The 71,169-nt window shown below is 55.1% G+C and overlaps 1 protein-coding gene across 1 annotated transcript; it reads left to right on the top strand.

Annotated features, from left to right (window-relative positions):
* The first annotated feature begins 41,357 nt into the window (after positions 1 to 41,357).
* On the top strand, positions 41,358 to 68,253 carry LOC149428660 (E3 ubiquitin-protein ligase SMURF2-like). Its single transcript, XM_089667141.1, has 8 exons — positions 41,358 to 41,365; positions 43,259 to 43,368; positions 44,836 to 44,944; positions 51,685 to 51,818; positions 52,648 to 52,713; positions 54,162 to 54,246; positions 58,617 to 58,700; positions 67,995 to 68,253. The coding sequence occupies exons 1-8, from the start codon at positions 41,358 to 41,360 to the stop codon at positions 68,236 to 68,238; spliced, it is 840 nt and encodes a 279-aa protein (XP_089523267.1). The 3' UTR covers positions 68,239 to 68,253.
* Positions 68,254 to 71,169: the final 2,916 nt, after the last annotated feature.

The raw sequence follows: 71,169 nt of genomic DNA, 5'->3' as shown, positions 1-71,169 counted from the left end.
GGGGGGGGGGGGGGGGCGCATTTGATGTCAGTGGAGGAATCCTGGGAAGGGGGGTATGGTGTCAGTGGAGGAATCCTGGGGGGGGGGCATTTGATGTCAGTGGAGGAGTGCCTCCTTGTGAGCCCAGCAGGACAGGACTGAAGAGCAGCCCTCATCATCTCACCTCTCATCCCCAGTTCTGCAGCGTCAGCCATGTATTGATTTCTGGTACATTTCAGTGACTTTGCTGTTTTCTGGTATTTTGTATATTTGGCAGCTTGTTCCATCATTAAACCCGCACAGTGCAGAGGCTCCTCCTCCAGGCTAGTATAGGTAGGTAGTAGTAGGTGATAAGAAGGTGGGTGGACCAGAACTTCTCTTGGAAGGATCAGAACATTGGTGTTTTTTTAATTTTTTTTTGTGGCTCCATCAGTGGGAATCCCCCCACTTCCTGTACCAGTGACAACAATTTCATTAGACAGGAAGTGAGGACAAATCTGCAACCCAGATAAACCGACCCATTTACTGTTGTCAGCAGGCAGAAGTGAGGGTTAGCGGTTATACTGACCATCCTGACCAATCCTTCCACGCCTCACCCAGGAAAAGACTTTGCTGTGCACAGGTGTACCGGCTCCTCCCCTTCTTGCTTAGCTGTACCGGCTCCTCCCCTTCTTGCTTAGGTGTACCGGCTCCTCCCCTTCTTGCTTAGGTGTACCGGCTCCTCCCCTTCTTGCTTAGGTGTACCGGCTCCTCCCCTTCTTGCTTAGGTGTACCGGCTCCTCCCCTTCTTGCTTAGGTGTACCGGCTCCTCCCCGTTTTGCTTAGGTGTACCGACTCCTCCCCGTTTTGCTTAGGTGTAGCGGCTCCTCCCCTGCAGTCTTGGTCAGGTGTAGCGGCTCCTCCCCTGCAGTCTTGGTCAGGTGTAGCGGCTCCTCCCCTGCAGTCTTGGTCAGGTGTAGCGGCTCCTCCCCTGCAGTCTTGGTCAGGTGTAGCGGCTCCTCCCCTGCAGTCTTGGTCAGGTGTAGCGGCTCCTCCCCTGCAGTCTTGGTCAGGTGTAGCGGCTCCTCCCCTGCAGTCTTGGTCAGGTGTAGCGGCTCCTCCCCTGCAGTCTTGGTCAGGTGTAGCGGCTCCTCCCCTGCAGTCTTGGTCAGGTGTAGCGGCCCCTCCCCTGCAGTCTTGGTCAGGTGTAGCGGCCCCTCCCCTGCAGTCTTGGTCAGGTGTAGCGGCCCCTCCCCTGCAGTCTTGGTCAGGTGTAGCGGCCCCTCCCCTGCAGTCTTGGTCAGGTGTAGCGGCCCCTCCCCTGCAGTCTTGGTCAGGTGTAGCGGCCCCTCCCCTGCAGTCTTGGTCAGGTGTAGCGGCCCCTCCCCTGCAGTCTTGGTCAGGTGTAGCGGCCCCTCCCCTGCAGTCTTGGTCAGGTGTAGCGGCCCCTCCCCTGCAGTCTTGGTCAGGTGTAGCGGCCCCTCCCCTGCAGTCTTGGTCAGGTGTAGCGGCCCCTCCCCTGGACTGGAATGTCTTCCTCTGATGTCACTGCACACTGGGAGCTTCTCACAATGTGCATTAGAAGCTGCAGCAAGTCAAATAGAGCTCCACCCCATTTCCTGCTGGAGGATGCCCAGCATCATCTAGCACTTTCCTCCCCTGACTGTCCCTTGCCCCACCCCTTTCATTCATTGGATTTCAGTCCTGGAGACTCAGCATCACATGTGGGTGTTAACTATGCAAATACAAACTGCCTAAGACCTCCCACTCCTCCAGATTGACACCCACTCGAGGTATTTGGATATTTCCATAACTCCTTCTTTGGGGGGGGGGGGCTGCAGTTCGGCACCCACACCCACCGTGTCCCCGCATGTCATTGCAGCGCAGTGTATGAGGAATACAAATGTCCCGTGTTCTGCCCGTCCAGGTGATTGGGCGCCCTTAGCACAACACGTGAGCAGGCGTGGCAGTAGCGTGATCCCAGCCTGAATGCTGCTGACAACTGTCGGCGTTGTGAAAGATCGGGGGGACGATGGATTCATCCTGAAGTTGCGCCCAGCAAAGGATTGTGGGTCATTTTTGGCTTTTATTTTAAGCTATGCGGGGGAAGGGAAAGAGAACTTTTCTCAGATGCCGCCACTATCTGGGATCATCATCTAAAAAGCGCAGATCAGACGCGGCCTGAACGCACACCAGCGCCATCGCTGAGCCTTGATTGGCCCGTTCTGCACTGATTGCCCCCCCCCCAGGAAGATGGCGGTTTGGTCGGAGATCTCAGGCTACAGTCAGCCGGTCTCGCATAGTTTTCCCATTAGGCTGAGGCGGGTGTCGGATTGCGGTGACACGGCCGGGGAAGATCGCCGTTTACTGAATGACTGGGTCCAGCGTAGTCACCATTACCTGTTGTGTGTGCAGACTGGAATGTGCGCCTCCAGGTATGCAGACACGGGCCGTCAGCTGTGACAACACGGCTTTGTTGTGGGACGTCACGCCGCTGAGAATGCCGCTTTCTGTGGAAGGGGGGAGGAGGGGGTCACAGCAGGAGAGGGGTTAACAGGAAGTGCGCAGAGGGAGCCGACTTTCCTGCCGGAGTGTGGATGTGGGGCCACGGCTGCAATCTGTAGGGATCACCGGAGGGAAGGCGGGGCTTACATCGGTATAAAGAGAAATAGATGGAGGGGCTGCAATGTGATTTGTGGATCCAGATCAGAGCGCCCCCCGCAGGAAGAACATGCAGTGTTATTAATGGAATGGTGGCAGCTGGAGAGCCCAGTGCCTGACACCCTCACAGACTATCCCTCCACTGTCCAATCGCAATTAAATCCTCCCTCCGGCCTCCCCTTCAGTCTCACACAGGTGCACCGGCTCCTCCCCTTCGGTCTCGCGCAGGCGCGCCGGCTCCTCCCCTTCGGTCTCGCGCAGGCGTGCCGGCTCCTCCCCTTCGGTCTCGCGCAGGCGTGCCGGCTCCTCCCCTTCGGTCTCACGCAGGCGCGCCGGCTCCTCCCCTTCGGTCTCGCGCAGGCGCGCCGGCTCCTCCCCTTCGGTCTCGCGCAGGCGCGCCGGCTCCTCCCCTTCGGTCTCGCGCAGGCGCGCCGGCTCCTCCCCTTCGGTCTCGCGCAGGCGCGCCGGCTCCTCCCCTTCGGTCTCGCGCAGGCGCGCCGGCTCCTCCCCTTCGGTCTCGCGCAGGCGCGCCGGCTCCTCCCCTTCGGTCTCGCGCAGGCGCGCCGGCTCCTCCCCTTCGGTCTCGCGCAGGCGCGCCGGCTCCTCCCCTTCGGTCTCGCGCAGGCGCGCCGGCTCCTCCCCTTCGGTCTCGCGCAGGCGCGCCGGCTCCTCCCCTTCGGTCTCGCGCAGGCGCGCCGGCTCCTCCCCTTCGGTCTCGCGCAGGCGCGCCGGCTCCTCCCCTTCGGTCTCGCGCAGGCGCGCCGGCTCCTCCCCTTCGGTCTGGCGCAGGCGCGCCGGCTCCTCCCCTTCGGTCTGGCGCAGGCGCGCCGGCTCCTCCCCTTCGGTCTGGCGCAGGCGTGCCGGCTCCTCCCCTTCGGTCTGGCGCAGGCGTGCCGGCTCCTCCCCTTCGGTCTGGCGCAGGCGTGCCGGCTCCTCTCCTGGATTGGAATGGCTTACTCTGGTTTGACTGCACACTGTGAGTTTCTCACAATATGTATTAGAAGCTGCAGCCAGTCAGGTAGAGCTCTGCCTCACTTCCTGGCTGGAGGACGCCCAGCATCATCTAGCACTTTCCTCCCAATCCTGACCGGGCCCCACCCCTTTCATTCATTGGATTTCAGTTCTGTCCATCTTGGAGACTCAGCATCACAGGTGGGTGTTACCTAGGGTGGTCTGCATGCAAATACATCCTGCCTAGGAACACCCATCCATCAAGGCATTTTTATATTTGCATGACTTTTTCCAATAGCCGGCCCACTGCTTGCAATAGGGCCACACGCTCTGTAGAAGAGTACTGTGGAAGGGCGCTGGGATGTTTCAGGATTCTGTGTACAGCATCCTGCTGGCTCTTTCCACTAGCCAAGATCTGGTTGCTTTGCATAGAGAAGCACAGAGAACAAGTGACAAGGTTTAGGATAAGGGAGGGGGCAGAAGGGGCGCCCACCCCTCAGTGCAGATTGATATTTCCATAACTCCTCCCACTGCTTGCATAAGGACTGAGGGCTCTTGAGAGGAGTACTGAGGCGGGGTGCTGGGATGGTTTAAGGAATCATTTCTGCATTTCATAGAGAATCACAGAGGCCCATTAATGTCCACGCTGATTCAATAATAAAGTATGTGGATGGGAACGGAAGTGTTTGAGGAGGAGGAAGGGAGGGAAATCTAATCCAACTAAACACAAAGTGGTGGATGAGTTCTGGGGTGCCATTTATGAAGGAGTACAGAGCCCGTCAAGGTGGCTCTGTACCTTGTGATCTCTGAGCCAATTCCATCACAAATGTAAACAATAGCAGCGTTTATAAACATTGAGCCCAGTCATAGCATAGAAGCTGAATGTTTGTAAACACACCAGGAAGGCGGGTCAGCTGATGGAAGGTGGGGGAAGGGATGTGGCCACTGACCTCCAACCATCAGGAAATCTTATTAAAGGTAAAGCATGAAAGCTGCATGTAAGAAACGCTAAATTCTTTTATTCTTTTAAATCATTAAAAAATAGTCAACACCAGCAAAAAAAAATCTGGGTACATTTCAGGTGGAGGAGAAAGAACATTCCTGTCAGGGTGACCCCGTTGGGGTACATTCTTCTTCACTTCCTGTTCCTGTGACACCTGTGCCTAAATGATGTCACCGGGACAGGAAGTCAGACAGAAATAAAACATTTGCCAGAGGTTCTCGTTGTACTGAAGAATCTGTCCAACGCTGTAACCCTTCCCTGCGTCGTCCAGAACCAACGTTTTCTCTGGAGTTCCTCGTCACTAATAAGCTGAGGTTCCTGCTGGGATTCGTTGTGTGAATGGATGAGTGAATCGGATTGGATGTGAATAGCTCTGTAAGGTTGTGTGAATGGATGGGTGAATCGGATTGGATGTGAGTAGCGCTGAGAGGTTGTGTGAATGGATGGGTGAATCGGATTGGATGTGAGTAGCGCTGTGAGGTGTGAATGGATGGGTGAATCGGATTGGATGTGAGTACAGGAATATGAAGTGCGGCCTGTCTGTGGGTTGGGCCGGCAGTGAGGGGGTCACCCTGCCGGGGGGCCGGCAGTGAGGGGGTCACCCTGCCGGGGGGCCGGCAGTGAGGGGGTCACCCTGCCGGGGGGCCGGCAGTGAGGGGGTCACCCTGCCGGGGGGCCGGCAGTGAAGGGGTCACCCTGCCGGGGGGCCGGCAGTGAAGGGGTCACCCTGCCGGGGGGCCGGCAGTGAAGGGGTCACCCTGCTGGGGGTGTACCGGTGGAGCCGGCGTGGTGCCGCCTGTCCTGGACCGCTGTCTGGCGCTGGTCACTGATGGGATCTTTTTGCCGCCTTTCAGTTCTCCATCCGCCTTCCCCTCCATCATAATGATGAGTAAAAGAGGACCTGTCCTCTCCCGGGGTGGTCTCCCCCCGCTCACAGCCCCCTGGGGGGTTCTTCTCAGTGCCGGGGGTCCCACAGTTTTGATGTCAGATCAGTTGGGGTTCATTTCCATGTTCAGCAGGACTACCACTCCTCTGAAAAGCGATTCCATATGATGTACTGGAACACCAGTCGCGTGCAGTGTGGCCCCATAGAACGGCATTGGTCACATGTGGCGGCAGCACTGCCCTCAGAAAGCAACACACTGCTTGAGTTTTGCACAGCGGCTGGGGATCTGCAGAACTCAGCGGTTGAACTGCAGTTTTACCCCCCAGCTTCTCCCTCTAGAGCAGGGGTGACAAACTCCCATTTCATCACCAGCAGTGATCCACTACAGATCGCTCTTCAGTGGGCGTTACTTGTCTGAATGACCCGTAATACTTGTATGTGTGTTCTTGGGATTGGAGCTCAGAGTCATTCCAGCAGTTATCATTTGTGATTGGCTGTCCGGTCAGTGATGTCATCGCTCTCTAGTGAATGGATAGGCTGCATTCTCAGTGATGTCATCGCTCTCTAGTGAATGGATAGGCTGCGTTCTCAGTGATGTCATCGCTCTCTAGTGAATGGATAGGCTGCGTTCTCAGTGATGTCACCGCTCTCTAGTGAATGGATAGGCTGCGTTCTCAGTGATGTCACTGCTCTCTAGTGAATGGATAGGCTGCGTTCTCTGTGATGTCATCGCTCTCTAGTGAATGGATAGGCTGCGTTCTCAGTGATGTCACCGCTCTCTAGTGAATGGATAGGCTGTGTTCTCTGTGATGTCACCGCTCTCTAGTGAATGGATAGGCTGTGTTCTCTGTGATGTCACCGCTCTCTAGTGAATGGATAGGCTGTGTTCTCTGTGATGTCACCGCTCTCTAGTGAATGGATAGGCTGCGTTCTCGGTGATGTCACCGCTCTCTAGTGATTGGATAGGCTGCGTTCTCGGTGATGTCATCGCTCTCTAGTGAATGGATAGGCTGCGTTCTCAGTGATGTCACCGCTCTCTAGTGAATGGATAGGCTGTGTTCTCTGTGATGTCACCGCTCTCTAGTGAATGGATAGGCTGTGTTCTCTGTGATGTCATCGCTCTCTAGTGAATGGATAGGCTGCGTTCTCAGTGATGTCACCGCTCTCTAGTGAATGGATAGGCTGCGTTCTCTGTGATGTCATCGCTCTCTAGTGAATGGATAGGCTGTGTTCTCAGTGATGTCACCGCTCTCTAGTGAATGGATAGGCTGCGTTCTCTGTGATGTCATCGCTCTCTAGTGAATGGATAGGCTGTGTTCTCAGTGATGTCATCGCTCTCTAGTGAACGGATAGGCTGCGTTCTCAGTGATGTCATCGCTCTCTAGTGAACGGATAGGCTGCGTTCTCAGTGATGTCATCGCTCTCTAGTGAATGGATAGGCTGCGTTCTCAGTGATGTCATCGCTCTCTAGTGAATGGATAGGCTGCATTCTCAGTAATGTCATCGCTCTCTAGTGAATGGATAGGCTGCGTTCTCAGTGATGTCACCGCTCTCTAGTGAATGGATAGGCTGCATTCTCAGTGATGTCATCGCTCTCTAGTGAATGGATAGGCTGTGTTCTCGGTGATGTCATCGCTCTCTAGTGAATGGATAGGCTGCGTTCTCAGTGATGTCATCGCTCTCTAGTGAATGGATAGGCTGCGTTCTCAGTGATGTCACCGCTCTCTAGTGAATGGATAGGCTGCGTTCTCTGTGATGTCATCGCTCTCTAGTGAATGGATAGGCTGTGTTCTCAGTGATGTCATCGCTCTCTAGTGAACGGATAGGCTGCGTTCTCAGTGATGTCATCGCTCTCTAGTGAACGGATAGGCTGCGTTCTCAGTGATGTCATCGCTCTCTAGTGAATGGATAGGCTGCGTTCTCAGTGATGTCATCGCTCTCTAGTGAATGGATAGGCTGCATTCTCAGTAATGTCATCGCTCTCTAGTGAATGGATAGGCTGCGTTCTCAGTGATGTCACCGCTCTCTAGTGAATGGATAGGCTGCATTCTCAGTGATGTCATCGCTCTCTAGTGAATGGATAGGCTGTGTTCTCTGTGATGTCACCGCTCTCTAGTGAATGGATAGGCTGCGTTCTCTGTGATGTCACCGCTCTCTAGTGAATGGATAGGCTGCGTTCTCAGTGATGTCCCTGGAAAGCCAACACTTGGGGTGGAGGATCCAAGTTATGAGAGGTTTCTGCAGAGTCCTCTTAGCACGGTGAATGGATAGTCTGCAGTGCGGGGTGACGTCACTCTATTACATAGGTTGGGTTCCCTCGGCTGATGAGGTCATGCTCGGCTCGGCTCCGTCTCCCCATCTCGTCTCCTGTTGTTTATCTCCTGCCTCCTCCATGCCGCCTCTCTCTCTCTGTCACGTGGCGGGCAGACAGCTGGACCGTCTCGCACCTCTCTGTTGCTCAGCCTGACAATCAGACGGATCAGCTGCTGCTGTTATATTGAAGTGTACCTGTCTGTCTGCTCCCCCTGTGAGTAGGAAGGACATTGTGATATGGGGTGTTCTATGGGGGGGTGTTCTCTCCTGCAGATGGGGTGTTCTATATGTCCCCCCCCCCTCAGGTGTTCTCTCCTGCAGATGGGGTGTTCTGTATGTGTCCCCCCCCCCCCCCCCTCAGGTGGTCTCTCCTGCAGATGGGGTGTTCTATATGTGTGTCCCCCCCCCCCAGGTGTTCTCTCCTGCAGATGGGGTGTTCTATATGTGTGTCCCCCCCCCCTCAGGTGGTCTCTCCTGCAGATGGGGTGCTCTGTATGTGTGTCCGTCCCCCCCCTCAGGTGGTCTCTCCTGCAGATGGGGTGTTCTATATGTGTGTGTCCCCCCCCTTTCTCAGGTGGTCTCTCCTGCAGATGGTGTGCTCTGTATGTCCCCCCCCCCAGGTGTTATCTCCTGCAGATGGGGTGTTCTATTTGCGGTGGGGTATTATCTCCTGCAGATGGGGTGTTCTGTATGTGTCCCCCGTCCCCCCCTCAGGTGTTCTCTCCTGCAGATGGGGTGTTCTGTATGTGTCCCCCGTCCCCCCCTCAGGTGTTCTCTCCTGCAGATGGGGTGTTTTGTATGTGTGCCCCCCCCCCAGGTGGTCTCTCCTGCAGATGGGGTGTTCTGTATGTGTCCCCCCCCCCCCTCAGGTGTTCTCTCCTGCAGATGGGGTGTTCCGTATGTGTCCCCCCCAGGTATTATCTCCTGCAGAGAAGTCGCTGGGATAAAACATCAGAGGGAAGGGTGGAGAATCAGTAAAGTGCAGTCACTGTTCAGCACTCGCAGGTATGTGTCCTGAGTACATGGGATGGAGGTTTGGGGATCACAGGGCCACAATGATTAGCTGTGGATGGTTTTATTTGTGTCTTCCCAGCAGCAGCGGCCGTACCCTCCCCCCCCCCCCCCCCTCGCTGTCTGCCTGTTTGGTTGCAGATGGATTTCACAGACTGTCTGTCTCCCAGATGTTTTACTGTATTAAAATCTTTTTTTATAATCACTTTTTTTCCTCCTTTTTAGTTGAAGAGACATAATTCGTCCGGTGCCAGGGGACAGGATACTGTGGGGAGGATGGCAGGGCTGCTCTGAACGGGTTAATGTGGCTCCCCGGCCTGGTGGAGGCGCTCTCTGGGGTGGTGACCAAACCATCCATCCTTCAGTAGGGCGATGGGCCTGTTGGAAGGAGGATTGTGGGTAGGAGGATGTAGTCTGTGCGAGGCCCTGGCAGGAGGATTGTGGGTAGGAGGATGTAGTCTGTGCGAGGCCCTGGCTGGAGGATTGTGGGTAGGAGGATGTAGTCTGTGCGAGGCCCTGGCAGGAGGATTGTGGGTAGGGGGATGTAGTCTGTGCGAGGCCCTGGCTGGCAGGAGGATTGTGGGTAGGGGGATGTAGTCTGTACGAGGCCCTGGCAGGAGGATTGTGGGTAGGAGGATGTAGTCTGTGCGAGGCCCTGGCAGGAGGATTGTGGGTAGGAGGATGTAGTCTGTGCGAGGCCCTGGCAGGAGGATTGTGGGTAGGAGGATGTAGTCTGTGTGAGGCCCTGGCTGGAGGATTGTGGGTAGGAGGATGTAGTCTGTGCGAGGCCCTGGCTGGCAGGAGGATTGTGGGTAGGAGGATGTAGTCTGTGCGAGGCCCTGGCAGGAGGATTGTGGGTAGGGGGATGTAGTCTGTGCGAGGCCCTGGCAGGAGGATTGTGGGTAGGGGGATGTAGTCTGTGCGAGGCCCTGGCAGGAGGATTGTGGGTAGGGGGATGTAGTCTGTGCGAGGCCCTGACTGGAGGATTGTGGGTAGGAGGATGTAGTCTGTGCGAGGCCCTGGCTGGCAGGAGGATTGTGGGTAGGAGGATGTAGTCTGTGCGAGGCCCTGGCAGGAGGATTGTGGGTAGGAGGATGTAGTCTGTGCGAGGCCCTGGCAGGAGGATTGTGGGTAGGAGGATGTAGTCTGTGCGAGGCCCTGGCAGGAGGATTGTGGGTAGGAGGATGTAGTCTGTGCGAGGCCCTGGCAGGAGGATTGTGGGTAGGAGGATGTAGTCTGTGCGAGGCCCTGACTGGAGGATTGTGGGTAGGAGGATGTAGTCTGTGCGAGGCCCTGGCAGGCAGGATTGTGGGTAGGAGGATGTAGTCTGTGCGAGGCCCTGGCTGGCAGGAGGATTGTGGGTAGGAGGATGTAGTCTGTGCGAGGCCCTGGCTGGCAGGAGGATTGTGGGTAGGAGGATGTAGTCTGTGCGAGGCCCTGGCAGGAGGATTGTGGGTAGGAGGATGTAGTCTGTGCGAGGCCCTGGCAGGAGGATTGTGGGTAGGGGGATGTAGTCTGTGCGAGGCCCTGGCAGGAGGATTGTGGGTAGGAGGATGTAGTCTGTGCGAGGCCCTGACTGGAGGATTGTGGGTAGGAGGATGTAGTCTGTGCGAGGCCCTGACTGGAGGATTGTGGGTAGGAGGATGTAGTCTGTGCGAGGCCCTGGCTGGCAGGAGGATTGTGGGTAGGAGGATGTAGTCTGTGCGAGGCCCTGGCAGGAGGATTGTGGGTAGGAGGATGTAGTCTGTGCGAGGCCCTGGCAGGAGGATTGTGGGTAGGAGGATGTAGTCTGTGCGAGGCCCTGGCTGGCAGGATTGTGGGTAGGAGGATGTAGTCTGTGCGAGGCCCTGGCAGGAGGATTGTGGGTAGGGGGATGTAGTCTGTGCGAGGCCCTGGCAGGAGGATTGTGGGTAGGGGGATGTAGTCTGTGCGAGGCCCTGGCAGGAGGATTGTGGGTAGGAGGATGTAGTCTGTACGAGGCCCTGGCAGGAGGATTGTGGGTAGGGGGATGTAGTCTGTGCGAGGCCCTGGCAGGAGGATTGTGGGTAGGGGGATGTAGTCTGTGCGAGGCCCTGGCAGGAGGATTGTGGGTAGGAGGATGTAGTCTGTGCGAGGCCCTGGCTGGCAGGATTGTGGGTAGGAGGATGTAGTCTGTACGAGGCCCTGGCAGGAGGATTGTGGGTAGGGGGATGTAGTCTGTGCGAGGCCCTGGCAGGAGGATTGTGGGTAGGAGGATGTAGTCTGTGCGAGGCCCTGGCAGGAGGATTGTGGGTAGGGGGATGTAGTCTGTGCGAGGCCCTGGCAGGAGGATTGTGGGTAGGAGGATGTAGTCTGTGCGAGGCCCTGGCAGGAGGATTGTGGGTAGGAGGATGTAGTCTGTGCGAGGCCCTGGCTGGCAGGAGGATTGTGGGTAGGAGGATGTAGTCTGTGCGAGGCCCTGGCTGGCAGGAGGATTGTGGGTAGGGGGATGTAGTCTGTGCGAGGCCCTGGCTGGCAGGAGGATTGTGGGTAGGAGGATGTAGTCTGTGCGAGGCCCTGGCAGGAGGATTGTGGGTAGGAGGATGTAGTCTGTGCGAGGCCCTGGCTGGCAGGAGGATTGTGGGTAGGGGGATGTAGTCTGTGCGAGGCCCTGGCTGGCAGGAGGATTGTGGGTAGGGGGATGTAGTCTGTGCGAGGCCCTGGCTGGCAGGAGGATTGTGGGTAGGGGGATGTAGTCTGTGCGAGGCCCTGGCTGGCAGGAGGATTGTGGGTAGGAGGATGTAGTCTGTGCGAGGCCCTGGCAGGAGGATTGTGGGTAGGAGGATGTAGTCTGTGCGAGGCCCTGGCTGGCAGGAGGATTGTGGGTAGGAGGATGTAGTCTGTACGAGGCCCTGGCAGGAGGATTGTGGGTAGGGGGATGTAGTCTGTGCGAGGCCCTGGCAGGAGGATTGTGGGTAGGGGGATGTAGTCTGTGCGAGGCCCTGGCAGGAGGATTGTGGGTAGGGGGATGTAGTCTGTGCGAGGCCCTGGCAGGAGGATTGTGGGTAGGAGGATGTAGTCTGTGCGAGGCCCTGGCAGGAGGATTGTGGGTAGGAGGATGTAGTCTGTGCGAGGCCCTGGCAGGAGGATTGTGGGTAGGGGGATGTAGTCTGTGCGAGGCCCTGGCTGGCAGGAGGATTGTGGGTAGGAGGATGTAGTCTGTGCGAGGCCCTGGCAGGAGGATTGTGGGTAGGGGGATGTAGTCTGTGCGAGGCCCTGGCAGGAGGATTGTGGGTAGGAGGATGTAGTCTGTGCGAGGCCCTGGCAGGAGGATTGTGGGTAGGAGGATGTAGTCTGTGCGAGGCCCTGGCAGGAGGATTGTGGGTAGGAGGATGTAGTCTGTGCGAGGCCCTGGCAGGAGGATTGTGGGTAGGAGGATGTAGTCTGTGCGAGGCCCTGGCTGGCAGGAGGATTGTGGGTAGGGGGATGTAGTCTGTGCGAGGCCCTGGCAGGAGGATTGTGGGTAGGAGGATGTAGTCTGTGCGAGGCCCTGGCTGGCAGGAGGATTGTGGGTAGGAGGATGTAGTCTGTGCGAGGCCCTGGCAGGAGGATTGTGGGTAGGAGGATGTAGTCTGTGCGAGGCCCTGGCTGGAGGATTGTGGGTAGGAGGATGTAGTCTGTGCGAGGCCCTGGCTGGAGGATTGTGGAAGCCTTGTGTGTGCGCCATCGATGTTTCTGAAATATACATGGTGAGGGGTTCCGGGGTTCACAGACAGGAAGACATATTGTTTTTTTAGATCTCGAGTGGAACTTTGCTGCATCTCAGCACCACAAACCAAAAGCACTATTTCATTCATTTTTAATATTTAAAGCACTGTGCAATAGATTTAGGCCGGTGTCAAGCAATGCTGTACAACAAGGAAGTGTTCAGAAATGTATATTCTAATTGTTTCTTTTTATCAATTTATTAAAAAAATAAAGTGAGAGAACAAAAGAAAATTCTAAATCGAATCAGTTTTGCTGTGACCAGCCTTTGGCTTCAAACCAGCATCAGTTCTCACACTTGCACAATGTCAGGGGTCGGGTAACATTAAGGTATGTAGACGCGGGGGTCGGGTAACATTAAGGTATGTAGACGCGGGGGTCGGGTAACATTAAGGTATGTAGACGCGGGGGTCGGGTAACATTAAGGTATGTAGACGCGGGGGTCGGGTGACGTTGAGGAGCGTAGACGCCGGGGTCGGGTGACGTTGAGCGTAGACGCGGGGGTCGGGTAACATTAGGGTATGTAGACGCGGGGGTCGGGTGACGAGGAGCGTAGACGCTGGGGTCGGGTAACATTAAGGTATGTAGACGCGGGGGTCGGGTGACGTTGAGGAGCGTAGACGCCGGGGTCGGGTGACGTTGAGGAGCGTAGACGCCGGGGTCGGGTGACGTTGAGCGTAGACGCGGGGGTCGGGTGACGTTGAGGGGCGTAGACGCGGGGGTCGGGTGACGTTGAGGGGCGTAGACGCGGGGGTCGGGTGACGTTGAGGGGCGTAGACGCGGGGGTCGGGTGACGTTGAGGGGCGTAGACGCGGGGGTCGGGTGACGTTGAGGGGCGTAGACGCGGGGGTCGGGTGACGTTGAGGGGCGTAGACGCGGGGGTCGGGTGACGTTGAGGGGCGTAGACGCGGGGGTCGGGTGACGTTGAGGGGCGTAGACGCGGGGGTCGGGTGACGTTGAGGGGCGTAGACGCGGGGGTCGGGTGACGTTGAGGGGCGTAGACGCGGGGGTCGGGTGACGTTGAGGGGCGTAGACGCGGGGGTCGGGTGACGTTGAGGGGCGTAGACGCGGGGGTCGGGTAACATTAAGGTATGTAGACGCGGGGGTCGGGTGACGTTGAGCGTAGACGCGGGGGTCGGGTGACGTTGAGGAGCGTAGACGCGGGGGTCGGGTGACGTTGAGGAGCGTAGACGCGGGGGTCGGGTGACGTTGAGGAGCGTAGACGCCGGGGTCGGGTGACGTCGAGGAGCGTAGACGCCGGGGTCGGGTGACGTCGAGGAGCGTAGACGCCGGGGTCGGGTGACGTCGAGGAGCGTAGACGCCGGGGTCGGGTGACGTCGAGGAGCGTAGACGCCGGGGTCGGGTGACGTCGAGGAGCGTAGACGCCGGGGTCGGGTGACGTCGAGGAGCGTAGACGCCGGGGTCGGGTGACGTCGAGGAGCGTAGACGCGGGGGTCGGGTGACGTCGAGGGGCGTAGACGCCGGGGTCGGGTGACGTTGAGGGGCATCACCCCAATACTGATTACAGGGGGGGTCACCCCAAATATTGATGGGATTTGGATTGCTCTTCATTTACTCGCCATTCTGATAATTGATATCTCTGACCCCTCGATGTCTGAGCGTTCCTCATATACGGCGTCATCCTCACACCTGCACAGCACTGTATATGGGGGTCTGTTGAGCTGAGACCCCCAAGCTGTTGAACTCCAATGGTGGGGTATGTGGTTGGTACGTTTGGCTGCCGAAGGCCGGATGTATTCTGCCCCCCAATATACATCACCTGTACCCTCTGCGTCACGTCATCGCTTGTATCCCGCCGTAACCCTGGGAAACGGAAACATTGAATGTTCGCAGCCATGACCAGCGTCACACGTGTGACCCGACTCGGCCAGGCAGACGCCGACACCTCAGCTGGATCCAATTCGTGTTTTCTCAGGACATAAACATGGAACGTTTGGAAGGAAAACATTGTTTTGACGGCGGGGAATGATGACAGGTCCTCGTTTGAAGAGTGGCCAGGCTGAGGTAGGTTCGCTTGAACCCGGCTGGGGCTGCAGCCGGTCCGGCCAAGTATAATATTTAGCGGCGAGCTCGTGTTTTCTGGCGCTGTTTATCATGGCCGCCTCTCTGAGGACATCTAGAAGTACATAGAGCTGGTTCCAGCTCAGGCAGACCGCTTGGAGAGCTCACAAATCTACAGGTGACACCAGCCGCCTTGCTTGTCACAACCAATCATGGCGTCCTTGTTACAGGGGTGGTCCCAGTAGTATATCATGAGGCAGTTACAAGGGTGTCACTGCTCACTACCTCCGAAAATGGTTTGTTCCTGGCCTGGGACCAGCACTTCCCGATAGGTGAACAATAGCAGGTTTCTACTACACGCCGGCGTTGGGTATCCCTGGAGGAAGCTGCGCGTCCTCCTTACCATGTGGCTTGGCTTCCATTTTGGGTGGAGTCACTACTGAACTAAGTCCTGAAAATGACTGACACCCTTCACAGACCATGATTGCATGCCTTTGCTGTCATTGCAGGATGACTAGACAGGAAGTCAGCAGTGTGTTGCAGAATATACTCCCCTTGTCCTCCTGCGACCGCTTCCCATGTTTATCCTTTGCTTTGAGACTGTTACAGTTTGGTTACTAATGCCGGCCATAGACGGGTCGAAAACCAGCCGTTTTTTTTATAAGAAAACAAAAAATCGGTTGTTTGATTGGCCGACATTACCACTAACTGTAAAAAAAAAACGGTCAATTTTTGTCCCGTCTACGGCCAGCATTTAACCCCATAATTACGTCTGTCCCTGCAGAGAGCTTTGCTTTATATTTTATATGAAAAGTCTTCCGATTGCAACAATGTATCCATTTCAGATACAGGTGGTTTTATTCAGATACAGGTGGTTTTATTTGGATATAAATGGATACATTGTTGCAACCGGAAGACTTTTCATATAAAATATAATAGCGGACTGGAATTTTTCTTTTCTTCTTCTTTTCTTCTTTTTCTTTTTCTTTTTCTTCTTTTTCATTTTACTCTTTCTTTCTCTTTTTCTTCTTTTTCTTTTTCTTTTTCTTCTTTTTCATTTTACTCTTTCTTTCTCTTTTTCTTCTTTCTCTTTTTCGTCTTTTTCTTCTTTTTCTTCTTGCAGGTCATGGCTCACGCGCAGATTTTTTTATCGGTAAAATGATCGGCCGATTTGCCCATCATTGCCGGGAAAATCGGCCAATCGTCAAAATCGGCAGCAAATTTTCCAACTTTACTGATTAAGAAAAAATGTGCCAAAACCCCGAAAAATGGCCGACCAATTAACCCACTAACAGTGCGAAAATCGGTCGATTTTATTTATTTTATTTTATTTTTTTTTCCGGCCGATTTTCGACCCGTCTGCCATAGGCCATCTGCATTAGACAGGAAATTTGTTGAATGGTTATTTGTGGACAACGTAAGGTCCCCCCTCTTACCCCGAGATCTTGGGTGGTCGTTCACATGACTATATGGGGGAGATTTAATAAAAATTGTACCCTATTGTCGGCAATTGGAACCGGTAATATCGATAACGACTCCCATCTTTGCGCTGTCGTGTCGATTTGGGGAATAAAGGTCCCTGCGGTATTTTTTTGCGATTTCAGGTGGGACTTAGACATCTGTGCATGAAGTCGCACAGATGTCTTACAAGTTGCACCGTCATGCGATTTTGAAGTCGTGCGATTTTGGAGTCGTGTTCGGTGTGCATGGGGCTAAAACCGGAAAGCTGGTTACTGTGCAAAAATGCCTCCCGTTGACGTCCATGCAAAAATGCCTCCCGTTGACGTCCGTGCAAAAATGCCTCCCGTTGACGTCCGTGCAAAAATGCCTCCCGTTGACGTCCGTGCAAAAATGCCTCCCGTTGACGTCCGTGCAAAAATGCCTCCCGTTGACGTCCGTGCAAAAATGCCTCCCGTTGACGTCCGTGCAAAAATGCCTCCCGTTGACATCCGTGCAAAAATGCCTCCCGTTGACGTCCGTGCAAAAATGCCTCCCGTTGACGTCCGTGCAAAAATGCCTCCCGTTGACGTCCGTGCAAAAATGCCTCCCGTTGACGTCCGTGCAAAAATGCCTCCCGTTGACGTCCGTGCAAAAATGCCTCCCGTTGACGTCCGTGCAAAAATGCCTCCCGTTGACTTCAATGTAAAAAAAACTCGCCTCCCATAGACTTCAATGTAAAAAAAACTCGCCTCCCATAGACTTCAATGTAAAAAAAACTCGCCTCCCATAGACTTCAATGTAAAAAAAACTCGCCTCCCATAGACTTCAGTGCGTTCCCATTGAAGTCTATGGGCTAAAACCAACCAAATCTGCCTTCATGTGAACAGCCACCATTGAGAGACATGGGATTTTGGAGCTCCAGTTACAAAACAGTCGGTGAACGGCCTGACATGAGCAGTCAGTAAGGTGTCACATGACCATATGCCTAGGATCCTGAAGCCATATCCTGCAGTGGGGGGCATAGCGGGGGGTTCCACGTCCAGAGGGTAGTTGGTGTGTTGGGATGTGTCCAGCATGGTGGGTGAAGAATAATTGGGGTTCATGTTGTCATTGTGGAGAGTCACATGGCTGGTACAGTCACACCCCATGTGCAGGCTGCTGAGGCTTTCTCCCACAGAACAGACCAATGCACCTCTGCTTGGAGCACTCGCCCGTTGGCTGCACTGAGTTGTGTGATTACCAGATCGAAGAATGTGGATCCTGGCAGACGTCTGTCGGTAAATCGATTCTCCCGCTTCCTGAGAGAGATCGGTGTCAGGGGACACGTCTGTCGGTAAATCGATTCTCCCGCTTCCTGAGAGAGATTGGTGTCAGGACACGTCTGTCGGTAAATCGATTCTCCCGTTTCCTGAGAGCGATCGGTGTCAGGAGACACGTCTGTCGGTAAATCGATTCTCCCGCTTCCTCAGAGAGATCGGTGTCAGGAGACACGTCTGTCGGTAAATCGATTCTCCCGCTTCCTCAGAGAGATCGGTGTCAGGGGACACGTCTGTCAGTAAATCGATTCTCCCGTTTCCTCAGAGAGATCGGTGTCAGGAGACACGTCTGTCGGTAAATCGATTCTCCCGTTTCCTGAGAGAGATCGGTGTCAGGACACGTCTGTCGGTAAATCGATTCTCCCGCTTCCTGAGAGATCGGTGTCAGGGGACACGTCTGTCGGTAAATCGATTCTCCCGCTTCCTGAGAGATCGGTGTCAGGGGACACGTCTGTCGGTAAATCGATTCTCCCGCTTCCTCAGAGAGATCGGTGTCAGGGGACACGTCTGTCAGTAAATCGATTCTCCCGTTTCCTCAGAGAGATCGGTGTCAGGACACTTCTGTCGGTAAATCGATTCTCCCGCTTCCTGAGAGAGATCGGTGTCAGGGGACACGTCTGTCGGTAAATCGATTCTCCCGTTTCCTGAGAGAGATCGGTGTCAGGGGACACGTCTGTCGGTAAATCGATTCTCCCGCTTCCTGAGAGAGATCGGTGTCAGGGGACATGTCTGTCGGTAAATCGATTCTCCCGCTTCCTGAGAGAGATCGGTGTCAGGGGACACGTCTGTCGGTAAATCGATTCTCCCGTTTCCTGAGAGAGATCGATGTCAGGACAAGTCTGTCGGTAAATCGATTCTCCCGTTTCCTGAGAGAGATTGGTGTCAGGACACGTCTATCGGTAAATCGATTCTCCCGCTTCCTGAGAGAGATCGGTGTCAGGACACGTCTGTCGGTAAATCGATTCTCCCGTTTCCTGAGAGCGATCGGTGTCAGGAGACACGTCTGTCGGTAAATCGATTCTCCCGCTTCCTCAGAGAGATCGGTGTCAGGACACGTCTGTCGGTAAATCGATTCTCCCGTTTCCTGAGAGCGATCGGTGTCAGGAGACACGTCTGTCGGTAAATCGATTCTCCCGCTTCCTCAGAGAGATCGGTGTCAGGGGACACGTCTGTCGGTAAATCGATTCTCCCGTTTCCTGAGAGCGATCGGTGTCAGGAGACACGTCTTTCGGTAAATCGATTCTCCCGTTTCCTGAGAGAGATCGGTGTCAGGACACTTCTGTCGGTAAATCGATTCTCCCGCTTCCTGAGAGAGATCGGTGTCAGGACACGTCTGTCGGTAAATCGATTCTCCCGCTTCCTGAGAGATCGGTGTCAGGGGACACGTCTGTCGGTAAATCGATTCTCCCGTTTCCTGAGAGAGATCGATGTCAGGACAAGTCTGTCGGTAAATCGATTCTCCCGTTTCCTGAGAGAGATTGGTGTCAGGGGACATGTCTGTCGGTAAATCGATTCTCCCGCTTCCTGAGAGAGATCGATGTCAGGACAAGTCTGTCGGTAAATCGATTCTCCCGTTTCCTGAGAGAGATTGGTGTCAGGGGACATGTCTGTCGGTAAATCGATTCTCCCGCTTCCTGAGAGATCGGTGTCAGGGGACACGTCTGTCGGTAAATCGATTCTCCCGTTTCCTGAGAGAGATCGATGTCAGGACAAGTCTGTCGGTAAATCGATTCTCCCGTTTCCTGAGAGAGATTGGTGTCAGGGGACGTCTGTCGGTAAATCGATTCTCCCGCTTCCTGAGAGATCGGTGTCAGGGGACACGTCTGTCGGTAAATCGATTCTCCCGCTTCCTCAGAGAGATCGGTGTCAGGACACGTCTGTCGGTAAATTGATTCTCCCGTTTCCTGAGAGCGATCGGTGTCAGGAGACACGTCTGTCGGTAAATCGATTCTCCCGCTTCCTCAGAGAGATCGGTGTCAGGGGACACGTCTGTCGGTAAATCGATTCTCCCGTTTCCTGAGAGCGATCGGTGTCAGGGGACACGTCTTTCGGTAAATCGATTCTCCCGTTTCCTGAGAGAGATCGGTGTCAGGACACTTCTGTCGGTAAATCGATTCTCCCGCTTCCTGAGAGAGATCGGTGTCAGGACACGTCTGTCGGTAAATCGATTCTCCCGCTTCCTGAGAGATCGGTGTCAGGGGACACGTCTGTCGGTAAATCGATTCTCCCGCTTCCTGAGAGAGATCGGTGTCAGGACACGTCTGTCGGTAAATCGATTCTCCCGCTTCCTCAGAGAGATCGGTGTCAGGACACTTCTGTCGGTAAATCGATTCTCCCGCTTCCTGAGAGAGATCGGTGTCAGGGGACACGTCTGTCGGTAAATCGATTCTCCCGTTTCCTGAGAGAGATTGGTGTCAGGACAAGTCTGTCGGTAAATCAATTCTCCCGTTTCCTGAGAGAGATTGGTGTCAGGACACGTCTGTCGGTAAATCGATTCTCCCGTTTCCTGAGAGCGATCGGTGTCAGGAGACACGTCTGTCGGTAAATCGATTCTCCCGCTTCCTCAGAGAGATCGGTGTCAGGACACTTCTGTCGGTAAATCGATTCTCCCGCTTCCTGAGAGAGATTGGTGTCAGGGGACGTCTGTCGGTAAATCGATTCTCCCGCTTCCTGAGAGATCGGTGTCAGGGGACACGTCTGTCGGTAAATCGATTCTCCCGCTTCTTCAGAGAGATCGGTGTCAGGACACGTCTGTCGGTAAATTGATTCTCCCGTTTCCTGAGAGCGATCGGTGTCAGGAGACACGTCTGTCGGTAAATCGATTCTCCCGTTTCCTGAGAGCGATCGGTGTCAGGAGACACGTCTGTCGGTAAATCGATTCTCCCGTTTCCTGAGAGCGATCGGTGTCAGGAGACACGTCTGTCGGTAAATCGATTCTCCCGCTTCCTCAGAGAGATCGGTGTCAGGGGACACGTCTGTCGGTAAATCGATTCTCCCGTTTCCTGAGAGCGATCGGTGTCAGGAGACACGTCTGTCGGTAAATCGATTCTCCCGCTTCCTCAGAGAGATCGGTGTCAGGACACTTCTGTCGGTAAATCGATTCTCCCGCTTCCTGAGAGATCGGTGTCAGGGGACACGTCTGTCGGTAAATCGATTCTCCCGCTTCCTGAGAGATCGGTGTCAGGGGACACGTCTGTCGGTAAATCGATTCTCCCGTTTCCTCAGAGAGATCGGTGTCAGGACACTTCTGTCGGTAAATCGATTCTCCCGCTTCCTGAGAGAGATCGGTGTCAGGGGACACGTCTGTCGGTAAATCGATTCTCCCGTTTCCTGAGAGAGATCGATGTCAGGACAAGTCTGTCGGTAAATCGATTCTCCCGTTTCCTGAGAGAGATTGGTGTCAGGACACGTCTATCGGTAAATCGATTCTCCCGTTTCCTGAGAGAGATTGGTGTCAGGACACGTCTGTCGGTAAATCGATTCTCCCGCTTCCTGAGAGAGATCGGTGTCAGGGGACACGTCTGTCGGTAAATCAATTCTCCCGTTTCCTGAGAGAGATTGGTGTCAGGACACGTCTGTCGGTAAATCGATTCTCCCGTTTCCTGAGAGCGATCGGTGTCAGGAGACACGTCTGTCGGTAAATCGATTCTCCCGCTTCCTCAGAGAGATCGGTGTCAGGACACTTCTGTCGGTAAATTGATTCTCCCGTTTCCTGAGAGAGATTGGTGTCAGGACACGTCTATCGGTAAATCGATTCTCCCGTTTCCTGAGAGAGATTGGTGTCAGGACACGTCTATCGGTAAATCGATTCTCCCGTTTCCTGAGAGAGATTGGTGTCAGGACACGTCTGTCGGTAAATCGATTCTCCCGCTTCCTGAGAGAGATCGGTGTCAGGGGACACGTCTGTCGGTAAATCAATTCTCCCGTTTCCTGAGAGAGATTGGTGTCAGGACACGTCTGTCGGTAAATCGATTCTCCCGTTTCCTGAGAGCGATCGGTGTCAGGAGACACGTCTGTCGGTAAATCGATTCTCCCGCTTCCTCAGAGAGATCGGTGTCAGGACACTTCTGTCGGTAAATTGATTCTCCCGTTTCCTGAGAGAGATCGGTGTCAGGGGACGCGTCTGTCGGTAAATCGATTCTCCCGCTTCCTGAGAGAGATCGGTGTCAGGGGACACGTCTGTCGGTAAATCGATTCTCCCGCTTCCTGAGAGAGATCGGTGTCAGGACACAGCCGGGTCGCCCCTCCCGATCCTTCCTGCCACTCACCCTTGGTAAAGGTGGGAAGAATAATCGCCGTCTGATCCCATAGACAAAGAATCGAACGATCGTTCGTCCTTTGATTCCATCGTCCTTCCTGGTTGGTAAATCCTGTAAAATATTGTGCGGAAGATCCTTTTAATGAGAGAGAAGACGTTTTTAGGTCCGGCGGTTGTTTATTGCGAGCGGCGCGCCGTTTTCCAAGACGCTTTGAATTCCAGCCGTTTCCCTGGAGTACTTTTTTGGAGCGGCGGAGCGCGCCCGAGTCCCAAATCCCGAGTCCCAAATCCCGAGTCCCAAATCCCGAGTCCCAAATCCCGAGTCCCAAATCCCGAGTCCCAAATCCCGAGTCCCAAATCCCGAGTCCCAAATCCCGAGTCCCAAATCCCGAGTCCCAAATCCCGAGTCCCAAATCCCGAGTCCCAAATCCCGAGTCCCAAATCCCGAGTCCCAAATCCCGAGTCCCAAATCCCGAGTCCCAAATCCCGAGTCCCAAATCCCGAGTCCCAAATCCCGAGTCCCAAATCCCGAGTCCCAAATCCCGAGTCCCAAATCCCGAGTCCCAAATCCCGAGTCCCAAATCCCGAGTCCCAAATCCCGAGTCCCGCGCACAGATATCTCTTTCTGTGGCCGTGGTCAATGACATCCAAAGCATGGCTGAGCCCGGAGGATCGGGAGGTTCGTTCTCCGACGTCTGTTTTGTCTCGGAATGTCGGCGGCTGGAGAAGCGGTCGTTGTCATTCGGATTTCTAGTTACTAACAAGGCAGCCTGTGCGATTTTTGGGCACGATGGCCAGTCCAAAAGATAAAGGGGCACTCTGGGGGAAACGACTTAATACCCAGTGAGGTCCATCAACCAATCAGCTGTTCTCAGATTATACTTATCCCTGATACAATGCATAGCTCAGATCTCCGGCCCGTGGGCCACATCCAGCGCTCAGCAGCGGTCATTGGCGTATCAATGTGGGTTCAGGTTAGCAGAGACTGCCTGTGGTCTCTCCTCACTCAGCCCCCCCATCATTCCTGCCTTGTCATTGGTCACTGGGAATGCTATCAATTTGGGGGAGTCCTTTTGAAATATGTGCAGCAAAGATCTGGATCCTGCAAAGGCTCGGCTTCCACCATGAAGGTGCGACGGAGCACGCGTGTGATTCCATGCGTCGCATGTAGGGCAGCCTGTTCATGTCAGTAGGCTGCCCAACAAACGCACCAAAGCAGTGACTGAGCCCTCTGCAAAATCATGCTGCACTGACCCTCCCGCCGCTGCCCCGACCCTCCCGCCGCTGCCCCGACCCTCCCGCCGCTGCCCCGACCCTCCCGCCGCTGCCCCGACCCTCCGGCCGCTGCCCGGACCCTCCGGCCGCTGCCCGGACCCTCCGGCCGCTGCCCGGACCCTCCGGCCTGCTGCCCCGAGCCTCCGGCCTGCTGCCCCGAGCCTCCGGCCTGCTGCCCCGAGCCTCCGGCCTGCTGCCCCGAGCCTCCGGCCTGCTGCCCCGAGCCTCCGGCCTGCTGCCCCGAGCCTCCCGCCTGCTGCCCCGACCCTCCGGCCTGCTGCCCCGACCCTCCCGCCGCTGCAGTTCAATGCATTTGGTGCACGCATTCGCAGATGCTTGATGTGGCCACTAAGAATTAGTTGCACCGCTGTGCATGCGTCCTGCTAAAGGGCCACGTCTTTCTGCGCTTTCCTGACTCGTGCGGAGTGTGAACTAGATGTGAAGAGCGTGAAAACATGCGCATCAGCAAATGTATGGGGGTGCCTGTAAGAACCAATGTCTGCGAAAGGGCAGTGCGTTTTCTATGCGTGGTTTTGCGTGTTCCTGACACGCACAGAGTGTGAACTTAACCTGCAAAATTGTGCCACACCCAACCGCATGTTGCTGCAGTGCTATGCGTTTTGGTGCACGCGTTCGCAAATGCATGGGAGTGCCATTAGCCCGGGTTCACATACATGCGGTATATCGCGTGTGATTCGCACAGGAACCGCACCGCATTCCCTGCAGATCACATGTGATTCACACAGGAACCGCGCCGCATTCCCTGCAGATCACATGTGATTCACACAGGAACCGCGCCGCATTCCCTGCAGATCACATGTGATTCACACAGGAACCGCACCGCATTCCCTGCAGATCACATGTGATTCACACAGGAACCGCGCCGCATTCCCTGCAGATCACATGTGATTCACACAGGAACCGCGCCGCATTCCCTGCAGATCACATGTGATTCACACAGGAACCGCATCGCATTCCCTGCAGATCACATGTGATTCACACAGGAACCGCACCACATTCCCTGAAGATCACATGTGATTCACACAGGAACCGCACCGCATTCCCTGAAGATCACATGTGATTCACACAGGAACCGCACCGCATTCCCTGAAGATCACATGTGATTCACACAGGAACCGCACCGCATTCCCTGCAGATCACATGTGATTCGCACAGGAACCGCACCGCATTCCCTGCAGATCACATGTGATTCGCACAGGAACCGCGCCGCATTCCCTGCAGATCACATGTGATTCACACAGGAACCGCGCCGCATTCCCTGCAGATCACATGTGATTCACACAGGAACCGCACCGCATTCCCTGCAGATCACATGTGATTCACACAGGAACCGCACCGCATTCCCTGCAGATCACATGTGATTCACACAGGAACCGCGCCGCATTCCCTGCAGATCACATGTGATTCACACAGGAACCGCATTGCATTCCCTGCAGATCACATGTGATTCACACAGGAACCGCACCACATTCCCTGAAGATCACATGTGATTCACACAGGAACCGCACCGCATTCCCTGAAGATCACATGTGATTCACACAGGAACCGCACCGCATTCCCTGAAGATCACATGTGATTCACACAGGAACCGCACCGCATTCCCTGCAGATCACATGTGATTCGCACAGGAACCGCACTGCATTCCCTGCAGATCACATGTGATTCGCACAGGAACCGCACCGCATTCCCTGAAGATCACATGTGATTCACACAGGAACCGCACTGCATTCCCTGCAGATCACATGTGATTCGCACAGGAACCGCACCGCATTCCCTGAAGATCACATGTGATTCACACAGGAACCGCACCGCATTCCCTGCAGATCACATGTGATTCCACATCACATCAGTGTGAACCCGGGATTAAGAATTAGCGGCTTCTCTGCGTCTGTGGAAGGCCAGGGGGTCTCTGTGCATGACAGGAGAGTGCGCAGTTATACATGCGGTCCCGGGACACATGGAGTGTGAACGCAGCTTTGTTGTAAATATGATGAAAGTGATGGAGAAATGCCTCAGACTGGCGCTGTGATTGGGTGGAATTTTCTCTGGCTGGGTTCCCTGAGACCAGAACTGCAGAATTCTGTTCCATGATCCGGCTGGGTTCCCTGAGACCAGAACTGCAGAATTCTGTTCCATGATCCGGCTGGGTTCCCTGAGACCAGAACTGCAGAATTCTGTTCCATGATCCGGCTGGGTTCCCTGAGACCAGAACTGCAGAATTCTGTTCATGATCCGGCTGGGTTCCCTGAGACCAGAACTGCAGAATTCTGTTCATGATCCGGCTGGGTTCCCTGAGACCAGAACTGCAGAATTCTGTTCCATGATCCGGCTGGGTTCCCTGAGACCAGAACTGCAGAATTCTGTTCATGATCCGGCTGGGTTCCCTGAGACCAGAACTGCAGAATTCTGTTCCATGATCCGGCTGGGTTCCCTGAGACCAGAACTGCAGAATTCTGTTCCATGATCCGGCTGGGTTCCCTGAGACCAGAACTGCAGAATTCTGTTCATGATCCGGCTGGGTTCCGGCGCACTTTGTTGGAATCTGCTGCTGAGGGTGGGCTGCGTCCTGCAGGATAGAAGCCCCCCCCTTGTAGTTCCAGTACAGGGACACCTAGGAGAAGTGTGCAGACAGGAAGAGGGATGAGTGCGGGTCTCCCATCCATCCATCCATCCGCTCGCTCAGGTGGAGACACACCAGGCCCCTCACAAGACGGTGCTGGAGAGAGCGCAGCCCCCGTAGGCAGGAACTCGGCCAGATGGGAAATGATTCACTGTCTCTGAATGAAGGGCCGGCTTCCTGCACATTCCTCACCCTGACTGTCAGCATCCGACTCCACACACAGCGAGCGCCCCCCGCTCCACCCACAACCGCCACCCTGGACCCGCACACTTCTCTGCACAGGATCACCCCCCGCTCCACCCACAACCGCCACCCTGGACCCGCACACTTCTCTACACAGGATCACCCCCCGCTCCACCCACAACCGCCACCCTGGACCCGCACACTTCTCTGCACAGGATCACCCCCCGCTCCACCCACAACCGCCACCCTGGACCCGCACACTTCTCTGCACAGGATCACCCCCCGCTCCACCCACAACCGCCACCCTGGACCCGCACACTTCTCTGCACAGGATCACCCCCCGCTCCACCCACAACCGCCACCCTGGACCCGCACACTTCTACTCTGCACAGGATCACCCCCCGCTCCACCCCCAACCGCCACCCTGGACCCGCACACTTCTCTGCACAGGATCACCCCCCGCTCCACCCACAACCGCCACCCTGGACCCGCACACTTCTCTGCACAGGATCACCCCCCGCTCCACCCACAACCGCCACCCTGGACCCGCACACTTCTCTGCACAGGATCACCCCCCGCTCCACCCACAACCGCCACCCTGGACCCACACACTTCTACTCTGCACAGGATCACCCCCCGCTCCACCCACAACCGCCACCCTGGACCCGCACACTTCTCTACACAGGATCACCCCCCGCTCCACCCACAACCGCCACCCTGGACCCACACACTTCTCTACACAGGATCACCCCCCGCTCCACCCACAACCGCCACCCTGGACCCGCACACTTCTCTGCACAGGATCACCCCCCGCTCCACCCACAACCGCCACCCTGGACCCGCACACTTCTCTGCACAGGATCACCCCCCGCTCCACCCACAACCGCCACCCTGGACCCACACACTTCTCTGCACAGGATCACCCCCCGCTCCACCCACAACCGCCACCCTGGACCCGCACACTTCTCTGCACAGGATCACCCCCCGCTCCACCCACAACCACCACCCTGGACCCGCACACTTCTCTGCACAGGATCACCCCCCGCTCCACCCACAACCGCCACCCTGGACCCGCACACTTCTCTGCACAGGATCACCCCCCGCTCCACCCACAACCGCCACCCTGGACCCGCACACTTCTCTGCACAGGATCACCCCCCGCTCCACCCACAACCGCCACCCTGGACCCGCACACTTCTCTGCACAGGATCACCCCCCGCTCCACCCACAACCGCCACCCTGGACCCGCACACTTCTCTGCACAGGATCACCCCCCGCTCCACCCACAACCGCCACCCTGGACCCGCACACTTCTACTCTGCACAGGATCACCCCCCGCTCCACCCACAACCGCCACCCTGGACCCGCACACTTCTCTGCACAGGATCACCCCCCGCTCCACCCACAACCGCCACCCTGGACCCGCACACTTCTCTGCACAGGATCACCCCCCGCTCCACCCACAACCGCCACCCTGGACCCGCACACTTCTCTGCACAGGATCACCCCCCGCTCCACCCACAACCGCCACCCTGGACCCGCACACTTCTACTCTGCACAGCGAGCGCCCCCCGCTCCACCCACAACCGCCACCCTGGACCCGCACACTTCTCTGCACAGGATCACCCCCCGCTCCACCCACAACCGCCACCCTGGACCCACACACTTCTACTCTGCACAGGATCACCCCCCGCTCCACCCACAACCGCCACCCTGGACCCGCACACTTCTACTCTGCACAGGATCACCCCCCGCTCCACCCACAACCGCCACCCTGGACCCGCACACTTCTCTGCACAGGATCACCCCCCGCTCCACCCACAACCGCCACCCTGGACCCGCACACTTCTCTGCACAGGATCACCCCCCGCTCCACCCCCAACCGCCACCCTGGACCCGCACACTTCTCTGCACAGGATCACCCCCCGCTCCACCCACAACCGCCACCCTGGACCCGCACACTTCTCTGCACAGGATCACCCCCCGCTCCACCCACAACCGCCACCCTGGACCCGCACACTTCTACTCTGCACAGGATCACCCCCCGCTCCACCCACAACCGCCACCCTGGACCCGCACACTTCTCTGCACAGGATCACCCCCCGCTCCACCCACAACCGCCATCCTGGACCCGCACACTTCTACTCTGCACAGGATCACCCCCCGCTCCACCCACAACCGCCACCCTGGACCCGCACACTTCTCTGCACAGGATCACCCCCCGCTCCACCCACAACCGCCACCCTGGACCCGCACACTTCTCTGCACAGGATCACCCCCCGCTCCACCCACAACCGCCACCCTGGACCCGCACACTTCTCTGCACAGGATCACCCCCCGCTCCACCCACAACCGCCACCCTGGACCCGCACACTTCTCTGCACAGGATCACCCCCCGCTCCACCCACAACCGCCACCCTGGACCCGCACACTTCTCTGCACAGGATCACCCCCCGCTCCACCCACAACCGCCACCCTGGACCCGCACACTTCTCTGCACAGGATCACCCCCCGCTCCACCCACAACCGCCACCCTGGACCCACACACTTCTACTCTGCACAGCGAGCGCCCCCCGCTCCACCCACAACCGCCACCCTGGACCCGCACACTTCTACTCTGCACAGCGAGCGCCCCCCGCTCCACCCACAACCGCCACCCTGGACCCGCACACTTCTCTGCACAGGATCACCCCCCGCTCCACCCACAACCGCCACCCTGGACCCACACACTTCTACTCTGCACAGGATCACCCCCCGCTCCACCCACAACCGCCACCCTGGACCCGCACACTTCTCTGCACAGGATCACCCCCCGCTCCACCCACAACCGCCACCCTGGACCCGCACACTTCTACTCTGCACAGGATCACCCCCCGCTCCACCCACAACCGCCACCCTGGACCCGCACACTTCTCTGCACAGGATCACCCCCCGCTCCACCCACAACCGCCACCCTGGACCCGCACACTTCTCTGCACAGGATCACCCCCCGCTCCACCCACAACCGCCACCCTGGACCCGCACACTTCTACTCTGCACAGGATCACCCCCCGCTCCACCCACAACCGCCACCCTGGACCCGCACACTTCTCTGCACAGGATCACCCCCCGCTCCACCCACAACCGCCACCCTGGACCCACACACTTCTACTCTGCACAGGATCACCCCCCGCTCCACCCACAACCGCCACCCTGGACCCACACACTTCTACTCTGCACAGCAAGCGCCCCCCGCTCCACCCACAACCGCCATCCTGGACCCACACACTTCTACTCTGCACAGCGAGCGCCCCCCGCTCCACCCACAACCGCCACCCTGGACCCGCACACTTCTCTGCACAGGATCACCCCCCGCTCCACCCACAACCACCACCCTGGACCCACACACTTCTACCCTACACAGGATCACCCCCCGCTCCACCCACAACCGCCATCCTGGACCCGCACACTTCTACTCTGCACAGCGAGCGCCCCCCCGCTCCACCCACAACCACCACCCTGGACCCGCACACTTCTACTCTGCACAGGATCACCCCCCGCTCCACCCACAACCGCCACCCTGGACCCGCACACTTCTACTCTGCACAGGATCACCCCCCGCTCCACCCACAACCGCCACCCTGGACCCGCACACTTCTACCCTACACAGGATCACCCCCCGCTCCACCCACAACCGCCACCCTGGACCCGCACACTTCTACTCTGCAGAGGATCACCCCCCTCTCCACCCACAACCGCCACCCTGGACCCGCACACTTCTACTCTACACAGGATCACCCCCCGCTCCACCCCCAACCGCCTCTGGACCCGCACACTTCTACTCTGCACAGCGAGCGCCCCCCGCTCCACCCACAACCGCCACCCTGGACCCGCACACTTCTACTCTGCACAGGATCACCCCCCGCTCCACCCCCAACCGCCACCCTGGACCCGCACACTTCTACTCTGCACAGCGAGTGCCCCCCGCTCCACCCACAACCGCCACCCTGGACCCGCACACTTCTACTCTACACAGGATCACCCCCCGCTCCACCCACAACCGCCACCCTGGACCCGCACACTTCTACTCTACACAGGATCACCCCCCGCTCCACCCACAACCGCCATCCTGGACCCACACACTTCTACTCTGCACAGCGAGCGCCCCCCGCTCCACCCACAACCGCCACCCTGGACCCGCACACTTCTACTCTACACAGGATCACCCCCCGCTCCACCCACAACCGCCACCCTGGACCCGCACACTTCTCTGCACAGGATCACCCCCCGCTCCACCCACAACCGCCACCCTGGACCCGCACACTTCTCTGCACAGGATCACCCCCCGCTCCACCCACAACCGCCACCCTGGACCCACACACTTCTACTCTACACAGGATCACCCCCCCGCTCCACCCACAACCGCCACCCTGGACCCACACACTTCTACTCTACACAGGATCACCCCCCGCTCCACCCACAACCGCCACCCTGGACCCACACACTTCTACTCTGCACAGCGAGCGCCCCCCGCTCCACCCACAACCGCCACCCTGGACCCGCACACTTCTACTCTACACAGGATCACCCCCCCGCTCCACCCACAACCGCCACCCTGGACCCACACACTTCTACTCTACACAGGATCACCCCCCGCTCCACCCACAACCACCACCCTGGACCCGCACACTTCTACTCTGCACAGGATCACCCCCCGCTCCACCCACAACCAACACCCTGGACCCGCACACTTCTACTCTACACAGGATCACCCCCCGCTCCACCCACAACGGCCACCCTGGACCCGCACACTTCTACTCTGCAGAGGATCACCCCCCGCTCCACCCACAACCGCCACCCTGGACCCACACACTTCTACCCTACACAGGATCACCCCCCGCTCCACCCACAACCGCCACCCTGGACCCGCACACTTCTACTCTGCAGAGGATCACCCCCCGCTCCACCCACAACCGCCACCCTGGACCCGCACACTTCTCTGCACAGGATCACCCCCCGCTCCACCCACAACCGCCACCCTGGACCCGCACACTTCTCTGCACAGGATCACCCCCCGCTCCACCCACAACCGCCACCCTGGACCCGCACACTTCTCTGCACAGGATCACCCCCCGCTCCACCCACAACCGCCACCCTGGACCCGCACACTTCTCTGCACAGGATCACCCCCCGCTCCACCCACAACCGCCACCCTGGACCCGCACACTTCTACTCTGCACAGGATCACCCCCCGCTCCACCCACAACCGCCACCCTGGACCCGCACACTTCTCTGCACAGGATCACCCCCCGCTCCACCCACAACCGCCACCCTGGACCCGCACACTTCTCTGCACAGGATCACCCCCCGCTCCACCCACAACCGCCACCCTGGACCCGCACACTTCTCTGCACAGGATCACCCCCCGCTCCACCCACAACCGCCACCCTGGACCCGCACACTTCTACTCTGCACAGCGAGCGCCCCCCGCTCCACCCACAACCGCCACCCTGGACCCGCACACTTCTCTGCACAGGATCACCCCCCGCTCCACCCACAACCGCCACCCTGGACCCACACACTTCTACTCTGCACAGGATCACCCCCCGCTCCACCCACAACCGCCACCCTGGACCCGCACACTTCTACTCTGCACAGGATCACCCCCCGCTCCACCCACAACCGCCACCCTGGACCCGCACACTTCTCTGCACAGGATCACCCCCCGCTCCACCCACAACCGCCACCCTGGACCCGCACACTTCTCTGCACAGGATCACCCCCCGCTCCACCCCCAACCGCCACCCTGGACCCGCACACTTCTCTGCACAGGATCACCCCCCGCTCCACCCACAACCGCCACCCTGGACCCGCACACTTCTCTGCACAGGATCACCCCCCGCTCCACCCACAACCGCCACCCTGGACCCGCACACTTCTACTCTGCACAGGATCACCCCCCGCTCCACCCACAACCGCCACCCTGGACCCGCACACTTCTCTGCACAGGATCACCCCCCGCTCCACCCACAACCGCCATCCTGGACCCGCACACTTCTACTCTGCACAGGATCACCCCCCGCTCCACCCACAACCGCCACCCTGGACCCGCACACTTCTCTGCACAGGATCACCCCCCGCTCCACCCACAACCGCCACCCTGGACCCGCACACTTCTCTGCACAGGATCACCCCCCGCTCCACCCACAACCGCCACCCTGGACCCGCACACTTCTCTGCACAGGATCACCCCCCGCTCCACCCACAACCGCCACCCTGGACCCGCACACTTCTCTGCACAGGATCACCCCCCGCTCCACCCACAACCGCCACCCTGGACCCGCACACTTCTCTGCACAGGATCACCCCCCGCTCCACCCACAACCGCCACCCTGGACCCGCACACTTCTCTGCACAGGATCACCCCCCGCTCCACCCACAACCGCCACCCTGGACCCACACACTTCTACTCTGCACAGCGAGCGCCCCCCGCTCCACCCACAACCGCCACCCTGGACCCGCACACTTCTACTCTGCACAGCGAGCGCCCCCCGCTCCACCCACAACCGCCACCCTGGACCCGCACACTTCTCTGCACAGGATCACCCCCCGCTCCACCCACAACCGCCACCCTGGACCCACACACTTCTACTCTGCACAGGATCACCCCCCGCTCCACCCACAACCGCCACCCTGGACCCGCACACTTCTCTGCACAGGATCACCCCCCGCTCCACCCACAACCGCCACCCTGGACCCGCACACTTCTACTCTGCACAGGATCACCCCCCGCTCCACCCACAACCGCCACCCTGGACCCGCACACTTCTCTGCACAGGATCACCCCCCGCTCCACCCACAACCGCCACCCTGGACCCGCACACTTCTCTGCACAGGATCACCCCCCGCTCCACCCACAACCGCCACCCTGGACCCGCACACTTCTACTCTGCACAGGATCACCCCCCGCTCCACCCACAACCGCCACCCTGGACCCGCACACTTCTCTGCACAGGATCACCCCCCGCTCCACCCACAACCGCCACCCTGGACCCACACACTTCTACTCTGCACAGGATCACCCCCCGCTCCACCCACAACCGCCACCCTGGACCCACACACTTCTACTCTGCACAGCAAGCGCCCCCCGCTCCACCCACAACCGCCATCCTGGACCCACACACTTCTACTCTGCACAGCGAGCGCCCCCCGCTCCACCCACAACCGCCACCCTGGACCCGCACACTTCTCTGCACAGGATCACCCCCCGCTCCACCCACAACCACCACCCTGGACCCACACACTTCTACCCTACACAGGATCACCCCCCGCTCCACCCACAACCGCCATCCTGGACCCGCACACTTCTACTCTGCACAGCGAGCGCCCCCCCGCTCCACCCACAACCACCACCCTGGACCCGCACACTTCTACTCTGCACAGGATCACCCCCCGCTCCACCCACAACCGCCACCCTGGACCCGCACACTTCTACTCTGCACAGGATCACCCCCCGCTCCACCCACAACCGCCACCCTGGACCCGCACACTTCTACCCTACACAGGATCACCCCCCGCTCCACCCACAACCGCCACCCTGGACCCGCACACTTCTACTCTGCAGAGGATCACCCCCCTCTCCACCCACAACCGCCACCCTGGACCCGCACACTTCTACTCTACACAGGATCACCCCCCGCTCCACCCCCAACCGCCTCTGGACCCGCACACTTCTACTCTGCACAGCGAGCGCCCCCCGCTCCACCCACAACCGCCACCCTGGACCCGCACACTTCTACTCTGCACAGGATCACCCCCCGCTCCACCCCCAACCGCCACCCTGGACCCGCACACTTCTACTCTGCACAGCGAGTGCCCCCCGCTCCACCCACAACCGCCACCCTGGACCCGCACACTTCTACTCTACACAGGATCACCCCCCGCTCCACCCACAACCGCCACCCTGGACCCGCACACTTCTACTCTACACAGGATCACCCCCCGCTCCACCCACAACCGCCATCCTGGACCCACACACTTCTACTCTGCACAGCGAGCGCCCCCCGCTCCACCCACAACCGCCACCCTGGACCCGCACACTTCTACTCTACACAGGATCACCCCCCGCTCCACCCACAACCGCCACCCTGGACCCGCACACTTCTCTGCACAGGATCACCCCCCGCTCCACCCACAACCGCCACCCTGGACCCGCACACTTCTCTGCACAGGATCACCCCCCGCTCCACCCACAACCGCCACCCTGGACCCACACACTTCTACTCTACACAGGATCACCCCCCCGCTCCACCCACAACCGCCACCCTGGACCCACACACTTCTACTCTACACAGGATCACCCCCCGCTCCACCCACAACCGCCACCCTGGACCCACACACTTCTACTCTGCACAGCGAGCGCCCCCCGCTCCACCCACAACCGCCACCCTGGACCCGCACACTTCTACTCTACACAGGATCACCCCCCCGCTCCACCCACAACCGCCACCCTGGACCCACACACTTCTACTCTACACAGGATCACCCCCCGCTCCACCCACAACCACCACCCTGGACCCGCACACTTCTACTCTGCACAGGATCACCCCCCGCTCCACCCACAACCAACACCCTGGACCCGCACACTTCTACTCTACACAGGATCACCCCCCGCTCCACCCACAACGGCCACCCTGGACCCGCACACTTCTACTCTGCAGAGGATCACCCCCCGCTCCACCCACAACCGCCACCCTGGACCCACACACTTCTACCCTACACAGGATCACCCCCCGCTCCACCCACAACCGCCACCCTGGACCCGCACACTTCTACTCTGCAGAGGATCACCCCCCGCTCCACCCACAACCGCCACCCTGGACCCACACACTTCTACTCTGCACAGGATCACCCCCCGCTCCACCCACAACCGCCACCCTGGACCCACACACTTCTACCCTACACAGGATCACCCCCCGCTCCACCCACAACCGCCACCCTGGACCCACACACTTCTACTCTGCACAGCGAGCGCCCCCCGCTCCACCCACAACCGCCACCCTGGACCCGCACACTTCTACTCTGCACAGGATCACCCAACTGGTGTACAGACCCAGGAACTCAGCACAGGGATGGTGGGAACCCCTCATAATGGGCACAGCAGGGGTACAGACCTAGGAACTCAGCACAGGGGTGGTGGGAACCCCTCATAATGGGCACAGCGGGTGTACAGACCCGGGAACTCAGCACAGGGATGGTGGGAACCCCTCATAATGGGCACAGCGGGTGTACAGACCCGGGAACTCAGCACAGGGATGGTGGGAACCCCTCATAATGGGCACAGCAGGGGTACAGACCCAGGAACTCAGCACAGGGATGGTGGGAACCCCTCATAATGGGCACAGCAGGGGTACAGACCCAGGAACTCAGCACAGGGATGGTGGGAACCCCTCTTACCTCAGTGTAAGGTTCCCACGAATATAATGTCAGGACAGAAGTCACTGTCGGGGTTTTGCATTGACCAATGACTGAAGGGTCTGTTGTGAGCGGAGTCCTCCATAATATAGGACATAGTGGCCCCCCTTGTTGCAGAGGGGGGGGGGGGGTAATGTGGTAGAAATGGGGAAATATAAATAGGACTCTTGTGACCTTCCCTGTCCCCCCCCCCCCCCCCCTCCCCCGCTGAAGGAAGTCTTTGTCTCTCTAACAATGCTGTGAAGCTGAGGACGGAGTCTAAACAATTGCAGCGTCTGGTGTCTGGAAGAGCGCGGCGCGTCCTCTCCTGTCACTGCTACTGGAGGGTACGGCGCTCCGCGGGGCGTCCTCTGCTGTCCCCTCTACTGGAGGGTACGGCGCTCTGCGGGGCGTCCTCTACTGTCCCCTCTACTGGACGGTAGGGTGCTCCGCGGGGCGTCCTCTGCTGTCACTGCTACTGGAGGGTACGGCGCTCCGCGGGGCGTACTCTACTGTCACCGCTACTGGAGGGTACGGCGCTCCGCGGGGCGTCCTCTGCTGTCACCGCTACTGGAGGGTACGGCGCTCCGCGGGGCGTCCTCTGCTGTCACTGCTACTGGAGGGTACGGCGCTCCGCGGGGCGTCCTCTACTGTCACTGCTACTGGAGGGTACGGCGCTCCGCAGGGCGTCCTCTGCTGTCACCGCTACTGGAGGGTACGGCGCTCCGCGGGGCGTCCTCTACTGTCCCCTCTACTGGAGGGTACAGCGCTCCGCGGGGCGTCCTCTACTGTCCCCTCTACTGGAGGGTAGGGCGCTCCGCGGGGCGTCCTCTGCTGTCACCGCTACTGGAGGGTACGGCGCTCCGCGGGGCGTCCTCTGCTGTCCCCTCTACTGGACGGTAGGGCGCTCCGCGGGGCGTCCTCTGCTGTCACCGCTACTGGAGGGTACGGCGCTCCGCGGGGCGTCCTCTGCTGTCCCCTCTACTGGAGGGTACGGCGCTCCGCGGGGCGTCCTCTGCTGTCCCCTCTACTGGAGGGTACGGCGCTCCGCGGGGCGTCCTCTGCTGTCCCCTCTACTGGAGGGTACGGCGCTCCGCGGGGCGTCCTCTACTGTCACCGCTACTGGAGGGTACGGCGCTCCGCGGGGCGTCCTCTACTGTCCCCTCTACTGGAGGGTACGGCGCTCCAGCTACTCATAGAAGATGGGAGATCCCATGAGAGTCGCACTGCACACAGAATGACCCCCATACATGTGTACCCCCCCAATACTTTGGTCTTCTCCCTTCCAATGTCCCCACCCTCCTCTTTCATGCACAGTGCCCCCCCCCCCACCTCCACTGGATGCTGTAACCAGATCACCAACATTGTAATAGAATTCAGCCGTGTTCTGTTACCTCCTCCATTATATATGACTCAGGTGGAGAGTCTCCTTCAACTCGCTGCAGGCCAATGCGGGGCCCCATGATGATCAGCCTTTCTTCTTACAGACATTCTCTACCCGAAACTTATTACAAATGTGGGAGAATTACACCTCCCAACTGTCACTTCTGTGTGCCAGACACTCGACTGGTGAAATCCCTGCGCTGAGTTCCCGGGTCTGTACATCCGCTGTGCCCATTATGAGGGGTTCCCACCATCCCTGTGCTGAGTTCCTGGGTCTGTACACCCGCTGTGCCCATTATGAGGGGTTCCCCCCATCCCTGTGCTGAGTTCCCGGGTCTGTACACCCGCTGTGCCCATTATGAGGGGTTCCCACCATCCCTGTTCTATGTCCCAGGTCTGTACACCTGCTGTGCCCATTATGAGGGGTTCCCACCATCCCTGTGCTGAGTTCCCGGGTCTGTACACCCGCTGTGCCTATTATGAGGGGTTCCCCCCATCCCTGTGCTGAGTTCCTGGGTCTGTACACCCGCTGTGCCCATTATGAGGGGTTCCCCCCATCCCTGTGCTGAGTTCCCGGGTCTGTACACCCGCTGTGCCCATTATGAAGGGTTCCCCCCATCCCTGTGCTGAGTTCCCGGGTCTGTACCCCCGCTGTGCCCATTATGAGGGGTTCCCACCATCCCTGTTCTATGTCCGGGTCTCTACACCCGCGGGGCCCATTATTACATGTATAATATGTGCAATCATTTATATAAAATAGAAGTAATACATATCGTATAGAAATCCGTAATGATGAAGTCTTGAATATAGGCTGTATTTTGGTGGGGGTGTGGGGGGTGATCTGTGGTTTGCACAGCGGCGGTCATGTTGTAAATAGAGTGTACTCTGGTGAGGGGTGGGATGGGTGTCGGCGGTCGGTTGGTGCGCGCAGCGGCGGTCATGTTGTATATAGAGTGTACTCTGGTGAGGGGTGGGATGGGATCGGTGTCGGCGGTCGGTTGGTGCGCACAGCGGCGGTCATGTTGTAAATAGAGTGTACTCTGGTGAGGGGTGGGATGGGTGTCGGTCGGTCGGTGCGCGCAGCGGCGGTCATGTTGTATATAGAGTGTACTCTGGTGAGGGGTGGGATGGGTGTCGGCGGTCGGTTGGTGCGCGCAGCGGCGGTCATGTTGTATATAGAGTGTACTCTGGTGAGGGGTGGGATGGGATCGGTGTCGGCGGTCGGTCGGTGCGCACAGCGGCGGTCATGTTGTATATAGAGTGTACTCTGGTGAGGGGTGGGATGGGTGTCGGCGGTCGGTTGGTGCGCGCAGCGGCGGTCATGTTGTATATAGAGTGTACTCTGGTGAGGGGTGGGATGGGATCGGTGTCGGCGGTCGGTCGGTGCGCACAGCGGCGGTCATGTTGTAAATAGAGTGTACTCTGGTGAGGGGTGGGTTTGGTGTTGGCGGTCGGTCGGTGCGCACAGCGGCGGTCATGTTGTATATAGAGTGTACTCTGGTGAGGGGTGGGATGGGTGTCGGTGGTCGGTCGGTGCGCGCAGCGGCGGTCATGTTGTATATAGAGTGTACTCTGGTGAGGGGTGGGATGGGTGTCGGCGGTCGGTCGGTGCGCACAGTGGCGGTCATGTTGTATATAGAGTGTACTCTGGTGAGGGGTGGGATGGGATCGGTGTCGGCGGTCGGTCGGTGCGCACAGCGGCGGTCATGTTGTAAATAGAGTGTACTCTGGTGAGGGGTGGGATGGGTGTCGGTGGTCGGTTGGTGCGCACAGCGGCGGTCATGTTGTATATAGAGTGTACTCTGGTGAGGGGTGGGATGGGTGTCGGCGGTCGGTTGGTGCGCACAGCGGCGGTCATGTTGTATATAGAGTGTACTCTGGTGAGGGGTGGGATGGGATCGGTGTCGGCGGTCGGTCGGTGCGCACAGCGGCGGTCATGTTGTAAATAGAGTGTACTCTGGTGAGGGGTGGGTTTGGTGTTGGCGGTCGGTCGGTGCGCACAGCGGCGGTCATGTTGTATATAGAGTGTACTCTGGTGAGGGGTGGGATGGGTGTCGGCGGTCGGTTGGTGCGCGCAGCGGCGGTCATGTTGTATATAGAGTGTACTCTGGTGAGGGGTGGGATGGGATCGGTGGCTGCGTTCGGTTGGTGCGCACAGCGGCGGTCATGTTGTATATAGAGTGTACTCTGGTGAGGGGTGGGATGGGTGTCGGCGGTCGGTCGGTGCGCGCAGCGGCGGTCATGTTGTATATAGAGTGTACTCTGGTGAGGGGTGGGATGGGATCGGTGTCGGCGGTCGGTTGGTGCGCACAGCGGCGGTCATGTTGTATATAGAGTGTACTCTGGTGAGGGGTGGGATCGGTGGCTGCGTTCGGTTGGTGCGCACAGCGGCGGTCATGTTGTATATAGAGTGTACTCTGGTGAGGGGTGGGATCGGTGTCGGCGGTCAGTTGGTGCGCACAGCGGCGGTCATGTTGTATATAGAATGTACTCTGGTGAGGGGTGGGATGGGATCGGTGTCGGCGGTCGGTTGGTGCGCACAGTGGCGGTCATGTTGTATATAGAGTGTACTCTGGTGAGGGGTGGGATGGGATGGGTGTCGGTGGTCGGTCGGTGCGCGCAGCGGCGGTCATGTTGTATATAGAGTGTACTCTGGTGAGGGGTGGGATCGGTGTCGGCGGTCAGTTGGTGCGCACAGCGGTGGTCATGTTGTATATAGAGTGTACTCTGGTGAGGGGTGGGATGGGTGTTGGCGTTCGGTCGGTGCGCACAGCGGCGGTCATGTTGTAAATAGAGTGTACTCTGGTGAGGGGTGGGATGGGATCGGTGTTGGCGTTCGGTCGGTGCGCACAGCGGTGGTCATGTTGTATATAGAGTGTACTCTGATAAGGGGTGGGGTGGGATGGGTGTCTGTGTCGGCGGTCGGTTGGTGCGCGCAGCGGTGGTCATGTTGTAAATAGAGTGTACTCTGGTGAGGGGTGGGATCAGTGGCTGCAGTCGGTTGCTGCGCGCAGCGGCGCTCATGTTGTATATAGAGTGTACTCTGGTGAGGGGTGGGATCGGTGTCGGCGGTCAGTTGGTGCGCACAGTGGCGGTCATGTTGTATATAGAGTGTACTCTGGTGAGGGGTGGGATGGGTGTCGGCGGTCGGTCGGTGCGCGCAGCGGCGGTCATGTTGTATATAGAGTGTACTCTGGTGAGGGGTGGGATGGGTGTCGGCGGTCGGTCGGTGCGCGCAGCGGCGGTCATGTTGTATATAGAGTGTACTCTGGTGAGGGGTGGGATGGGTGTCGGCGGTCGGTCGGTGCGCGCAGCGGCGGTCATGTTGTATATAGAGTGTACTCTGGTGAGGGGTGGGATGGGTGTCGGCGGTCGGTCGGTGCGCACAGCGGCGGTCATGTTGTATATAGAGTGTACTCTGGTGAGGGGTGGGATGGGTGTTGGCGGTCGGTTGGTGCGCACAGCGGCGGTCATGTTGTATATAGAGTGTACTCTGGTGAGGGGTGGGATGGGTGTTGGCGGTCGGTTGGTGCGCAGAGCGGCGGTCATGTTGTATATAGAGTGTACTCTGGTGAGGGGTGGGATGGGTGTCGGCGGTCGGTTGGTGCGCGCAGCGGCGGTCATGTTGCGCAGCGTTCCCTCTGGCCCAGTCCAGGGAATTCTAGGAATGACATGTACACACGGCTCGCTCTCTCTCAGCGTCTCTCTTACTTTTCCTTTTGGTTTTTTAGTCTGTAATCAGCAGTCTGGTATGGCAAAAATGTCCATCCCGAGGAGAAGGCCGGAGCCCCCCAGGACCTCTCTGCAGCTTCTGGTGGAGATTTCTTCTCAGTTCACTGTGGACTGATAGACATGTTTTAGGACAGGGTGGGAGGATTATTGCTGCATTGGCTGGGGGGGGGGGGAGATCCTGTGCTGGGATCTGATGAGGGATCCTGTGCTGGGATCTGATGAGGGATCCTGTGCTGGGATCTGATGAGGGATCCTGTGCTGGGATCTGATGAGGGATCCTGTGCTGGGATCTGATGAGGGATCCTGTGCTGGGATCTGATGAGGGATCCTGTGCTGGGATCTGATGAGGGATCCTGTGCTGGGATCTGATGAGGGATCCTGTGCTGGGATCTGATGAGGGATCCTGTGCTGGGATCTGATGAGGAACCTTGTGCTGGGATCTGATGAGGGACCCTGTGCTGGGATCTGATGAGGGATCCTGTGCTGGGATCTGATGAGGGATCCTGTGCTGGGATCTGAAGATTGTCCAGCCCTGTATGAGTGACAGGGGACGTGGGATGATGAGGGATCCTGTGCTGGGATCTGATGAGGGATCCTGTGCTGGGATCTGATGAGGGATCCTGTGCTGGGATCTGATGAGGAACCCTGTGCTGGGATCTGAAGATTGTCCAGCCCTGTATGAGTGACAGGGGACGTGGGATGATGAGGGATCCTGTGCTGGGATCCGATGAGGGATCCTGTGCCGGGATCCGATGAGGGATCCTGTGCCGGGATCCGATGAGGGATCCTGTGCCGGGATCCGATGAGGGATCCTGTGCCGGGATCCGATGAGGGATCCTGTGCCGGGATCCGATGAGGGATCCTGTGCCGGGATCCGATGAGGGATCCTGTGCCGGGATCCGATGAGGGATCCTGTGCCGGGATCCGATGAGGGATCCTGTGCCGGGATCCGATGAGGGATCCGGTGAGATTCTCATTCCTTGGCTCAGACTTTTGCTGATTAATGGATATTATGTATTTGTAGTAAACATACTAAACACTCTGCAGGAAGTTTTCTTTGATTTGTTTGTCCTCCATAGAGATCTCTGGGATCATTCAGACAGCAGTGATCTGTGGATCGGGGAGAGGGACCTCTCCTGGCCTGAAGCTGTAATTACAGGCTTTCTTGGATGGAGGCGTAATGAGTCGTCAGATGAAATGTCTCTCCTGGTGTAAATGCTGCTCTGGTCTCCCTCCAGTGCTGGTCATGTGACATGTGAGGAGATCTGATCAGGTGTCCAGGCCTTCTCCTATGTGAGCAGCTCTGCAGAGAGCAGCCCTTTCCCCAGGAAATGTGCATCAGCCTTTCAGCTATTTGTCTTTTCTGTCCTGATTGGTTCCCCTTTATTTTCCTGTGTCAGTGGAGGTCTACTTTAACCCCCCCCCCCCCCTCACCCTGTGTGCTTCCCTTAGTTTGATAACATTGTTGATATCCTGGACACTGTTACATTGTTGCACTCATTAGAAGTGTTGATATCCTGGACACTGTTACATTGTTGCACTCATTAGAAGTGTTGATATCCTGGACACTGTTACATTGTTGCACTCAGAAGTGTTGATATCCTGAACACTGTTACATTGTTGCACTCATTGGAAGTGTTGATACCCTGAACACTGTTACGTTGTTGCACTCATTAGAAGTGTTGATATCCTGGACACTGTTACATTGTTGCACTCATTGGAAGTGTTGATATCCTGAACACTGTTACATTGTTGCACTCATTGGAAGTGTTGATATCCTGAACACTGTTACATTGTTGCACTCATTGGAAGTGTTGATATCCTGAACACTGTTACATTGTTGCACTCATTGGAAGTGTTGATATCCTGAACACTGTTACATTGTTGCACTCAGAAGTGTTGATATCCTGAACACTGTTACATTGTTGCACTCATTGGAAGTGTTGATATCCTGGACACTGTTACATTGTTGCACTCATTGGAAGTGTTGATACCCTGAACACTGTTACATTGTTGCACTCATTGGAAGTGTTGATACCCTGAACACTGTTACATTGTTGCACTCATTAGAAGTGTTGATCTCCTGGACACTGTTACATTGTTGCACTCATTAGAAGTGTTGATATCCTGGACACTGTTACATTGTTGCACTCATTAGAAGTGTTGATACCCTGAACACTGTTACATTGTTGCACTCATTAGAAGTGTTGATCTCCTGGACACTGTTACATTGTTGCACTCATTGGAAGTGTTGATACCCTGAACACTGTTACATTGTTGCACTCATTAGAAGTGTTGATATCCTGGACACTGTTACATTGTTGCACTCAGAAGTGTTGATATCCTGGACACTGTTACATTGTTGCACTCAGAGGTGTTGATATCCTGGACACTGTTACATTGTTGCACTCATTGGAAGTGTTGATACCCTGAACACTGTTACATTGTTGCACTCATTAGAAGTGTTGATACCCTGAACACTGTTACATTGTTGCACTCATTGGAAGTGTTGATACCCTGAACACTGTTACATTGTTGCACTCATTGGAAGTGTTGATACCCTGAACACTGTTACATTGTTGCACTCATTGGAAGTGTTGATACCCTGAACACTGTTACATTGTTGCACTCATTAGAAGTGTTGATATCCTGGACACTGTTACATTGTTGCACTCATTGGAAGTGTTGATACCCTGAACACTGTTACATTGTTGCACTCATTAGAAGTGTTGATATCCTGGACACTGTTACATTGTTGCACTCAGAAGTGTTGATATCCTGGACACTGTTACATTGTTGCACTCAGAGGTGTTGATATCCTGGACACTGTTACATTGTTGCACTCATTGGAAGTGTTGATACCCTGAACACTGTTACATTGTTGCACTCATTAGAAGTGTTGATACCCTGAACACTGTTACATTGTTGCACTCATTGGAAGTGTTGATACCCTGAACACTGTTACATTGTTGCACTCATTGGAAGTGTTGATACCCTGAACACTGTTACATTGTTGCACTCATTGGAAGTGTTGATACCCTGAACACTGTTACATTGTTGCACTCATTAGAAGTGTTGATATCCTGGACACTGTTACATTGTTGCACTCATTAATCGTTTCATGTTTTTGCTCTCTTGCAGTGCTGTGTGCGAAGAATCTGGTGAAGAAGGATTTTTTCAGTGAGTATCACCGTAGTTCTCCTTTGTGTTGTGACTTGGTGGGCCCCGTGTGTGGGGGACTCTGGGGGGCAACAGGCAGATCTCTGGTGGGGGGGGGGAGCCTGAAATATTCTTTTGATATAATTCTTAGAAGAAAAGCTCCAATTTCTGGGGAATTGTGTGACGTGTTCTTTCCTCCTCCAGCAGTCTACAACTCACACTCTAGGTTTGGTCACTCTGCTGCCGGCTCACACACCTGGGTTCCTATGGCAACTCACACACCTGGGTTCCTATGGCAACTCACACACCTGGGTTCCTATGGCAACTCTACAGCAAGGGCAGAGAAAACAAACTGCTCCAACTTGCTCACTTCACTGGCAGTTGCCATCTTCAAACGGTTGTAGTTTACAAATTATACATCCTACACCGAAGAGCTTTATATTGTGAGAATCACAAGACCCAGACCTACATTTTGATACATAGTATGTCTCTGAAAGCTTACAAATGAAGGCACAGTCGCAGTTTAGAAATTGCCCTTCACATTTGAGGTGGCTAGAGTGGAGTTTCAATGAATGTCAATGGGTGGATGAGTTGCAAACAAATGGTCATATTGTGACTATCAGGACTATGGCTTAGCCGTGGACATTTTTAGTGGCAGCCGGGATAGCTGAACGTTGTGACATAAGATTTGTGTAGGTGGGCGGGACAATGAGGGAGTGACGGCAGTTCAGGAATCATGTCCTGATTTGTCAGCTCCCACTGTAGTGTTGAACATTCCGCCATTCATTCCTATGGGACCAATTTCACCACAAAAACGGCGATATTTTGTGAACCGTTCGGCGAAACGTTCCACAAAGTAATAGAACACCAATCGGGAACAATCCGCACGTTTCCGTATATTACTGTCTATGTCGTGTAAACACTGTGGGAGGAGTTAGGGGGTAAATGTGGGAGGAGTTAGGGGGGTAAATTTGGCTATAATAGGAATATATATGTGAGATAACAGAAATGGTCGCCAGGCAACAAGACGTAATAACAGGAAGTGGTCGCCAGGCAACAAGACGTAATAACAGGAAGTGGTCGCCAGGCAACAAGACGTAATAACAGGAAGAGGTCGCCAGGCAACAAGACGTAATAACAGGAAGAGGTCGCCACGTGAGAACACTTAATTATTCCAGCAATTGTCTCTCATCTCAGGAAGACTTCCAGGGGGGCGGGGATTGAGGTCACTTCCTGTCTCCGCTGACATGTATTGGACAGGAAGTGGCAGATCACTCGGTACGTTGTCACTCCTCAAGGATGAGGTCACACCAGCTTCTTCCTATGTAAACGTTTGGCTTCACCTCCTTCATTACCACTGAGATGGGTTGCTGGGCCTCGATGTGGCCAGCCTGGGATAAGTCGTGTGACATCTCTTTACATGTGACTTTTGTGTTCAGCTCGAAGGCCGGCTGCGTTATCTGCTTTCTCTCTTTCCCCCAACTGCAGGGCTCCCGGATCCCTTTGCCAAGGTGGTAGTGGACGGGTCTGGGCAATGTCACTCTACAGACACGGTGAAGAACACCCTGGACCCCAAGTGGAACCAGCATTATGACCTGTAAGTCCTCCAGGAAGCCTCACTCAGCCTAATCGTTTTATTGGTGGGGAAGTGAGCGGGGGGGGGGGGGGGGGAGGTGAGAAGCAGGCGGCCACACCTACTGTTCCTCTGCTTGGGATGTGGGGTGTCATCAGAAGCAGAAAGCTGGACCTCCCAGCGCACGTGTCCGGTACTCACGGAGAGGTCCTGATCTCCTCTTTCGATCAGGACCTTTCCCGATCATGTGACGGTGAATCACGGCGGTCACATGACCCTATAGCCCCGCCTCCCGGCTTCTGAAACCCTTAAAGGGCCAGGAGGCGCCGGCTCCAAGGGGTTAAGATGGGTGGTTTGCAGTTAAAGTGTATCTAAGCCCAAAACCAAAAACTTCATATGCCAGTCCTTTGATGGTGGCTGCATTAGTTTTTCTATTTCAGGATTTTTTCCCTTTTTCACCTGGTCATCCTGTCAGTAACACACTGTCTCTTAAGGTGACAACATTCACCGTGCTGTATCTCTGGATGGGCAGCATTGTCATCAAGACAGGAATACAACCCCCCCCCCCTTCTCTTCTGCATCACATAGGAGGAGGTGTTCTGTAGTCCTGGAAGGATAGCTCGGAACAGGGCAAGGGCAACTAAAAACATTGAGCACCATCATCAGCTGGCAGGATTTCTGGCAGGATCAACAGTTTTTTCCACTAAACAGGTGTAGCAGGATGATTTAATTGTATTTAACTGACCAAAAGGGAAGTAAACCAGAAGTTGACTGTTGGGCTCCATGTGCACTTCAAGTCCATCTCATTGCTGATTTATTGGGGGAGTATTCTGCTCTGAAGGGCTTGCCCTCCCACAAGTGACTTTCAGTTATAGGTGGAGTCTGGATGTTCCATACTTTCTGGCCTGAATTGATAAAAACCCCCGAGAGGAATTTTGGGAACTCAGAAGTGGCTGTTCAGAGCCAGGAACTCTGGGAATGGCAGAAAACTGCACACCAAAGTCCCCATGGGTGGGAGAAACACGGGGGGCATTCCTGCCAAACCACTGAAAGGTCAGTTGTGGGGTGTCTGGTACACGGCGTGTTCATGGCCATGATTGGGTCACGGAGGAGATCAGACAAACCATCTGAAACTGTACACAGATGTGACCTCCCGCATGGTGCCGGGAAGAGGACAGTGGAGGTATTGTTCTCCGACCCGCCAGACAGAGCAGACTGGTTCCTCCAGTTCCCGTGTATTACCCGTGTTGTGTGTGATCCTCCCGCAGATACACGAGGGATGACACGCCGCTGTGAATGGACAGTTATGGGGGCACTAGAACTATGGAGTCGTGTCTGTATAATGAGGAAAGCAGAATAAGAGACACCCCCGATACTTGGGGCTCCGCGATTCTGCCCCCTAATGTGCTGGAGGTCAGGGTACCTCTTTGCTTCCCATCAGTCAATGCTCAAGTGAGAATATTACTGGTAAGGGGGGTGGGATATGGACACAGGATACCCTCCCTTCATTGGCTGCTTCTGTTCCCGCAATCTGTATGTGTATTGTCTGAATGTGACCCCAAAATGTTGGCTTGGTGAAGGGTGACCCCAGAATGTTGGCTTGGTAAAAGGTGACCCTACAGCATTGGTGAAGGGTGACCCCAGAATGTTGGCTTGGTAAAGGGTGACCCCTTTGAATGTTGGCTTGGTGAAGGGTGACCCCCTTGAATGTTGGTCACCTGGGGTGACCTTGGTAAAGGGTGACCCCCTTGAATGTTGGTCACCTGGGGTGACCTTGGTAAAGGGTGACCCCCTTGAATGTTGGCTTGGTAAAGGGTGACCCCCGGAATGTTGGCTTGGTGAAGGGTGACCCCCTTGAATGTTGGCTTGGTAAAGGGTGACCCCCTTGAATGTTGGCTTGGTAAAGGGTGACCCCCTTGAATGTTGGCTTGGTAAAGGGTGACCCCCTTGAATGTTGGCTTGGTAAAGGGTGACCCCCTTGAATGTTGGCTTGGTAAAGGGTGACCCCCTTGAATGTTGGCTTGGTAAAGGGTGACCCCCTTGAATGTTGGCTTGGTAAAGGGTGACCCCCTTGAATGTTGGCTTGGTAAAGGGTGACCCCCTTGAATGTTGGCTTGGTAAAGGGTGACCCCCTTGAATGTTGGCTTGGTGAAGGGTGACCCCCTTGAATGTTGGCTTGGTGAAGGGTGACCCCAGAATGTTGGCTTGGTAATGAGTGACCCTAGAACATCGGTGAAGGGTGACCCCAGAATGTTGGCTTGGTAATGTGACCCTAGAACATCGGTGAAGGGAGACCCCAGAATGTTGGCTTGGTAATGAGTGACCCTAGAACATCGGTGAAGGGTGACCCCAGAATGTTGGCTTGGTAAAAGGTGACCCTACAACATTGGTGAAGGGTGACCCTACAACATTGGTGAAGGGTGACCCCAGAATGTTGGCTTGGTAATGAGTGACCCTAGAACATTGGTGAATGGTGACCCCAGCATGTTGGCTTGGTAAAGGGTGACCCCCTTGAATGTTGGCTTGGTGCAGGGTGACCCCCTTGAATGTTGGCTTGGTGCAGGGTGACCCCCTTGAATGTTGGCTTGGTAAAGGGTGACCCCCTTGAATGTTGGCTTGGTAAAGGGTGACCCTCTTGAATGTTGGCTTGGTAAAGGGTGACCCCCTTGAATGTTGGCTTGGTAAAGGGTGACCACCTTGAATGTTGGCTTGGTAAAGGGTGACCCCCTTGAATGTTGGCTTGGTAAAGGGTGACCCCCTTGAATGTTGGCTTGGTAAAGGGTGACCCCCTTGAATGTTGGCTTGGTAAAGGGTGACCCCCTTGAATGTTGGCTTGGTAAAGGGTGACCCCCTTGAATGTTGGTCACCTGGGGTGACCTTGGTAAAGGGTGACCCCCTTGAATGTTGGCTTGGTAAAGGGTGACCCCTTTGAATGTTGGCTTGGTAAAGGGTGACCCCTTTGAATGTTGGCTTGGTAAAGGGTGACCCCCTTGAATGTTGGCTTGGTAAAGGGTGACCCCCTTGAATGTTGGCTTGGTAAAGGGTGACCCCCTTGAATGTTGGCTTGGTGAAGGGTGACCCCCTTGAATGTTGGCTTGGTAAAGGGTGACCCCCTTGAATGTTGGCTTGGTAAAGGGTGACCCCCTTGAATGTTGGCTTGCTTTGTCATTACTTTTCTAATACATAGCTCTGGAAACGAATGCATTTCTATAGTTTCAATGTCCTGTTGTCCGTGTATTTGTATCGCATTATTTGTGAAATCAGTAAGCAGAGTTTTTGCTTAGATGGTGGAACTTCTCAAGGTGAAGTCTGATGCTGGGCACTTCCATAGGTGGTAGCAGTTGGATGGCATGTATGAGTCCTGTTCAGGGTGGAGAAGTCTGAGTCCTGTTCAGGGTGGAGAAGTCTGAGTCCTGTTCAGGGTGGAGAAGTCTGAGTCCTGTTCAGGGTGGAGAAGTCCGATGCTTAGTGCTTTCATAGGCGGGTGGCCATTGCTCTGTCACATCACGGGGTTGGCAGGGGTCTTTCCTCCACCTGATCTGGGAGGAGGGAACCTAGGGGGCGCCCTGTGTTTAGCAGCTCATTAAATGCATGTCTTGTGCCGATTGTCCGTGAGGGGGAGAGTTCTTGTTGGTGACAACACTGATGACCCCTCCACCTCAGTGTGCATAGCGACACAGCCCTGTAGGCCAAACAACTTCTTGGGGTGACAACATTGCAGTGAATTAATGGCAGGCTCTTTAGTGTTGTCACCCTTCAGGAGGCTGTGATTGGATGCATAGTAATACCCAGAATCCATTGTGAATCATTGAACTACATCATTTAATAGTCTCCTGTTTGTCACGCTGACCCCCAGAATAGTGATTCTTTCCAGTGTGTGGCCATTATGTGGATTTGTATTAAAACCATACGGCTGGCTTTCCCCTGGGAATCCTGGGGGGTCCGTGTGTAGTTTCCGGGTCAGCGGGGGTCCCTGGAAGTGGGTCCAGCACAGACTGTGTGGCTGGCTCAGCACGGACATATTTAGCTGAGTTTTATTTGCTGCCCTGGTCAGACCTGCTCGAGCCGGAGAGTCTACAGGAATGTTTACCGGGAGATTACAGGGGATTTACTTGCTAAAAAAAGAGCGTTTATCTTGGCGCTGGACCTGTTCGCAGGCTTGTGTTTTGTGTTCCCGACTGGGCGAACTTCGTGTGCCGGAGAATTAACACAAGACGGCATGAACCAACGGTGGCACGTCTCAGATCTCCTGTATCCTGAACTGAACTCTGTTCCCTGATCCCTCCGCCTGGGCTCTGCTCCTGCGGTGACCCCATACACGCCCGGAGTCCCCAACAAAGCCACCACGGGTCAGGGGGGTGCCTGCCAGTGCTGTTTGTTCAGCTGCTGGATTCCCGTCATACGGGGTGGCAGGTTATATGATTTGAGGTCAAAGCAAGGGTACAGAAATCCCCCCTCCTGCTTCAGGATTAGTGATTGGTTGCCGCTTGTTAATCCTGCACTCCAGCCTGTTATACCCATTTTATGCATTAAAAAGCCGTAAATGTTTAACACGACTAGTGTGTGTGCCCAGATCTGTCCGAAAATCATCCTGTGCTCATGCTTACAAGAAAAAGGAGCCGTATGTAAGCTTCTGCTCCTTTGTTGTCCAATCACAGGCTGGGCAGGTCATGGAACACGTGTTGGTGTCTGGCAGGCATGTCTGGATCCCAAAAGTGGCTGAGCGCTAATCCTCTTCCAGGATAAACACCTTTTGTATTAGAACCGTGGAGTAGCCTTTGGCCTGGAGCTCAACTCCGAGCGCGGTGTATTAATGTTCAGCACGTTATAACCTGTCAGACGCCCCCCTGTAGTGTAATGTACCGTGGCTGGCGGGCCCCTCCCTGTAATGTACCGCGGCTGGCGGGCGGGCCCCTCCCTGTAATGTACCGTGGCTGGCGGGCGGGCCCCTCCCTGTAATGTACCGTGGCTGGCGGGCCCCTCCTTGTAACGTACCGCGGCTGGCGGGCGGGCCCCTCCCTGTAACGTACCGCGGCTGGCGGGCGGGCCCCTCCCTGTAACGTACCGCGGCTGGCGGGCGGGCCCCTCCCTGTAACGTACCGCGGCTGGCGGGCGGGCCCCTCCCTGTAACGTACCGCGGCTGGCGGGCGGGCCCCTCCCTGTAACGTACCGTGGCTGGCGGGCGGGCCCCTCCCTGTAATGTACCGTGGCTGGCGGGCGGGCCCCTCCCTGTAATGTACCGTGGCTGGCGGGCGGGCCCCTCCCTGTAATGTACCGTGGCTGGCGGGCCCCTCCCTGTAATGTACCGTGGCTGGCGGGCCCCTCCCTGTAATGTACCGTGGCTGGCGGGCGGGCCCCTCCCTGTAATGTACCGTGGCTGGCGGGCGGGCCCCTCCCTGTAATGTACCGTGGCTGGCGGGCGGGCCCCTCCCTGTAATGTACCGTGGCTGGCGGGCGGGCCCCTCCCTGTAATGTACCGTGGCTGGCGGGCGGGCCCCTCCCTGTAACGTACCGCGGCTGGCGGGCGGGCCCCTCCCTGTAACGTACCGCGGCTGGCGGGCGGGCCCCTCCCTGTAACGTACCGCGGCTGGCGGGCGGGCCCCCCTCCCTGTAACGTACCGCGGCTGGCGGGCGGGCCCCCCTCCCTGTAACGTACCGCGGCTGGCGGGCGGCCCCTCCTCCCTGTAACGTACCGCGGCTGGCGGGCGGCCCCCCCTCCCTGTAACGTACCGCGGCTGGCGGGCGGCCCCCCCTCCCTGTAACGTACCGCGGCTGGCGGGCGGCCCCCCCTCCCTGTAGCGTACCGCGGCTGGCGGGCGGCCCCCCCTCCCTGTAACGTACCGCGGCTGGCGGGCGGCCCCCCCTCCCTGTAGCGTACCGCGGCTGGCGGGCGGCCCCCCCTCCCTGTAGCGTACCGCGGCTGGCGGGCGGGCCCCACCCTGTAGCGTAATGTGGCTGGCGGGCGGGCCCCCCGTAACGTTATGAGACAATTGGGGGCCCTCCTGTAACGCGGTGGGCGCTGTAATGTGGCTGGCGGGCGGGCCCCCCGTAACGTTATGAGACAATTGGGGGCCCTCCTGTAACGCGGTGGGTGCTGTAATGTGGCTGGTGGGCGGGCCCCCCGTAATGTTATGAGACAATTGGGGGCCCTCCTGTAACGCAGTGGGTGCTGTAATGTGGCTGGTGGGCGGGCCCCTCTCTAACACGGCGGTGCCATAGTACTGCACTCTCAGGCTGATAGCGCACAAACAAATTTTGGCTAATTCCCGCCACATGGTTGACAATTTAAGTGTTTGCTGGCCCTGTCGGAGCCACCCGGCTCAACGCGTTTCAATTTGCAAAAATATAAGGAGCCAAGTAGACAATTGCCATCCGTACAGTGTCTTCATCCAATCAGATCCAGCCACTCTGTGGGCATTCAGGCAGATACTGGTGCTGTGGCTGCCTTGATACAGTAGCCACCACGGCAGATTCATCCATCCATGCTGCCTATAGTATGGATGGAGATATCACATGATCTCCCCTGCAGGCCCATGGATGGGGTGTTCAGGTGCGTGGTTACGAGTCGTCCTTGGTAGGGGTGGTAGTAGAGGGACAGGCAGGTATAGTCAGGGTGGCAGGTGTGGCGAAGTCCTTGAACTGATGCAGATCTGCAGTATTGGGCTTTGTGTGTTTCCTTCTCCTGGTGTCCCTGAATGAGAAGGCAAGCAGTAACCGTTCAGTGGTGGCCATCATCTCATCTTCTGTTCCCATTCCCTCCTCAGGTACATCGGGAAGTCTGACTCCATTACCATCAGTGTATGGAACCATAAAAAGATCCACAAGAAGCAGGGCGCCGGGTTCCTGGGCTGCGTGCGGCTCCTCTCCAACGCCATCAACCGCCTCAAAGATACCGGCTGTGAGTAGACGGAGTGTTGTGCCGTGATCATGTGACTTCAACTGTGCACCGATCATGTGATGTCAGGACTTGTAGTCCTTCAGGGGTGGGGCTGTGAGTAGACGGAGTGTTGTGCCGTGATCATGTGACTTCAATTGTGCACCGATCATGTGATGTCAGTACTTGTAGTCCTTCAGGGCTGAGGCTGGGAGTAGATGGAGTGTTGTGCCGCGATCATGTGACTTCAACTGTGCACCGATAATGTCATTTCAGTACTTGTAGTCCTTCAGGGGTGGGGCTGTGAGTAGACGGAGTGTTGTGCCGTGATCATGTGGGTTCAGCTATGCACCAATTGTGATGTCAGGACTTGTAGTCCTTCAGGGGTGGGGCTGTGAGTAGACGGAGTGTTGTGCCGTGATCATGTGGGTTCAGCTATGCACCAATCGTGATGTCAGGACTTGTAGTCCTTCAGAGGTGGGGCTGTGAGTAGACTGATTGCTGTGTAGTGTAGTGATCATGTGGCTTCAGCTGTGCACCAATCATGTGATGTCAGGACTTTGTCTACTCACAGCCCTGCTCCCGGAGGACTGTACAGTGATCATGTGACTTCAGCCATGCACCAAAATTGTGATGTCAGGATTTGTTGTCCTTTGGGGGTGGGGCTGTGAGTAGACAGAGTGCTGTGTGGTGATCATGTGACTTCAGCTGTGCAACAACCATAGTCCTTCGGGGGCGGGGCTGTGGGATATCCTCTTCCACAAAGCCTTGTCTTGGCTGAAGTCCATCTTCATTATTAACACCCAGTGATTGGCTCCTGGCGGGATCTGTCTGACTCTCTTCTCTCCTATAGATCAGCGGCTGGATTTATGCAAGCTTGGCCCCAATGACAATGACACCGTTCGGGGCCAGATAGTAGGTAAGTGCACACAAGTCATGACCATACCTATAGGCAGTCATTGTCCATTGTGGAACCTATGTTGTCTGATCCAGAACAAAGATGTCTATCAGGAGCTCTGACTTCACTTCCCACATGCTTGTTCAGGTCAATGACTCGAAAGCCCCGAAGGCAGAGGAGCAACATAGCAACCAGGCAGCTGACCTTTTCATGGAGGGGTTGGCTCCATTCTACCATTATGGGTTCCCTTTAAATTCTAAAGGCTTCAGTCAACAAGAAATATTATACTTTGGATGACTGTTGGTGGCTAGATGCAGAATTCATCCTCCATACCCCTCCTAGGGTCCCTCCCATCCCCTAGGGGCCAATCTCTGTGTCTTCATGGTTGGCTGCGATGACCTGGTAGGGTGGAGTCACAGAATTGACGGGGGAGGGTTTCGGAGGCGGAGATAAAAGAAAAGCACGGGACATAATACATTGCTTCCTTCCAGGTAAGGATAGTCCTCTTGGTAGGCGGTGTTGGGAATACTTGATACTAGGAGCCTGGTGGTGGTCCCAGTTTATGGGCCATCGTGATATGGGAAGGGGTGTCACAGAGACTTAATGGGGATTGTTGGGGGAAGAGGTGAAGAAAAGCAGAGGGTTATAAGATATCATCCTCCTTCCAGTGAATATAGTCATCATGGTGGGCGGAGTCGGGAGCACTTGATACTAGGAGCCTGGTGGTGGTCCCAGTTTATGGGCCATCGTGATATGGGAAGGGGTGTCACAGAGACTTAGAGGGGATTGTGGGGGGAAGAGGTGAAGAAAAGCAGAGGGTTATAAGACCTAAGATATCATCCTCCTTCCAGTGAATATAGTCATCATGGTGGGCGGGGTCGGGATCACTTGATACTAGGAGCTTGGTGGTGTTCCCAGTTTATAGGCCACCGTGATATGGGAAGGGGTGTCACAGAGACTGTTTTGGGGTTGTCTGGTTAGAGGGGAAAGCAGAGCAGAGGGTTACGTGACATAAAATATCATCGCCCTTCTAGTGTGGATAGTCCTCTTGGAGGGCAGGGTTGGGAATACTCAATACTAGGAGCTTGGTGGTGGTCCCAGTTTATAGGCCACCGTGATATGGGAAGGGGTGTCGCAGAGACTGTTTTGGGGTTGTCTGGTTAGAGGGGAAAGCAGAGCAGAGGGTTACGTGACATAAAATATCATCGCCCTTCTAGTGTGGATAGTCTTCTTGGAGGGCAGGGTTGGGAATACTCAATACTAGGAGCTTGGTGGTGTTCCCAGTTTACAGACTACAAGGTTATGTTCAGTCATTGGGGGAGGAGGGGCTGTACGGAGCCGCAGGTTGGATGTCACAAGCTATGGACAGACAGATTGGAGTCCATGTGGAATGTCCAATATTTGGCAGTCTGGAGACGGAATTGATTGGCTCCTGTGGTGTAATGGTCAGTTTCTTTGTTCTCTTGCAGTTAGCCTCCAGTCCCGGGACCGGATCGGCACCGGCGGGCAGGTGGTGGACTGTAGCCGTCTCTTTGACAACGACTTACCTGATGGGTGAGAGAAGCCTGCTTTGTTTTCCTTCTATGTTTTTCTAACACGTAACATCGGACAGGAAGGTCACCGGTCAGAGCACAGGCAGCCAATAGAAAATCTCCGTTCACCTTCAGACCAATAAGAATTTACTCCAATTCGTCGCACCATCAGTGCTGCGTGTGCAATATTTTAAGAAGGATTTTTAGTGTGCCTTGCTGGTGTCTTTTCAGCTGCCTGTGCTTGGGGTGACCTCACTGACTGACTTTTCTCTGTGGGCTTGTTGGGGTGTGGGGGGGTTGGGGGTAGTCTGTTTTTTTTTTTTTGTCTGAGAAGATTTCTGCTTCCTTCCTGTCAGTGTAATTGGTGATATTTCAACCAGCAGTGAAAACCTGGCAGAGCTTGTAACTGCCTGAGATGAGGTGATTGTGGGTACAATGGGGTACCTTGATGTGGCTTCTCTGTCTCTATGGGAACCAAAGTCAGTGTTCATCGTCGAAGGTGAAGAGCCGTCCCACAACAGTGACTGTAGATCGAGGGTTGTGAGTTTCCTGATAGATGAGCCATGTCCACACATCAACCTTTTTTATTTTTCCCGGAAGAATTGGAAAGAAAAGTGTGGAATATGTTTTTATGCAGTGATAATATACGTCATTGTATTCAAACTATAGAACATGAAGACCTTAATGAAAGATTTCTGAGACTACGTAAAGTTTTAAATGATTGCGCTTTCTGTCAGCTGAAGACCAGCAAATTGTGGAATACAATTCAAGTAACACTGTACTTCTCAATGCTGTTCTCAAACAAGAGAAATACGCATTTATGTCACTAGGGGCACTATATAGGAATTTGTTTATTTACTAGTAATGGCGGCGATCAGCGACTTATAGTAGGACCGTGAGTACGGCGGGCAATCTGACGCTGGCATCACTAGTGACACTAATACGGTGATCAGTACTTATAAAATGCAGTGACACTGTACTAATGACCCCGGGCAGGAAGGGGTTAACATCCGGGGCAATCACAGGTTAGCTGTATGGCTGTGTACTCTCTGCAGGCAGACAAATACTGGCACATCCCCGCTGTCAGAGAGATCTATGTTATGTACCAACACAGATCTGTCTCCTGTCACTTGATCCAACGAGTGTCGGGTCCTGGCTGTAAATTATTGGCCGGGACCTGCTGATCGGCATGTAAAGGAGCCATTGACATCACAGGTAGGTGGCCGAAATGCAGAATCGCGTGTATATATATGTTATCAATAGCACTGCAGCTCCAGTGTGCGATTGGCAGGTGATATTCCTCATTGTGGGACGGCTTTTCACCTTCCAGGATGAACACATCTGATAGGTGAATGCAGTTCCAAGGTGAATGCAGACGCAGAATAAACAGCGGCTCAGCACAGAGGATGGGTGTCAACGTCTGAATGAGCCCTTAAAGTGGAGCAATACTCACCTCGGATCCAGCGATGGGACGTCCCCGAGTTCCCCACCCAGCTGCTGATCTCTTCATTGGCTGCAGGGGGGATGACGTCACTCGCAGGAGCTCGGGTAGATATGGCATTGCTGGATTTGTATAGTGAGCTGCGCGTGCGTGGATCAGTGTACAGGGCGGACATGCAATGCAGAAGAGACAAAGCATCTCTCTCCTGCCTGTAAAATCCTGCCTGTAAAATCCTGCCTGTAAAATCCTGCCTGTAAAATCCTGCCTGTAAAATCCTGCCTGTTCTCCCATTGTAAGATTCTGGACTACAGGTCCACTTCACGTCGGCCATACATGGCTCACATTTCGGCCAGTTCAGCAGGGACCGGATGAATTTAAGTCCATGTATGGGCAACTTAGTTGTACAGACATTGTTCTACCGATCGACTTCTGTACATCCAGTCTGTTGGGTAATTGATGCTTGATCAGCACCACCAGCTATAGCCACCAGCGCTGATCATTGTGTTCTGATGGTGGGGAAAGCGTCTGTTAGCTCAGTGGCAGTGGTTCCCCTGTCCACCTTCATTGTGTGGATGGGCGAATCGGGTCTGTCTTTTTTTTTTTTTTGGTTCATCCTGCTGGTTGAATGAAAATAATCGATCTACGGGCTGCTTTGGAGGAATCTGTCAAAACGGAAGTGACGAGGTTTGAAATCTCCCATTTGAAGTGTCCCGGCACAGACAGATCGGCGGTTTATCTGCGTGATGTTCTGTGTCGGCTACACAGGGGCTACAAGTGGGCTGTTCTGTGGCACAAGTGGGCGGAGCGATAGATCGATCGGCGGGGGGGGGGGGGGATGGACTCTTCTCCTGACATGAAATAAATGAAGAATTTCTCCTTTCTTGCTGTATTAACCTGTCTAATAGATGTGACCCGGGGTGGTGAGACTCGCTGTGTGTGCCTATTGTCTGTGGAATCTGTCACATGATTTGTGCTGTTCTGAGCTTAGTCTTGCTGAAAGGCGGAGTCAGAGTGCGTTCACCTAATCACGGGTTCAAATTGTCCCACATTACAGCCAGGACTGATATTTCAGTGTTTGGGAGATGCTGGAGAGGTAAACCCCATGGTAGTCTCTTCTGTCTCTCCGGGACGCTGTTAGTGTGATCTCCCGGGTCTGTACACCCACTGTGCCCATTATGAGGGGTTCCCACCATCCCTGTGCCCATTATGAAGGGTTCCCACCATCTCTGTGCCGAGTTCCTGGGTCTGTACACCCGCTGTGCCCATTATGAGGGGTTCCCACCATCCCTGTGCCCATTATGAAGGGTTCCCACCATCTCTGTGCCGAGTTCCCTGGTCTGTACCCCCGCTGTGCCCATTATGAGGGGTTCCCACCATCCCTGTGCCCATTATGAAGGGTTCCCACCATCTCTGTGCCGAGTTCCTGGGTCTGTACACCCGCTGTGCCCATTATGAGGGGTTCCCACCATCCCTGTGCCCATTATGAAGGGTTCCCACCATCTCTGTGCCGAGTTCCCTGGTCTGTACCCCCGCTGTGCCCATTATGAGGGGTTCCCACCATCCCTGTGCCCATTATGAAGGGTTCCCACCATCTCTGTGCCGAGTTCCTGGGTCTGTACACCCGCTGTGCCCATTATGAGGGGTTCCCACCATCCCTGTGCCCATTATGAAGGGTTCCCACCATCTCTGTGCCGAGTTCCTGGGTCTGTACACCCGCTGTGCCCATTATGAGGGGTTCCCACCATCCCTGTGCCCATTATGAAGGGTTCCCACCATCTCTGTGCCGAGTTCCTGGGTCTGTACACCCGCTGTGCCCATTATGAGGGGTTCCCACCATCCCTGTGCCCATTATGAAGGGTTCCCACCATCTCTGTGCCGAGTTCCTGGGTCTGTACACCCGCTGTGCCCATTATGAGGGGTTCCCACCATCCCTGTGCCCATTATGAAGGGTTCCCACCATCTCTGTGCTGAGTTCCCGGGTCTGTACCCCCACTGTGCCCATTATGAGAGGTTCCCACCATCCCTGTTCTATGTCCCAGGTCTGTACCCCCACTGTGCCCATTGAGGGGTTCCCACCATCCCTGTGCCCATTGAGGGGTTCCCACCATCCCTGTGCCCATTGAGGGGTTCCCACCATCCCTGTGCCCATTGAGGGGTTCCCACCATCCCTGTGCCCATTATGAGGGGTTCCCACCATCTCTGTGCCGAGTTCCCGGGTCTGTACACCCGCTGTACCCATTATGAGGGGTTCCCACCATCCCTGTGCCCATTATGAGGGGTTCCCACCATCCCTGTGCCCATCGGGGGGTTCCCACCATCCCTGTGCCCATTATGAGGGGTTCCCACCATCTCTGTGCCGAGTTCCCGGGTCTGTACACCCGCTGTACCCATTATGAGGGGTTCCCACCATCCCTGTGCCCATTGAGGGGTTCCCACCATCCCTGTGCCCATTATGAGGGGCTCCCTGATGGGTGTGTAACTTCTTACAATAGGAAGATGGTAGCAGGTTGATTGGGAACACCCCAAGGAACTGGGACAGGAACTGGCGATGTCACCACACTACAGGAGCAGAAATCTCAGTTTTGGATGGAGTAACCCTTTAACCCCCCAGTTTCCCAGGTTATATAGAGGTCCGAGGCTGTGCATCTGGCAACCAATAAGGTTTTATTTTCTTGCTGCTGTTAGATAACATCTGGGATTTGATTGGGGTGAGCCCACCATTTCCCGTCCAATCAGATTTGATCTGTGTCCAGTAAACCTGGATGGAAGAAGCCCTGTCGCCCACTCTGACCTCCGACCTTTCAGCAAAGCCCACCACCCGTTGCTAGCCTCATAATTCATATCACACCTGCTTATTTTCTCCCTTGTCTTGGCGGCCACACTATAAGGCCCGGCCTGGGTTTCCTGGAAATAGCACTCACTGCTTTATCTCTCCCGTGTCTGGATCGTAGCTGGGAGGAAAGACGGACCGCCTCGGGGCGCATCCAGTACTTAAACCACATCACCCGGACCACCCAGTGGGAGCGCCCAACCCGGTAAGTGTGACCACCATCACTCCGCTCTATGTATTGCTGGGACTGTGTAAGGGCCACCCGAGGTTAGATGACCTGGGGTCCTGGGCGGGGTTAGGGTGGTAGGTAAGGGACTATTCCTTTTTTGGGGGCGTGGTCAATTTTTGTGAATAAATTCATTATTACCAATTTTTGTTTTATTTTCTTTTAGTTTTTTAAATATTTATTACAGATATTGATATTGCTCATTAATTGTACACAGCGCTGTACATACACCTCAGTCCCAGTCCTCATGGATCATACAATCTGAGGTCCCTGGCTCACGTGTGTACACATACGAGGGCTGCTTACCCTACCAGCATGTACATACACCTCGGTCCCAGTCCTCATGGATCATACAATCTGAGGTCCCTGGCTCACGTGTGTACACATACGAGGGCTGCTTACCCTACCAGCATGTACATACACCTCAGTCCCAGTCCTCATGGATCATACAATCTGAGGTCCCTGGCTCATGTGTGTACACATACGAGGGCTGCTTACCCTACCAGCATGTACATACACCTCAGTCCCAGTCCTCATGGATCATACAATCTGAGGTCCCTGGCTCACGTGTGTACACATACGAGGGCTGCTTACCCTACCAGCATGTACATACACCTCGGTCCCAGTCCTCATGGATCATACAATCTGAGGTCCCTGGCTCACGTGTGTACACATACGAGGGCTGCTTACCCTACCAGCATGTACATACACCTCGGTCCCAGTCCTCATGGATCATACAATCTGAGGTCCCTGGCTCACGTGTGTACACATACAAGGGCTGCTTACCCTACCAGCATGTACATACACCTCAGTCCCAGTCCTCATGGATCATACAATCTGAGGTCCCTGGCTCACGTGTGTACACATACGAGGGCTGCTTACCCTACCAGCATGTACATACACCTCAGTCCCAGTCCTCATGGATCATACAATCTGAGGTCCCTGGCTCATGTGTGTACACATACGAGGGCTGCTTACCCTACCAGCATGTACATACACCTCAGTCCCAGTCCTCATGGATCATACAATCTGAGGTCCCTGGCTCACGTGTGTACACATACGAGGGCTGCTTACCCTACCAGCATGTACATACACCTCGGTCCCAGTCCTCATGGATCATACAATCTGAGGTCCCTGGCTCACGTGTGTACACATACGAGGGCTGCTTACCCTACCAGCATGTACATACACCTCGGTCCCAGTCCTCATGGATCATACAATCTGAGGTCCCTGGCTCACGTGTGTACACATACAAGGGCTGCTTACCCTACCAGCATGTACATACACCTCAGTCCCAGTCCTCATGGATCATACAATCTGAGGTCCCTGGCTCACGTGTGTACACATACAAGGGCTGCTTACCCTACCAGCATGTACATACACCTCAGTCCCAGTCCTCATGGATCATACAATCTGAGGTCCCTGGCTCACGTGTGTACACATACGAGGGCTGCTTACCCTACCAGCATGTACATACACCTCAGTCCCAGTCCTCATGGATCATACAATCTGAGGTCCCTGGCTCATGTGTGTACACATACGAGGGCTGCTTACCCTACCAGCATGTACATACACCTCAGTCCCAGTCCTCATGGATCATACAATCTGAGGTCCCTGGCTCACGTGTGTACACATACGAGGGCTGCTTACCCTACCAGCATGTACATACACCTCAGTCCCAGTCCTCATGGATCATACAATCTGAGGTCCCTGGCTCACGTGTGTACACATACGAGGGCTGCTTACCCTACCAGCATGTACATACACCTCAGTCCCAGTCCTCATGGATCATACAATCTGAGGTCCCTGGCTCACGTGTGTACACATACGAGGGCTGCTTACCCTACCAGCATGTACATACACCTCAGTCCCAGTCCTCATGGATCATACAATCTGAGGTCCCTGGCTCACGTGTGTACACATACGAGGACTGCTTACCCTACCAGCATGTACATACACCTCAGTCCCAGTCCTCATGGATCATACAATCTGAGGTCCCTGGCTCACGTGTGTACACATACGAGGACTGCTTACCCTACCAGCATGTACATACACCTCAGTCCCAGTCCTCATGGATCATACAATCTGAGGTCCCTGGCTCACGTGTGTACACATACGAGGGCTGCTTACCCTACCAGCATGTACATACACCTCAGTCCCAGTCCTCATGGATCATACAATCTGAGGTCCCTGGCTCATGTGTGTACACATACGAGGGCTGCTTACCCTACCAGCATGTACATACACCTCAGTCCCAGTCCTCATGGATCATACAATCTGAGGTCCCTGGCTCACGTGTGTACACATACGAGGGCTGCTTACCCTACCAGCATGTACATACACCTCAGTCCCAGTCCTCATGGATCATACAATCTGAGGTCCCTGGCTCACGTGTGTACACATACGAGGGCTGCTTACCCTACCAGCATGTACATACACCTCAGTCCCAGTCCTCATGGATCATACAATCTGAGGTGCCTGGCTCACGTGTGTACACATACGAGGGCTGCTTACCCTACCAGCATGTACATACACCTCAGTCCCAGTCCTCATGGATCATACAATCTGAGGTCCCTGGCTCACGTGTGTACACAAACGAGGGCTGCTTACCCTACCAGCATGTACATACACCTCAGTCCCAGTCCTCATGGATCATACAATCTGAGGTCCCTGGCTCATGTGTGTATACATACGAGGGCTGCTTACCCTACCAGCATGTACATACACCTCAGTCCCAGTCCTCATGGATCATACAATCTGAGGTCCCTGGCTCACGTGTGTACACAAACGAGGGCTGCTTACCCTACCAGCATGTACATACACCTCAGTCCCAGTCCTCATGGATCATACAATCTGAGGTCCCTGGCTCACGTGTGTACACAAACGAGGGCTGCTTACCCTACCAGCATGTACATACACCTCAGTCCCAGTCCTCATGGATCATACAATCTGAGGTCCCTGGCTCACGTGTGTACACATACGAGGGCTGCTTACCCTACCAGCATGTACATACACCTCAGTCCCAGTCCTCATGGATCATACAATCTGAGGTCCCTGGCTCACGTGTGTACACATACGAGGGCTGCTTACCCTACCAGCATGTACATACACCTCAGTCCCAGTCCTCATGGATCATACAATCTGAGGTCCCTGGCTCACGTGTGTACACAAACGAGGGCTGCTTACCCTACCAGCATGTACATACACCTCAGTCCCAGTCCTCATGGATCATACAATCTGAGGTCCCTGGCTCACGTGTGTACACATACGAGGGCTGCTTACCCTACCAGCATGTACATACACCTCAGTCCCAGTCCTCATGGATCATACAATCTGAGGTCCCTGGCTCACGTGTGTACACATACGAGGGCTGCTTACCCTACCAGCATGTACATACACCTCAGTCCCAGTCCTCATGGATCATACAATCTGAGGTGCCTGGCTCACGTGTGTACACATACGAGGGCTGCTTACCCTACCAGCATGTACATACACCTCAGTCCCAGTCCTCATGGATCATACAATCTGAGGTCCCTGGCTCACGTGTGTACACATACGAGGGCTGCTTACCCTACCAGCATGTACATACACCTCAGTCCCAGTCCTCATGGATCATACAATCTGAGGTGCCTGGCTCACGTGTGTACACATACGAGGGCTGCTTACCCTACCAGCATGTACATACACCTCAGTCCCAGTCCTCATGGATCATACAATCTGAGGTCCCTGGCTCACGTGTGTACACATACGAGGGCTGCTTACCCTACCAGCATGTACATACACCTCAGTCCCAGTCCTCATGGATCATACAATCTGAGGTCCCTGGCTCACGTGTGTACACATACGAGGGCTGCTTACCCTACCAGCATGTACATACACCTCAGTCCCAGTCCTCATGGATCATACAATCTGAGGTCCCTGGCTCACGTGTGTACACATACGAGGGCTGCTTACCCTACCAGCATGTACATACACCTCAGTCCCAGTCCTCATGGATCATACAATCTGAGGTCCCTGGCTCACGTGTGTACACATACGACGGCTGCTTACCCTACCAGCATGTACATACACCTCAGTCCCAGTCCTCATGGATCATACAATCTGAGGTCCCTGGCTCACGTGTGGACACATACGAGGGCTGCTTACCCTACCAGCATGTATTGGCGTGTTTTTATTATTAGTTGTTCCTGCAGTGTGTATTGCCAGAACCGTAAAGCTATCACGGGGGACTAGGAGTTACTGTTGTGAATTGGGGTCCTGGGTGGGGTTAGGTTGGTAGGTAACGGCGTTTTTAGGCCTCGCACACAAAGGATGTTATAAAAACGCCATTAGCGGTAGATGTAGAAAGCCGCATAAAAACACAAGTTTGGCCACGTTTTTGCAGCAAAACAAAAACTCTCTATTTTTAACTCCCACTTTCCCACAATGCACCCCTGAACAGTCATTGTGCAGTTTAGTCGCCATTTGATGTTTCATCTGCGTGGAGCACAAACATGCTCTTGGCCAAGCTAAACGTGAGCTACGTGAAGATGAGAAAATCTTCTGCGTGGAGCCACACGGCGTGTCCATTGCGGAAAATAATGCTTGAGGCTCAAAAACGCGCCTAGCGGCATTTAACGGTGTTAGAGATTTTTTACATCTGAAAAACTCCTCTGTAGTTCTGTTTTTGTTTGGTGTTTTTGTTTTTGGTTTTGTTTTTTTTTTTTTGTTTGGGTTTTGTTTTGTGTTTTTGTTTTTTTTTTTTCAGCCTGAAAACACCCCTGCCAAAAAAACACTGATAAAGGCCCATGTGTGCACGGACACGCAGGATAGCATTTTCTGCTTTAATTTATGTTATAAATTCTGTACAAACTGCTGGCGCTATATACCGTATTTTTCGCTCCATAAGATGCACCTGACCATAAGACGTACCTAGGTTTTAGAGGGGAAAAACAAGAAAAAAAAATATTCTGAACCAGTGGACTGCAGACACAGTACAGGGGATGACCAGAGACTGCAGACACAGTACAGGGGATGGCCAGAGACTGCAGACACAGTACAGGGGATGGTCAGAGACTGCAGACATAGTACAGGGGATGACCAGAGACTGCGGACACAGTACAGGAGATGACCAGAGACTGCGGACACAGTACAGGAGATGACCAGAGACTGCGGACATAGTACAGGAGATGACCAGAGACTGCAGACACAGTACAGGAGATGACCAGAGACTGCAGACACAGTACAGGGGATGACCAGAGACTGCGGACACAGTACAGGAGATGACCAGAGACTGCAGACACAGTACAGGAGATGACCAGAGACTGCGGACACAGTACAGGGGATGACCAGAGACTGCAGACACAGTACAGGGGATGGTCAGAGACTGCAGACATAGTACAGGGGATGGCCAGAGACTGCAGACACAGTACAGGAGATGACCAGAGACTGCGGACATAGTACAGGAGATGACCAGAGACTGCAGACACAGTACAGGAGATGACCAGAGACTGCGGACATAGTACAGGAGATGACCAGAGACTGCAGACATAGTACAAGGGATGGCCAGAGACTGCAGACATAGTACAAGGGATGGCCAGAGACTGCAGACACAGTACAGGAGATGACCAGAGACTGCAGACACAGTACAGGAGATGACCAGAGACTGCAGACATAGTACAGGAGATGACCAGAGACTGCGGACATAGTACAGGAGATGACCAGAGACTGCAGACACAGTACAGGAGATGACCAGAGACTGCGGACATAGTACAGGAGATGACCAGAGACTGCGGACACAGTACAGGAGATGACCAGAGACTGCGGACACAGTACAGGAGATGACCAGAGACTGCGGACACAGTACAGGGGATGGTCAGAGACTGCAGACACAGTACAGGGGATGGTCAGAGACTGCGGACACAGTACAGGAGATGACCAGAGACTGCGGACACTGTACAGGAGATGACCAGAGACTGCGGACACTGTACAGGAGATGACCAGAGACTGCGGACATAGTACAGGAGATGACCAGAGACTGCGGACACAGTACAGGAGATGACCGGAGACTGCGGACACAGTACAGGAGATGACCAGAGACTGCGGACACAGTACAGGAGATGACCAGAGACTGCGGACACAGTACAGGAGATGACCAGAGACTGCAGACATAGTACAAGGGATGGCCAGAGACTGCAGACACAGTACAGGAGATGACCAGAGACTGCGGACACAGTACAGGAGATGACCAGAGACTGCGGACACAGTACAGGGGATGACCAGAGACTGCGGACACAGTACAGGAGATGACCAGAGACTGCAGACACAGTACAGGAGATGACCAGAGACTGCGGACATAGTACAGGAGATGACCAGAGACTGCGGACACAGTACAGGAGATGACCAGAGACTGCGGACACAGTACAGGGGATGGTCAGAGACTGCAGACACAGTACAGGGGATGGTCAGAGACTGCAGACACAGTACAGGGGATGGTCAGAGACTGCGGACACTGTACAGGAGATGACCAGAGACTGCGGACACTGTACAGGAGATGACCAGAGACTGCGGACACTGTACAGGAGATGACCAGAGACTGCAGACACAGTACAGGAGATGACCGGAGACTGCGGACACAGTACAGGAGATGACCGGAGACTGCGGACACAGTACAGGAGATGACCGGAGACTGCGGACACAGTACAGGAGATGACCGGAGACTGCGGACACAGTACAGGAGATGACCAGAGACTGCGGACACAGTACAGGAGATGACCAGAGACTGCGGACACAGTACAGAAGATGACCAGAGACTGCGGACACAGTACAGGAGATGACCAGAGACTGCGGACACAGTACAGGAGATGACCAGAGACTGCGGACACTGTACAGAGGATGACCAGAGACTGCGGACACAGTACAGGAGATGACCAGAGACTGCGGACACAGTACAGGGGATGACCAGAGACTGCGGACACAGTACAGGGGATGACCAGAGACTGCGGACACAGTACAGGGGATGACCAGAGACTGCAGACATAGTACAGGAGATGACCAGAGACTGCGGACACAGTACAGGGGATGACCAGAGACTGCAGACATAGTACAGGAGATGACCAGAGACTGCGGACACAGTACAGGAGATGGTCAGAGACTGCGGACACAGTACAGGAGATGACCAGAGACTGCGGACACAGTACAGGGGATGACCAGAGACTGCGGACACAGTACAGGGGATGACCAGAGACTGCGGACACAGTACAGGGGATGACCAGAGACTGCGAACACAGTACAGGGGATGACCAGAGACTGCGGACACAGTACAGGAGATGACCAGAGACTGCGGACACAGTACAGGAGATGACCAGAGACTGCGGACACAGTACAGGAGATGGTCAGAGACTGCGGACACAGTACAGGAGATGACCAGAGACTGCGGACACAGTACAGGGGATGACCAGAGACTGCGGACACAGTACAGGGGATGACCAGAGACTGCGGACACAGTACAGGGGATGACCAGAGACTGCGGACACAGTACAGGGGATGACCAGAGACTGCGGACACAGTACAGGGGATGACCAGAGACTGCGGACACAGTACAGGGGATGACCAGAGACTGCGGACACAGTACAGGGGATGACCAGAGACTGCGGACACAGTACAGGGGATGACCAGAGACTGCGGACACAGTACAGGAGATGACCAGAGACTGCAGACAGTGCAGGGAATGACCAGAGACTGCTGACCTTTGGGGAGGGAGGGGGAGCGGGTAACTGAATTTGACAGGTACCCGCTCCCACTTCCGCGGAGTTGTCCTTCCTTCCTTCTTCCCAGGCCGGCTTCTGTGACAGCCGGGTGCCCACTGCGCATGCGCGAGAAGCGCTGCGCTTTGTGAATGGCCCGGCGTTTTCTGGGACCTGTCATGTGTCCCAGAAGACACCGGATCATTCACAAAGCGCAGCACATGCGCAGTGGGCACCCGGCTGTCACAGAAGCCGGCCCGGGAAGACTGTGCAGCGCTGGAGCGAGGAACAGGTAAGGCCCTGCAGGAGACAACAGCTGAGTGGCCGGCCCGGTATTCTGACATGGTGGCGGCAGAAATACCAGACCGGCCGCTTTATATTCGCTCCATAAGACGCACTGACATTTTCCCCCCTTTTTTGGGGGGGAAAAAGTGCGTCTTATGGAGCGAAAAATACGGTAAATCATGTATAATAATGACGTGAGAATGTGTGTGTTTTGGTTTTCGATGGGGTCTGGAATTGCAGAGTGTGGCGCTCCACTCCAAGGGGCCTATTTATAAAGCAGCAAATCTGACTTTAAGTTGATTCACAGCAAGTGGATCTTTCAGGTCCATGAGGTATATAAATGGCAGTGGTTGATTCTCCGCCAGTGAATGTTTGGAGAAAGTCAACTTCAATACTTTATAAATCAACACCCAAGCAGGGGCGGACTGACAACTCATGGGGCCCCCGGGCAATAGGGGATCATGGGGCCCCTGTGTCCTTGCCCAAACTCAAAAAAGCCTAGGAAAAAGGTACCAGGGGCATCTCATGGGGCCCCCTACTGACCCCGGGCCCTCGGGCAGTGCCCAAGTTTCCAAATGGTCAGTGCGCCCCTGCACCCAAGTGGTGTTAGTAGCAATCCCCCCTCCCCCCGTCCTCCTGTTTTAGTGACTGACTGGTCCCCTAGAGCCGGTCCCTCATTTATGGTTCTTATTAATAATGAACATCTAAACCCAAGAACAGAAATTGAATGTTTTGCAGTTTTTAGATGTGATGGTTGCATTGGTTTTAATTTTTCAGTATTTATTTGAATTTCTTTTAATGTGTTTATCCTGCCAGTAACACACTTCGGAACACAGGGGCCCCTTGCTGCGCTCACCAACACTGGCCTAACCTGTCCTGTCATTTTCCAGGCAGTGAATCTCAATGCAGATTTATTTGGTATTTGTTCCCCAGAGTCCATTTAAAGTGGAGTTTCACTCTATGAATATAACACGCGTGCTTTACTGCATGTTGTGGGTTCAGTAACACGTCAAGCATTGTGATGTCAGATTCAGGGTCTGCACCTTCTACAGGCTGGTGGTGATGTCATAGTTCAGAGTATTTCACACAATAGATCTCCTTTGTTTCCTCAAACACATTGTCTCAATTCCTGAATGTTGAGTGTAATGGCGCTGGTTGGTTTTGCTGCGTTTTGCTCTCCTTTTGGTGCTCAATCTTTACTGTGATCATATCGGTTCATCAAAATGTTTATCTCTGTGATGGTGTCACCCCCCCCCCCCTCCAGGCCGGCATCGGAGTACTCCAGTCCCGGGAGGCCTCTGAGCTGTTTTGTAGATGAAAACACGCCTATCACAGGGACCAACGGAGCCACCAGCGGCCAGAGCTCGGACCCCCGCATCGTGGAAAGGAGAGTGCGGTCACAGCGACACAGGAATTACATGAGCAGAACGCATCTACACACCCCTCCTGACCTGCCCGAGGGATATGGTGAGTCCCAGCACCGTCTGGAGAGGGGGGAACGGGGGTGACAGATGTGATGGGTGGGGAATAGAGTCCTGTGGGCTGGTCTGTTCCTGCACACCTGACCCGACATGGCCCTAATCAAATCATTTCGCAGAGTTTGCACCCTATCAACCCACCTTAAGGGTTGTTTTTTTTTTTCTTTGTTTTTTAGACTTTTTAATTTTTTTTCAATCAAGCTTTCATTACTAGAGACCGCTCTACAGTAAGACTGGGCTGTTAGTGGGGCGTGTGTTATAGGAGACTACTGCTACGTTACAGGAGACTGATAGAGATGGGTGCCATGTTATTACTTACAGAGGACCTGTACTAAGACTAGCAGTGCCTTAGATGATCTCACACTGCAGATGTACAGCTATGAGGAGTGCCTAGGCACAGGATGTACACTGCTTTTTTCAGGAGCAATTCAGGACAAAGGTACGTTCTTTACATTAACATTTCTGGATGTTCCCTATAAATCTTTACTTCTGAGTTCACTCCCACTTTAACACCAGAACGGGGCCGCTCTTTGCATGATTCCCAGTAAAGAACAAGACCTTCCTCAAGCAGGCCAACAGTGGTACTGTACTGCAGGTCAACCTGAGGACCAGTTCATCTCTTTGTTCCTTTTTGATACCCCCCACCCCCCCAAATAAAAACACACTCTGCCAGTAGTCTAACACTCCATCTGATGTAAGAATTCAGGCCATTCACAGGCCTGGGGGGGTGTGTGTCAGGTATGGAGGAGGCCGCTTACTGTACATAATTGGCTCAGATCACAGAAGTGCACTTTGTAGGCCCAAAGGTGGTCCACTCCCTTGGTATAGGGGGCTTTAGGTGTGGCCCCTGAAATCATTATGGGGCCACACACAATAAGTGAATGTAATGCTCCAGAAAGCTGTTAAATAGCAGACATGCAACAGGAGACGGTCAAAGACTCTGGGTTTTCTGCAAGAGATGGTCAGAGGGTACAAACAAGCAATGGACATGCAACAGGAGTTGGTCTGGTAACAAGAGATGTTCGAAGGCTGCAGTGTACATACACTGCTGGAGAGATCAGAGACGGCAAACGTGCTGTTGAAATTGGTGAAGACTGGGAATTGCTTCAAGAGACAGATGAGCCATTCTCAACTAGGGTTCAATGGAAACCTAGGGTTCCTCCAGATTTTTCCATTGGTGCTTTGAGCAGTGGCTAATTGACCTTCTATCAAAGGTTGGTGAGTCAGTGGTCAATGAACTTGGCCATTTTCCACCAAGGTTTTGTGGAACCGTAGGCTTCCTCCAGAGGTTGCCATGGGTTCCTTGAGCTGTGGTTGATTGACCTTACAACTAGGGTCAATGAATCAATGGTTAATGAGCTTGACTCTTCTGGAACCGTAGAGCTACTCCAGAGGTTGCCTGGAGTTCTTTGAGCTTCCAACCAGGGTCAGTGAGTCAATGAACTTGACCCTTCTCCTGGAACCATAGGGTTTCTCCAGAGTTTGCTATGGGTTCCTTGAGCTGTGGCTAGTTGATCTTCCAACCAGGGTCAGTGAATCAATGGTCAATGAACTTGACCCTTCTCCTGGAACCATAGGGTTTCTCCAGAGGTTGCTATGGGTTTCTTGATCTGTGGCTAGTTGATCCTCCAACCAGGGTCATTGAATCAATGGTCAATGAGACTGACCCTTCTCCTGGAACCATAGGGTTTCTCCAGAGGTTGCTATGGGTTCCTTGATCTGTGGCTAGTTGATCCTCCAACCAGGGTCATTGAATCAATGGTCAATGAACTTGACCCTTCTCCTGGGACCATAGGGTTTCTCCAGAGGTTGCTATGGGTTCCTTGATCTGTGGCTAGTTGATCTTCCAACCAGGGTCATTGAATCAATGGTCAATGAAACTGACCCTTCTCCTGGAACCATAGGGTTTCTCCAGAGGTTGCTATGGGTTCCTTGATCTGTGGCTAGTTGATCTTCCAACCAGGGTCATTGAATCAATGGTCAATGAAACTGACCCTTCTCCTGGAACCATAGGGTTTCTCCAGAGGTTGCTATGGGTTCCTTGATCTGTGGCTAGTTGATCTTCCAACCAGGGTCAGTGAATTAATGGTCAATGAAACTGACCCTTCTCCTGGAACCATAGGGTTTCTCCAGAGGTTGCTATGGGTTCCTTGATCTGTGGCTAGTTGATCTTCCAACCAGGGTCATTGAATCAATGGTCAATGAAACTGACCCTTCTCCTGGAACCATAGGGTTTCTCCAGAGGTTGCTATGGGTTCCTTGATCTGTGGCTAGTTGATCTTCCAACCAGGGTCATTGAATCAATGGTCAATGAAACTGACCCTTCTCCTGGAACCATAGGGTTTCTCCAGAGGTTGCTATGGGTTCCTTGATCTGTGGCTAGTTGATCTTCCAACCAGGGTCAGTGAATTAATGGTCAATGAAACTGACCCTTCTCCTGGAACCATAGGGTTTCTCCAGAGGTTGCTATGGGTTCCTTGATCTGTGGCTAGTTGATCTTCCAACCAGGGTCATTGAATCAATGGTCAATGAAACTGACCCTTCTCCTGGAACCATAGGGTTTCTCCAGAGGTTGCTATGGGTTCCTTGATCTGTGGCTAGTTGATCCTCCAACCAGGGTCATTGAATCAATGGTCAATGAACTTGACCCTTCTCCTGGGACCATAGGGTTTCTCCAGAGGTTGCTATGGGTTCCTTGATCTGTGGCTAGTTGATCTTCCAACCAGGGTCATTGAATCAATGGTCAATGAAACTGACCCTTCTCCTGGAACCATAGGGTTTCTCCAGAGGTTGCTATGGGTTCCTTGATCTGTGGCTAGTTGATCCTCCAACCAGGGTCATTGAATCAATGGTCAATGAACTTGACCCTTCTCCTGGGACCATAGGGTTTCTCCAGAGGTTGCTATGGGTTCCTTGATCTGTGGCTAGTTGATCTTCCAACCAGGGTCATTGAATCAATGG

Source organism: Staurois parvus, unplaced genomic scaffold (assembly GCF_062004578.1).
Source record: "Staurois parvus isolate SC_StPar_1 unplaced genomic scaffold, SC_StPar_1.0 ptg003054l, whole genome shotgun sequence".
NCBI lineage: Eukaryota > Metazoa > Chordata > Amphibia > Anura > Ranidae > Staurois > Staurois parvus.
Note: the sequence above shows the minus strand (reverse complement) of the source record. Positions and strands in the feature narration are given on the sequence as shown.

Bases quoted from the DNA above. Each gene is read 5' to 3' on its own strand.
- LOC149428660 (XM_089667141.1), top strand. The intron at 43,369-44,835 runs GTGAGTATCACC...CCCCAACTGCAG, and splicing joins GGTGAAGAAGGATTTTTTCA to GGCTCCCGGATCCCTTTGCC. The intron at 52,714-54,161 runs GTAAGTGCACAC...GTTCTCTTGCAG, and splicing joins CGTTCGGGGCCAGATAGTAG to TTAGCCTCCAGTCCCGGGAC.